The following is a 70,124-nucleotide window of genomic DNA, read 5'->3' as shown; positions in this document are numbered from 1 at the left end:
TCCGGAGCTGCTGGGAGTGGGATGTGGTTCTGGGGAGATGATGCCAGCCTCAGGCCAGGCTCGTGGCTCTGAAATTCCAACCCCCATTCCAAGTGCTTCTATCCCCAAACTCAGCCCCCTTTGCTGGGGCTGAGCAGGTGAGGGCTTCTTGGCTTGTGTATCCTGAGCATTTCATGGGCAGTCAATGAAATTTACCTTCCCATGGGAGAGACTTTTCTCTTCCTCTGCCCTCCACTGGGAAGGCTGGGGCCCTGCTGCCAGGAGAGGCTGCTGTGGCAAGGGGTAGGGGGAGAAGGCTCTGCCCTGTTGGGGCTGCATCCCCTCCTCTTTTTCTTCCACCCCCCAACCCACACACACTTCAGGAGATCAGACTGCAGAACTTGAACAATGTGGTCTGCCCCTCCTGTTTATAGCTGAGGAGGCCAAGATCCTAAAGGGGGAAAGCAACATGGCCAAGGTCCTAGAGTGAGTTGGTTCAGAGATGGGGCCAGAATTCTAGGCTGCTGCCACCAACACACTTAAATGTGCATGTGTGTACAAACACATACATCTCCAATCCAACAGCCCCCATATGCTCCTGTGGGGAGAGACGCACCCACTGCATCACAAGCTGACTCTCTGTTCCTTGTTCATGCTCACCCATAAGGCAAGAGCTTCTCCACACCCTGGAGACCCTGTTGCATACATTGTTGTCACACAGAGTCTGTTGACAGACCTGTTGCAGAGTGATAGATTCTGTCAGCACCTGCTATGTCCCCAGACAGAATCACTAAGTGCCAGACGATCTCAGGTTGTCTCCTGACCTCATTGCCACATGCTTACCCTCCTCACATAAGCCTAGGGCTGGGAAGCAATATCTCTGCTGAACATGAATGTGCACATTTATACACACACACGCACACACACACAGCACAGGCCTCAAGTACTCAAGTCCAGACTGCTCTTTTGTTGTACAGAAAGGATACAGCACTCTTTATGACTGTCCCTCAGCATCCCAAGCAGTAATTGTAGACTGCACCAAGTCTACAGTGAACTTTCTTACTCTTGTGAAAAATAGCGAAAGTGACATGCACGGTGTCAGAGGGAAGCCCTCAGCGGAAGCAGGTGCAGGATGTCCCTCTAATCCGTGGGACTCTCGAGAGGGGGCTGCTTGCTCCCTCATCCATCAGACTAGACTTTATGACATCCTGTACTTTGAGGACCTGTTTCCCTCAAAGGGATCCTATAGCAACCCAGGCTGAAACCTGGCCTCTCCCTCTTTACCCTTGGTCACCTCTGCATCCTGTAGGAAGGGGCTGAGGCCTAAGTTGATGGGGCAGAAACTCTTGTGGGGAAGGAAGCTTTTCCAATTCTCTTTCTGCGTGGACCTCGTTTCTGATTTTTGGCTCATCTCTAGTTTCATAGCCAAATTCATGCCTGTGGACAGATTTGGCTACTTTGGCTAGCCCCATGGAGCTTCTCCTGGAGCAGTTTTGTCCTTTCCCTTTGACACCTTTCAGATATTCACCTGGACAGATCCCCTGTGGGGATGGGCTGCCCAAAGCAGTGTGGGGGCCTTCAGTTCTGACTTTAGGGCTGGGTGGGCCTTGGGGGTCATGTTGCCCAACCCCCTCATGCACGGAAGAAAAGGAGAGACTTGGCTGATGCCACACAGCAGGTCCAGGGCAGACCAGACTCAGACCCAGGGCCCTAGGCACCATCAGCATCTTCTTTCTGTCACTATGCTCCACACATCATAGGGCTTTCTCTGCCATTGCCTTTGCTTTTTTGCCATTGCTTCATCTTTATCTTTCATAGGTGGATCTTGCTTTATACAATGGATAAGTTCTTTTAAAAGTTATTTGTAAAGAGAGCTTTTGTACATCAAATCATGTTGTGGTATACGTTGTCTTTTCAAGGGGAGGTTGCCTTTTATGCCCCTTGGTTTACAGAGCTGTAGTTTAAAAGGGGTCTACGTATTTGCTTTGATCCTCAAAAGAATCCTGGGAGACGGCAGTTGGGCAGCACAGGTTTCATTATTGAGATGAGGACATGGAGGCCCAGAGAGACAAAGTGCCCCCTGAGAGAGTAGAAGAGCTAAGTCTTAGCCCTGTCTACCCCACTAGATCACCGAATCCCACATGAGACTAAAAACTCAGTTTGGAATCTGGATCACCTTGGTCTAGTTCTCTGTTTTCCAAAGCATGTTCCCTAGCACTTTGGTCCTGAGAAATCCACTGTGATGAAAGGGTTCCTTGGTCACATAAGGCTGGGCTGCGCCACATGCTCTGCCTCCCTCTTGGAGATTCGCCATGCGTATTAGCACATTAAAGGCCCTGGGAAGTCTGCTATGGAAATCTGCTTACCTCTGCTTTTCCCAAACTTATTGGACCACAGAACCCTTTATTCCTGGTGACTTGTTCTGTGGAACACACAGTGGGAAATATTGATCTCAGCGGGAAACATTGATCTCAGTGGGAAACATTGATCTAGTTTGTTTTCTGTGTTAGTCTGGATTTTTGCCCTCTTATGTTGAAGTGGGGGCTACTAACACCCATCTTCCTGTCACCCCCAGGCTTCTCCCCTTCTCTCCCCTGGGCATCCACAGTTTCCCTTACACCCCAGGGCACAAGAATCTGTAGTTGTTTTCTCTGGCTCCTTAAGCAGAAGGGACAAGAGTAGGGAGGGCTCATGGTGAGGTCGGGCAGAGTGACCTGGACAAGCTTAGTAGGCTAAGCAACACAAGACCAAGCGATGCTGGAGCATGGAGGAGGAAGTGGAGCTTGTACATACATGGAGGAGAGGCCCAGGTCAAGTCAACTGGCCCTGGGTGTCTGTTTGGGGTCTCTGGTTCCACCCATGGATCCCAGCACCCCCATGGCCCCCTTGCTCCTGCACACCCTCCCAGTGTCCGCCATCATTCTCTTTGGAGCCATTATTCATGTTTCAGGGGATGTCCCCTCATACCACTGCCATTCTTCTGACTGCCTGGATTTTTGTCTTTCACTTCTATCTTGAAGGAACCTGGCTGAGGTTCTGTGAGAAGCCAGGCCTTCCCATCACCTCCTTTCCTTTCGAGTATACTGTCTGCACCCTCCACCTGGGGTGGGGCCCATCTATGTTGTTGGGTTCTTCGAGGCTCAGTTCAGGGTTGATGGCGATGGTACCTTACTCAGAATAGGGCCTTCCAGGCACCTATTGGATGAAGGGGGCAATGCTCACTTTGTGCCCTCTCACAGTGTAGCCCTCAGAAGTGCCCCCAGTACTGACAATGCCATCTGTCCTTAGAGTGGAGGACAGGATGGGTTGCCCATCTTTTTCCACGCACTCTTTATGTGCTACCTAAAGGCCAAAGAGCCCTCTGCTGTAACCCCTCATTGACCTGTCAGCCCTTAAAGTCAACCAGGGCACCGAAGGCTTCTTAAGGCAACGTCTGCCTGGGCCCTTCCCTGGTGGCCCACAGTTGGCTTTTTGAAGCCAAGGGCAGGAGTTTCCTTTCCGCTGATGACTTATGATGGTCTGTTTCCTCCCAGCCTAGTGCCTTCACAGCCCCGTAGCCTGTCTTCTAAACCCTCGGCCAGGCCATTCATTACAATGTGTAAGGGGGCAGCGAAGTGTTCTAGATGTGAGGTCAGACAGTTTGGCCTTGGGGAAGTCATGTTTTGTCTCTCTGAGCCCCAGTTTATGAATCCTCCAAATAAGGGAGACCAGTGCCTTCCTCACAGGGATCTAGTGAGGGTGAAATGCAGTCATAGATCCAAAAATACTTTATAAACTTTAATAAAATGCATGCAGCTTGTCAATTCCCCCACCTGAGAGTGGAGGAACTCACCTTCCAGGGTGTCAATGCAAATGAAATGATGGCACTTAGCCCATAATAGGTGCTTGGTAAAAGAGAACTTCTTTCCATCGTGGTTACAAAATCTTCCTCCCACTTGATGTCAGTTACTAGAAAACCTGGGTCTCAGGCACATTGGCCTCTGACCTGAGTCAACCTCAAGCTTCTGTGCATCTCTGCTTAAAAGCATAATAAGATTCCCTCCCTGTTTCTGTCCTTCCAAAGCAAGAAATGATTACATTACCTCTAGCATGGTGCCTGCCGCATAATCAGTGATTCGTATGCTTCCCTGCCCCCTTGGACAATGGCCTCCATGGAGGAGGGATTGGGACTCTTTGCTGAGTGCTTCCTGTGTGTTGAGTGAATGAGTGATCCAGCGAAAAAACCAGGGTCTGCTTTGTAAACTAAAAGTAAAATCCTGAGCTCCCCCACTGATCGAATGGACCCCTGCCTTGGCCAAGGGGGCCCCTAGAAAAACCTTACCACTTTGTTCCTCACCATGACAGGACAGGAGGTCAGATACATCTGGTTGTATCCCCCACCTTTTCAAACTTTAGACACAACAACTGACAAGCATTAATGTGAAAATAGAGATCGTAAGACTGACAGAATCATTTTGGAAATAATATACCAAATTATAAACAGGACCCCAGGCAAGGGTAAGTCACACACTATCTATACTTAAAGAATAAGCTATGTTCTAATGGCCACGAGGTTTTTTTCTCTAGCAGCTAAACAAGCACTGGCCTCAAGATAAGCAATATTACGACAATTACAGCTCATCACAGTTCACAGATGTTGACTGCCTGAGCCGCTGTTCCACCAGCCATAGCTACAGCTTTGATTGGGCAAGAGGCTGATTTTGGTAGCGTTCTCCTGATAAGTTGGCCACCGACCATGGACCGACTCTGGTCAGTTTACAGAGATTGTGCATTCATGCACCTTTGTGTCCTGAAAAGCCCCTTTGACCTATAGGGCCTAATGGGAATACACTTCCATATTAAATCTCCACCCCAATGCAAACAGAGGTCATTTGTAATATACATGTTTGTTCAATATACATGTGTCAGGGCCACCTTCATGAATACTCACAGCTCTTTCTCTTCCTGTAAACTGATGAATGTTTATGTTCAGCCAACCCTTTCAGCATAAAGCTCCTACCCCAGCCTCTCCTTCTTTGAAATACCTGTCTCTGGTCTTGGCTGGAGGCTGTGCTTCTGAGCCCGTGGGAAGGCCACCTTGCAGTTGTAATCCTTTACAAGAAATAAAGTCACCTTCTCCTTTTCCAAATTTACAGCTGTTATTATTACATATTTTTATATTATTATATATTTTTAATTAACAGTTTTCTACCTGGACACCTTCTCAATTTGTCACTCGTGGGACTCTCAGAGCCATACCTGAGGCTCTTCTCAAGGATGCAGTCTGCGGACCTGCAGGCCCAGTGGGGTTTTTCTTGAGCCTTCTTCCTGCCTCACAGCCAAGTCTCACTGTCTGGGCCCTGTCCTCCCTCCCTCCCCACCGCCTCCTGCTAGAGTCTGTTTCTGTGCAAAGGGTGTGGCTCGAGGTCAGCACAGGGCAGCCAGCCCCCTCTGCAGGCAGCCCTTGGGGGTAAGGGCGAGGCAGTAGACTCACTGTAAGTTGGGGCCTCAGTGGGTTAGGGCCACTCACGTTGGCATTTGGATCTGCACCTTTTCTCTGTCCCTGAAGAGAAGGGGCTGGCGGGCGGCATGGTGAGTAACCAGACAGGCTTTTTTGCAGCCCTGTGTACAAGGTTTTGTCCCTAGGACAGGGAGAGTCTCTCCCCATCCAAGGCTCAGGTTGAGGTCCTCTATACAAAGGACAAAGGCTGGCGTTTGCCTTCCCATCATGCATGGGAGGGTTGGTGGGATGAGGCCAGAGCTCAAGTTCCTGGTGCCCGGCTTCAGGGTCCATTGGAAGAATTCTCTTCCTGGGTCACATTGACCTTGCACTGCATGGTCACCTCTGCGATTCGCTTGGTGGCTGCTTAGTGACCACCTACTATGAGGAGTCCGGCCCTGAACTAGGCCCCGGGCTTAAGAGATGAGTGAACTAGAACTCTGATTTCAAGGAGCTCTCAGTCTAGTGGGAGAGGCAGGTGCGTAAACATATAAAGAAACAAAACGGAGGTGGGCGGGGTGTAAAAAGCGAGGGGATGGATTCCACTTTCACTGGAGGCAAAGCTGGAAAGGCATAACTGGAATGAGACGCCAAAGCTGAGTAGCTGCTCAGCGACAGAGGAGCTTGAGATGGGGAGAGCAGGCCTCAGTGGCTCCTCTAAAATGGATGGCAACAGCCCAGACTGTGGTACCTGGGGTGACATCAGGCAGGGTAGCCCAGGCCATCTTGAGAAAAGCGGTGGCCCAACAGCCCCACAGCAATGACCAAGGGGGAGTCCTGTGGTGGCGTCAGCATTAGCCTAGCAGAAGGACTGGTGCCAGGGCCACCTCTGGAAGCCACAGGCATTGAGTCAGTGTCAAAACGGCAGGTGGAGGGTGGGGCTTACAAAGGGTTTGTGCAGACTGTAGGGCTGCTTAGCATGTTAAATGGCACTTTGCCTGAGTTTGGTCTTCTGGGAAATTGTTGACCCATCAGCAGCCACTGAGGTCACTGTGCTGTCCCAGGGCGTAGGGATGGGGGCAGATCAGAAAGGAGATCACCATGCCCTGCCTCAAAGGCGTGTGCCTCGAGAGCTCCCCCTCCTCCCTGCAGGAAGGGGGCCTAGAGTGAAGGGGCCAGGGGGTTGTTGAGGGAGTGGTGAGAGCTGGCATTAGCTGAAAGGCTCTGGGAAGTTCCCTCCAGCTTGGAGCGGGTCCTGTTCTCTGGCACCATGTGGAGGTGCTGACAATTCCCTCTGCATGCCCTTAACATTTTCCCACTTGTCAGAGTTCACTTATTTTCATTTATTCCTTTTTGTAAGACACATTCGAAACAAGGGCCTGTACTTGTGGGGCTGTAGGATGCTTTTGTGTCCACCCCTGGCTTTAATGAGCCCTCTAATCTCTTTCCAGCCTGTCTGAGCACCCCCTCTGTCTGCTCACTCCTGCTGAGGCCAACCCTATCCCTCGTCTGCTGCCTGCAGCTCTCCCTGGGGGCCAAAGTCTCCCCTCTCCGCCATTGTCCTCCACTCTCCACCTCTGGCTTCAAAGGCTTTGCACATCTACAGACAAGACCTGGAGTGCCCTTGCAGGAACCCAGGATTTTTCTGGTTTTTTTTTGCAAGTTTGAGCAGAGGTATCATTGGTTGGCAGAGGGAGTCAATAATTGTGGGAACATGGGCAGGAGCTGGCAGAGGGACCCTTCACAGGTGGTCTTGAAACCATAATAATAAAATAATAGCTAGTGGCCAGTCGAGGTGGCTCACGCCTGTAATCCCAGCACTTTGGGAGGCCGAGATGGGTGGATCGTTTGAGGTCAGAAGTTCGAGACCAGCCTGGCCACATGGTGAAACCCTGTGTCTACTAAAAATACAAAAGTTAGCCGGGTGTGGTGGTGCACACCTGTAATCCCAGCTACTCAGGAGGCTGAGGAAGGAGAATCGCTTGAACCTGGGAGGCGGAGGTTGCAGTGAGCCGAGATGGTGCCATTGCACTCCAGCCTGGGCAACAGAGCAAAACTCCGTCTAAAAAAATTAAAAAATAAATAAAACATAAATAAAATAAAATAATAGCTAGTGTTTATTTAGTATCTGCCATGTGCGTGTTACTTTGTTAGAGGATTTATTTACACATTTATGTCCCTTGCTCCTGTGAAGTACGTGCTATTACCTCCCCCATACCACCTCATTTAAACCAGGCCCAGAGCGGGGGTGAGAAGAGCCAGTTGCTTCCCACTTCCTTGTTAGGGGCTCTTCTTCCCCAAGGGGAGGGACTCTAAAGGTGAGCTAGGGCGGCCCTCTGCCTCCAACCAGATTGACTTGGAAATCCATGGAGCAGGCCCAGGGGCCTTGGGTAAAAGCTGCTCCTCCTTCAGAAGGCCCTGGGTGCCTTTTTCCAGGTCACAGTCAGAAGGTTGCTCTTGTGGTCTAACTGAAACCCTTCTGTATTAGGGTTCTCTAAAGGGACAGAACTAATAGGACAGATGCAAATATCAAGAGGAGTTTATTAGGAGAGTTGACTCACACAACCACAGGGTGAAGTCCCACAATAGGCCATCTGCAAGCTGAGGAGCAAGGAAGCCAGTCCAAGTCCCAAACCCTCAAAAGTAGGGAAGCCGATGGTGCGGCCTTCAGTCTGTGGTCGAAGGCCTGAGAGGCCCTGGCAAATCACTGGTGTAAGTCCAAGAGTCCAAGAGCTGAAGAGCTTGGAGTCTAATGTTTGAGGGCAGGAAGCATTCAGCACAGGAGAAAGATGGAGGCCGGAAGACTTAGCCAGTCTAGTCTTTCCATGTTCTGTCTGCTTTTATTCTGGACTCGCTGGCAGCTGATTAGATTGTGCCCACCCAGATTGAGGGTGGGTCTGCCTCTCCCAGTGACTCAAATGTTAAAGGGTGTTTGGCAACACCCTCACAGACACACCCAGGAACAATACTTTGCATCCTTCAATCCAATCAAGTTGACACTCAATATTAACCATCACACCTTCCTACCCCCAACATATCCCTGGATTAGAGGGAATGTCAGCCATGCCTGCTCTCCTGAACTTGGGCAGTGGAGGAGGGAGGGGGTAGGGGGCAGCATTTTCTCTGTTATTGGGTCATTGACTTAGGTCCCCACCTGTTCAGTGGGTTGAAGAAGGTATCTGCAACACAAAGATCTCTCTTATTTAAATACTCTTCCTTTGGGTCTTAGGCCCCTGACATTCTCCCTCTGCCCCGGGAGCTAGACCCCAGGCCAGGGGCTCTCCATCCCTCCCTCCACCCTCACTTGCTGGCCAGCAGTCCCCGCTCTTTGACTGTCTTTACCACTATTGCCAGAGAAGTGGGGCAGGAAGCCAGTGAGGCACCCAGCCACCCTGGAATGTGCCTCTTTGCTGTTTCCACAGCCTGGCCCAGGACTCTTCAGGCTGCGGTTGGAAGGCTTTGCCCTTTAAAAAGATGTCTTTCTGTTAGAGGGTGAAAAAGAGTTTATCATTAATGTGAAGAGACCCCATAGGACAGATGTGTTCTGGGACCGCTTGGAAAATAGTTGAGTAATAATAGTTGAATGATTTTGGAGATAGGCAGAGATAACTTGCCCCCAGGGAAGACTTTTCTGGAATGCCTAGGAGATGGGCTGGTTGGTGTCCCCAACCTTCCAGAGTCCTCATTTTCTTCTCAGGCTCTGCAGGATGCTTAGGTCCAGTGAGAACCTGGCAGAGGTGGGGCACTCAGTGGTGCTTGTTGGATGGATGAGTCATTACAGGGGCCTTTTGGAGGCAGCATTTCTGGTTCAGATTTGAGTGGGGGCATGGGTAGGGGTGAGGGACAGGGCTATTTTAGGGTATGCGGAGACTCTAGTCATCCCAGAGAAGGGCCTGTTTATAGTTTGCACCTGCCATGGAAGGACCCTGGGTGGTGAAGAGTTTCTTACCTACACAAAAGGAGCTGGGCCTGGCCAGGTGCAGCCAGTGACCTGGAAAGGTGTCCTGTGGGGTGGGGACGTATTAAGTGGCCAAAGGACTGCTGAAGAGCAGCCGGTCCCAGGCATTGGGACTCTGGGCTTCCATTCTAGCTCTGAGCCAGCTGTCTTCTCTGAGCCTCGGTGTGCTCACCTGCAGAACAGAGATGTTACTGTCTATCTCACCTCCCTGCCTCCTCCCTGGCTGCCCTGTGGTTGACAGGAGCAGTTGATGTGACACTCAAAGTGGACCAGTGCCAGGGGCCTTGGGGTCTGCAGGGGATTCCCTTTATGAGTAGAACAAATCCCTTCCTCTAGGTCCCAGGGTATTTGATTCTTCCTTGGTTCTGGCATTTGTCATGTGGCCTGGTTCCTTACTTTCTGGCCTGTCTGCCCCACCCCTGCCCACCCCCACCTCACTGGCCTGGGAGCTCCTTCACCGCAGGGGCAGCTGCTTGTGTATCGTCACCTCTCCCACATCCACCATAAGACCCAGACACAGAGGTGACCCTTCATATTGGCCGAGTGGGGGCTTCAGAGGGCAATGAGACACCACCCCAGGGAGCGAGGGAGGCAGGTACTGCTGCCACCACCAGAGTCCACAGAGAGTCCACAGAGAGTGCAGGCGTGGACGTCCATGGGATCTGCACAGATACGGCTCAGAGGCTCAGTGATTTGCTCAAAGCAACTCAGTTTCACCCCAGGGAATCTGGTGTGATAAGGAAAGCCAGGTAGGTGATGGTGATATGCTGCACTGAACCCTGGCCCTCCCAAACTCCCGTTATTATTATTATTATTATTATTATTATTATTATTTTCATGGTAACTCTTGGATACCTGGAGATGGCCCCTTGGCCCCATGAGCTTTACGGCCTCTCAGCCCTAAGACCCGCAATCAAATTCCCAAATCCTTCAACATCCTGGGCCCCCCTTGGCCTGTCAACACCCTTCTTGACAACCCACAGTCAGGGAGGAGCCCAGGAGGGACCTGGGGTCCCAGCTGGGGCAGGGCCTTCCTCTCGATCACCTCCTTCTGGAAGGCTGCGCCCAAGCAGCACTTTGTAAACTGCTCTAAAGCTCTGCTTAGATCATGGTTCTCAGTGGTGGTGAGTGTTTCTCTTTCAGATTCACCTACTCTGCTACAGGCTCAGGACTTAGGGTCATCAGCATCTCATTCCCTGGCACAATAATCCCAACAGGTGGGTGTCACTGTTTTCATTTTGTAGATGAGAAAATGGAGGCACAATGAGACGAAGTTACTTGTCTGAGGTCTGGTGGCCAGGAAATGGCAGAACTGGGATTTGAACCCAGGACTGTAAACCAAGCTGGCTCTTTTTGAGAAGCCACAGGCTCAGCTGTGGTCATCTAAAGCCTTGGATTCCTCTAGTAGGCTGCCTCTCGCTGCACTCATTGCCTGACTGTTAACTTTCGGTATGCCTCTGGACCTGGGATCTTCCTCATGACCAGGCCTGGGCTGGGTTTGCCTGCTGACCCATGGAGGGAGCGTGGGAGGCAGTGACAGTAAGGTGGAGACCACTGGGCTGCATGGGGACCTGGGGAGTCACCCTGAGCTGGAAGGTCCCAGTGAGTTGTCAGCCACCCTGTGGCACTCATTGCATTCAGGAGCCAGTGGGGCACTTGGCTCTCGAGGTTAGCAGCTTCTTGAGGGCTCTAGCTCTGGCCCAGCTGCCTGGCTCTCAGACAGCAGTGGGTTCTGGAGGGTCCATTGTGGAGACCAGCCATGAACTTTCCCCAGCTGGACAGCCACAACCAGGTGCAGTTTGGTTGGGTTTGAGGAAGGGAGATGGGCTGGAAAGGAGTGGGAGGAGTGGAGAGGCCATTTGCTTTGGAATTAAGTGCATTGAAGCAATTGATATAATGGCTTTGGAATCAGCAACTCAGGCACTGTTTTATTGTTTGTTTTAATTTCACTTAATTTTTGAATAAGTAATACACTCCCATGGGTTAAGAAAAAGGGTATATCGTGGAAAGTCTTCCTCCTGCCTCTGTCTCAGCCACGTGGCTGCTCTTCCAGAGGAAGCATCGTTTCTCCGTGTCTGTCTGGAGATAATCTACATGCACAAGCAGATTTGTATAGATGGTATTTTAAAATATGCGTTTGCAGGGCTGGGCATGGTGGTTCATGCCTGTAATCACAGCATTTTGGGCAGCTGAGGTAGGAGGATTGCTTGAGCTCAAGAGTTTGAGACCAGCCTGGGCAACATGGCGAAACCACATCTCACCAAAAACAAAAAAGAAAAACAAACAAACAAAAAAGCTCAGCTATTCGGGAGGCTGAAATGGGAGGAATGGGAGGAATAACTTGAATAACTTGAGCCCGGGATGTTGAGGCTTCAGTGAGCCATGATCTCATGACTGCATTCCAGCCTGGGTGACAGAGAGAGACCCTGTCTCAAAATAAATAAATAAATAAATAAATAAATAAATAAATAAATAAATAACAAACATAAAATATGTGTTTGCATACTACCTGCAAAACAATGTTTTGCACATTGCTCTTTTTCATTAAATAGTGTATCTTGGAGATGCATATTAGCATACAAAGAGCTTCCTCATTCTTTAATCAGGGATGGGTAATATTTAATTCAATTGACGCAACATCATTTTTATTTTATTTTTTACTGAAATGCAATTTACAGACAACAAAATGGACAACTCTTCAGTGGACAGCACAATGAATGTTTGCATAAGTATGCACCCATGGGACCACCACCCAAATAAAACTAGAGGATACCACCACCAAGATGTTCCTGTTATTCTGACTTCTATGACCCTACCTCAGTTTCCTTAGCTTGAAAATGGGGCTTCTATTGGGACTGACTCACAGGGCTGTTGTGAAGATAATGCAAGTACCCAGTACAGTGCCTGGCACATAGGATAGATACCGGCATGAATATCATGAAATCCCTGGTTGCTACTCTTTCTCCTGCCTCTGTTTGGGCTCTCTAGTTACCTCCAGTTCCCCTCTGTCTCTTACACACACACACACACACACACACACACACACACTCACACTCACTCTCACTCACACACCGTCTAGCCACGGAGATAGACCAAGAGGGTCATTGTGTGAAGCCCAGGCTGAGTGAATGGCCCCATTGTTCCTGGGCTGAGTTCCCAGAGCCACTGGTGTGGCATTGACCAGGGCTGGGCTGTCTAGTGGGAGGTGCCCATGGGCTCCTGACCAAGGGCTGACCACACCTGATGGGGACACCCACTCCCCCTCCTCCCGCAGAGGGAGGAGGGAAAGAGCACCAGTCGAGGCTGGGGCTGGGCAGGGTGCCTGAGGACACCTCCCATTCTCCAAGCTGTCCACTGGCTCCTGAATGCCAGGGGCTGGGACCGCCTGCAGATGGTGCACTTGGAGCAGAGAGGCTGGGGGCAGATCAGGAATGGGGACTAGGTGAGAGAAAGGAAGTGAAATCAGATTCACTTGTCTCCCCTTCTCTCCCCTCCTGGGATGAATGAGTATGGGCAGCCTGAGGGCCCCGTGGAAGCAGCCTGCAGGGGAACCACCTGGAAGCAGGCCTCCCCTCCCAGGGAACCCAGGCTCCAGAACCACCCCCCAGGAGGCAGGACCTGTGGTGTCCTCTGCAGGCCAAACTCTCCAGATGCGGGAGTTCTGTGTACTGGTATTACACATTATCTGTCCAGCCCACTGAGCTTCTGCAGGATTCCTCAGAGGTGAGGCCTCAGGGACAGCCCTGGCGTCTCTCTCCTGACCTTACCACCTCCGATGTCTGCCTGTGGAGATGTGTACCCACTCTGGCCTGCTCATCCCCACCTGCCAGCAGGGAACACGCCAGAAGGGCCTCCAGCCTTCTTGGCAGTAGCCAGGGCTGCAGAAAGGGCTGCCTTGGGGTCCAGCAGGTGGTGAGCCCGTGTGGGCAAGAGGGAGTGAGGACTAGGGGTGACGATGTGTGAGAGGTGAGTGGGCGGGAGGCAGGATAGGGGGAGCCTTGCCTGGAGGCCAGTGGGGGTACTGAAGGACCCTGGTGATGGGAAGGGTTTATCAGACAAGGAGCACGCTTCCTGAGGGTGGAAGGTTTCTTCCTGACTTTTCCTTCCTGCTACCTGGCTGCTCGAGGGCCAGGGCCCTAGTGGCTTCATATTGTTTTAGGACATGTCACGGAGTGGCTCCCTGGGCACAGACACTGTCCCTCCTTTCCTTCCCTGCCAGTTTGGGCACCTGCCCACAGTGTTTGGGAGCAGGGGCTGTCTCCTGGGCCTCTGCCTGCACCTTGCCACATTCTGAGCTGGATCACAGATGTGGCTCGGAACTGCCCGGCCCATGGCTGAGGCTTTTGTGGGCAGGGGCAGAGGAGGGAGCTCAGCCCTGCACGGAGCCTGCCTTCCCTGGGCCAGCCTCCCTTGCCATGGAAACAGCCCCACGGAGGCCCGGGAATTACCCGGGATGGGAATTTTAATTGCAGCCCACGGTCCTGTTGTGCAGTCCGCCCCCAACTCCCATCACCTCCCCAACCCCAGGCCCTGTGAGATATTCACTGTGTCATATTTGTAGATCAGATTCAGGGTCGGGGGCCTGTCTTTGGCCTTGTTTGCTTTTGGTCAGTCTGTCTCCTCATGGCCCTGTGGCTGGGTGTCTCAGGACGTAGCCTGGTGCCAGGTGTGTTGGGGTGGGCAGTGGGAGGTGGGGACCTTCCTAAGATGAACATGGGCCTATGGCCAGCACTGCACTTCCACTGCAGGAAGGCTCTAGTGGGGAACCGGGGGAAGCACTGGGTGATGAGAGCACTCACTGTGGCTCTCGGGCCACAGGGGAGAGTATGGCAATGGCCAGCAGAGTAGGTTAAGGAAGGTCAGCATCTGTGCTGGATCCCTTCCTCAAAGGCTAGCTGGAGCAGGCTCCTTCCTCAGAAGGAAGGGACATCTGGCTTCCTCTGATCTTTTCTTCCTCCCAAGACCTTTGGTCTTGGAAGAGACTCACCTTGGCAAGCTCTGGACTGGACCCATGAGGCCAGAGGAAGGAAGACGAAACTCCCAGAGTGTGGAGCCTCCTTTGATGAGCTGAGGATCAAATCTCCCCCAGCACAGACCACTCCCTGCCTTCCCACCTACCAGTCCCAGGAGGGCCAAGAACCCTGGGGTGGCTGGGGCAGTTTGGGCAGCAGGTGTATTGTGCAGGGGACGGGGTCACAAGATAGGGGTTCAAATCCTGGCGTGGCTACTTCCAAGCCCTTAGTTTCTGTTTTCCCTCGCCAGGATTTGCTGGAATCCTCTAATTTATCTGGGGGATTTGGTCCTGTAACTGGGAAAGGAGGAGCACTTTCTGTGGCTCCAAGAATAAACAGGGAAGGGTGCCCTTCTCCCTGGCCTCTCAGCCTGGATTTGAGGCTGGGGTTAGAAGTTGCAGCCAAAGCCAGATAGGCTGTTTGCAGAGAGGCCTTGGGACACTGTGGCAATGCTTTTGGGGGCCCTGGAGCCCAAGGGCCTCTGTGTTGGGGAAGATGCCATTCTCCCTGCTTCTGGTGGCCTCAGCCTGGAGCTATGGGAGCATCAGGGCTTGTCCCTTGGCCTGAACATTAGCTCCCCAACAAGGGACATAATGAGGGAAGCCTGGTGAGGCTAGGATGAGGCACTCCTTTAAGTAGCTGCTTTGCCTCTGGCAGTTTCTTAGAGCAGGAACGGAGAACATGCTAGAGGTGAATGCAGGTGACAGGTTGGTCTGGGAGTAACTTAATGTCCCTTTGAGGGATTTACAGAAACCCTTCTAGGTGAAGTAGCTTTTCAAGGGGCTTTGGCTGGAGGACCTGGTGGGGCAGGAAAGGGGTTTCAGTGAGATGCGGTGTTCCGAATCCATGAGCTGGCAAAGCCTGGCAACCTCAGACCCATTGACCCATGGGGATGGTAAGAGGAGGAAATGGGATCATATGCACAGTGGCTGGCAGAAGTAAGGCCCCCACCTTTTTGTTTTATTTCAACAACAAAGAGGTTGATTCATCCAGAAGAGGAATTCATCCAGAACAGGGCAGAAGTGGGGGATAGGAGGCAAGTAAGAGGGCTTTTCCTGAAAAAGGAGACGCAGTTGGAGGCTCAATTCACTTCTGCATGGCCTTGGGTAAGTCACGCAACTTCTCTGGGCCTCAGTTTGCCCAGCTGTGAGATACGGGAGTTGGTTCAGCTCACCTCTGGGGCCCCTCCGGCTCTATTATGAATGGGTTTCCACATCACCTGCGGGAAAGGTCTGCTGGGCCTGTCTGTTTTTGCCCAGGTTTTTCTGGTTGGAACTTTTTCTGCAGGTGCTGTGGGCTCTTGGGCCTGGAGTCTGGGCACAGCTAAGCCGTCTTCCGTGTGCTTGCTGCCTTGTCACTGTCCCCCATGAGACATGGGAAATTGAGGATCGCCGCGGCAGATCTTAAATCAGAGCCTGGGCCATCCATCTCCCAGAACAGACTGAAATAACAAGGTGGGTGGCACAGATCGCCTCCACATGGACAGTTGAAAGATATTAAAAAGCCAGAATCTTGAGCCCCCCAGATCCCTTAACAAATTTCCAAATACCTCAGGGACCTGCATGCAGACGAGAGAAGAGGGAATATCTCATTTTAGAGTTCCCTAGGAAGGCCAGAGGGCTGCATTTCAGGAAATGCCTCTGTCTGAGGGCTTCTGAAGGCCCTGCCACCTGCCATTGGCCTCCCTAGACTGCCTGACCTCCAGCTCCTCCCTGCAGGTGCCCCCACTAGAGTCAGCCTGGCCAGAGTGGCAGAGCAGAGTGCCCAGGTATGTGGAAGCCAGACTGCTGTGGCGCGCTGTTGCTCACCAGCTCTGTAAATTTGGGAAAGTTGCTTAAACTTTTCAGCTCTCAGTTTCCTCATCTGTAAAACGGGAATGACATTGGTTACTTCAAGGGGTTATTTTGAGAGTTAAATAAAATAATTCACACAAAGCCAACAGCACAGTGCCTGGCCCATCTTGAGACCTCAAACATTAGCCACTAATATTAATCTCCCTCCTGTCCCATAAATGAGCCCACCCAGCTGCTGTTTCCTTTCACAGGCTCTCCTGCTCTTCTGCCTTTTTACATTCCAACCATCTCTTAAGCCTCAGTTCAACTCTCTCCTCCTCCAGGAAGCCCTCCCTGAATGGCCCTCCAAGGGTCCACCTCCCTCTGACTTCCAAGGCTAAATTTTTTTGTATTTGATTGTATTTGTAGTGACTTTTCTTTGCTGCTTCATTGTGTAGGATCCAAACTCCTTGAGCACAAGCCCTTTGCTTCTGTTTCCCCCTCCCCCTTTTCCCCACGGCACCTGTCACAGTGCAATCCACACCATAGGCACTCCTAAAACACCCATGTTTGTCAAGTGGGGGATTCCAGGAAATGGGAGACAGAATCCTAGTGTTTCTGAGAGCGGGTCTTTTGTCTATTTTTAGAGTTTAAATGTTCTTCAAAAATTTCCCAAATTCCACTCTGTCTTTACATTACAACCACACCAATCTTTTCATGTCAGCCAGATGTACTTTTCCCTCCTCTCTACCCGAAATACACCAGAATTTGAAAAATGAGGCGCTGGATCTGGTAGTGCAAGATAGAGAAAGCTTTCTCTAAACCCTGACTATTCTCGTCAGCCTGAAAACTTGGGGAGGGATTAACTCTGGGTGAAAAGGAAGGTTCTGATGGCTCAGCCCAAGGCTATTAGAGCTTGGTTTTTTATAGAGGGACAGTCACGATTTGGAAACATGAAGTCTTAGCTTTTGGAAGGTCAGCACCACTCTTGTTAGGCATCTCAGTACGCTGCCACTCCCTGGGTGGGGGTGGGGAGGGGGAAGGCAGGTGGAGAAACAGACTTGGTAGCCTTGGAGTCAGGACTGAGGACTGACTCTGCCATCCCAGGTGCTGTGGCTACAGGAATGCGCACTGGAAGGTGCTGTTAGCCCCTCCAGCTTGATGGGGGTGGAGATGGGGGAGAGGAGTTTATAGTTATGAGTTTGCAATTGTGACCAAGATAAATGACCATTTGGTCTAGTGGGACCCTTGGGGCAAGGGCCTTCATACCATCTGCTCTGGGTGGAGAGAGGGAGACCTTCTTGATGACCCGAGAGCCCAGTCCTCCAGGGAAGTGCAGCTGTCATGTTCTCCTCTTGGCGAGTGAGTGAATGTTTGTTCCTGGCTACCCTGAACGCAACAATGTGCAATTATTAAGTACTCACCCCCTTGCCAGACACTGCTGAATGCTCTACACACATTACCATCCAGTGTTCACAACACCCCTACAGGGTGAGGATCAGTACCTCTGTCTTCTGGATGAGGAAACTGAGCCGCAGAGAGGCTGATCACTCACACAAAGTCACCCAGCAAACACACAGCAGGTTCCTCTGACCCAGGAAACTGCTGTGCTAACCATTCTGCTGTGCTTCACTGTGTGGGATGGAGGCAGCAGCTGCTTGCCCATACATCGGGGACGAGGCTTTCCCAGAATGCCTGGAGTTTTCAAGCCATCCACTGCTCTCTGCGCCCCAGTCCAGGAGTGATGGAGAGCTATAGTCGGGAATCAGAGATTCCAGGTGGAGATGAAGGCTGACTGTTCCTCTGCTTCAGAAATAACCATTTGGTCAGAACTGAGGAGCATCAGAGGTTCAGCCAGACAAAGCACCTTCCTAGTCTCCAGATGAGGAAACAGGCCACTGGGGTGGGCAGCCTCAGTCATGTCAGATGTGGTGGCAGAGCTGGGACTCCTGGCCGTCCTCTCCAGCCCAGGGGCCACTGATCACATGATATTGCTCTGCTCATGCACCCTGCTTCTCCTCCACTCCACTCTGAGAGGTTCATCAACCAGTCCCTGGTGCCCATGAAGGCCAGGCCTGTGGAAGATGCTCAGTCAATATTTGTGCAGAGGATACAGGCCCAAGGTGCTCGGCTGGCCAGCTCTGTCCCCATCCCTCATCCATAAAAGCAGTGGTGGCTCCAGATTGCCACCTAGAAAGCCAGGGGCAGTCTGGTAGGAAGAAGGTGGGCAGTGTGGAGGAGCGGCCTAGAAGACGGTCAGCCAGCAAACCCACTCTAAGGTCCCATTAAGACACCCCCTGACCCTGCCCAAGAGGGACAACTGCAGCGGGGACAAATGATTCATCCCCACACTTGAGAAGCAGAGGGGCGGGGAAGGAGGAAAGGCTAGGGGTGTGTGTCAGGGTATTGCACACAGAGATGGTTGGCTTCAGTTCTGGGTTCTGAAGTCCCTCTGTGCCGCTGGCTGGGCAAGAGGTAAAGGACAGCTGGGCCAGGGGCCAGGCTGGGACTCCAGCAGGACTTCCGCGGCGAGGGGCGCTGGGGGGGCGAAAGGCTTTGGCGGCCCGGCCAGCAGCGCCCTCGGGGGTAAGGGGAAGGGAGGCTACGCGGAGAGGTGCCAGAGACAGCCGGTGCCCTTGCCCGCCGGCCGCCCGAAGTCCGGGTGGTGGGCGTGGCTGCCCCCGGCGGGTGGGTGGGGGCGGGCTCCGGAGCCTGGCTGCGGAGTGGGTGTCCAGGGCGCTCGCGGCTGGGGCGGCGCGGGGGGCGGGAAGGCGCGCGCCGAAGGGGTGGGGAGGAGAAGGGGCGGGCGGCTCGGGGGTGGAGCCGGGACCGCAGCGCCTGCCGCTCGCTCGGAGCTGTAGCCGCCGCTGCCGCCGCTGCTCTTGGCTCGGGGACGCGGGCGGGCGCTCCGAGAGGCTCTGGTGCCTGCGGCTGCTGCTCTCCTCCGGCGCCCGGGGCTGCGGCGCTCCGGGTCCCGGCCCCTGTCCCGGCATCTCTCGGGTCCCTGAGCCCCGGCCCCGGGTCCCGCGTCCGGCCGGAGAGAACGCACTCAGCTGCTCGAGCCGCCCCGGGCTCGCGCCCCCGGGCCATGAAGAGGGGCCCGTGAGGCGCGCGCGGAGTCGGAGGAAGAGGAGGGAGGAGGGAGGCCGAGGAGGAGGGCGCGGGAGGCGGAGGATGCCGCCGCGGCTGCTGCCGCCGCCGCCACCCGCGGGTCCCCGGCGACCCTGACTCCAGACCCGAGGATGGAGCCGGCGCTGGGCGCTGCAGCTGCTCCCGGCGCGTCCCCGACCAGGTATTGGCCGGGCCCCGCGGGCTCCGGGGCGGGCGGGAGCGGACACTCCGCCGCAGCAGCCGGGAGGGGCGCGGGCGCGGTGGGAGACGCCCCTCCGCTCGGGGACAGCAGCTACCGGCGGTGAGCGGAGGGGTGGCGGCGGCGAGGAACGGCGGCGTGTTGGGCGCAGGAAGGGGCTGCCGGGGCTGGTGGCCGGTGAGCGCCGCGATCACCTCAGCCCTCCCTGCCCCCATTCGAGGAGGGCAGCAAACTTGAGACGCGCGGTGGCCCCCGAGGCGCTTGGCTCCCCTCCGCTGCGGAGCGCACTCAGGGGCTGCTCCGGGCTCACCGTCCCACGACCCGCCTGGCTCGGGTCTGCGGAGGCGCCTTGAGACCCTGAGGTCCCCGCGCCCGCACCAACTTTCCAAACCCAGCTGCACCCGGAGGCGGGGGCGCCGCTCCCTGCTTCCTGCTCCCAGCCCTGGCCCGGCCTCCGCACCCAGACCGCTGCGATGAGCTGGGCCCCTGTGGGGCCGGAGCCGCCGGATGGTGCAGAGCCCACCACGGAAAGCCGGAACAACCCTCCCGCTCTTCTCTGGGTAGGACCCGGGGATCAGCCCCTCCCAGGCTCCAGGGACCCAGTGCTGGCTTTCGCGGTAACAGCCCAGAGTAACCCTAGCTGGGATGCTGGGCGTTAAAAGGCCAGGCTGCCTGAGGAAGGTAAGACCCGGGGGTCGTCCTGGAGTGGCACCTTGGCCTGATTTCAGGTGTGCCCCCTCCCCCACCCCGGGCCTGCCCTTTCACAGGACTGCCTTCCTCAGCTCTGGGGCCGGCTTCCTCTTGGTGGACTTAAAACTGCTCTTCGGCAGCGGACTCCCTAGGAAGGGCCACTCCTAGGGTCCAGGTGCCTGAAGACGGGCTTGGGCCGGCCATTGACAGGGAGCTGGAGGCTGGGGCAGGGGAGGTGGCTGTCCAGTCAAGGACAGAAATTCAGTCCAGCAACTTCTGGAGGGGTGGGAGGAGCTGGGGGCAGGCTTGGGCGCAGGAGTCAGGCACCCTGGCTGGGAGGAAGCTGCTTTGACCAGCACAGGGACGTCAGAGGCAAGCAGGTGGGAACGAGTGGGCCAGGTGTCTACCTCCAGAGGTTCCTCAGCCCCTTGCAGTGGGGCCTGCTGTCTCAGGCAGAGACCTTACCTGGGCAGGCAGTTCCCAGGCTCCTGTCCTCAGCAGTGGGGACACTTCCAGGCATCATGATGACCCTGTTTCTTTTTCAAAGTGCTTTCATCGTCATGACTCACACATCACATTCACCAGGGAGGTATCAGGCTTCCAACCTATTCAATTCCCCTCCCTACCGGGTCTTTAGGGAGCTGCTGGGGAAAGGAATGGGTGGATTTGCCCTTGAGCCTTGAACCCCTGCAGGAGGCCAGGAGCCTGGCATGGCACCTTTGATTTTCCTGTTGCCAGTCCCTCATCCTGGCGGTGAGCAGCCCTAGGCCAGGATGCTTCACAGTGATGGGGTGGGGAGGGGAGGGGCACCAGGGAGAGCAAGTCTCTGCTAATCATCCCCCAAACTCTGCTGGGTCTTCAAAATCATGGCCAGGTGCCACCCCCAGCCCCCTTCACTCAACACCCGGCTTCCCCATCTCAAAGCAGAAACGCATTTTCCCTAAAATCCAAATCTCCCTCTTTGCTGAGTAGTTGCAATGCTTTTGGCCAGGGGTTTCCTCCCCAACATCCAAAGTCAAGCTTCCCTCTGTCCTGGCCCCTGAGCCATCTCTGTGAGTCACAGGCCCCTGCTGGGAGAGGGATGTATCCCCCTGACCACTCTCCCCCCAACCCTTGCCGACAGGGCCCTAGCTCCTGGGCAAGGGTGGTGCTGACGACACTGATAGAGGGGTGTGTGTCAGGCCGCATCGGAGGAGGAGTACCTCTGTGTTCCACTGAGTCTGCAGGAGGGGCTCAAGTGCCAGGTCCTCCCTGGGGGCCAGGTTCATGCCCTACTAGATTCCCCTTGCCTACCCCTCTGTCTCCCTCCCTTGCCCGCTGTGGATCTCTCTTTACTTTCCCAACTCCACTCTGCATTGGTGTGGGGAGGGAGCATTTGATATTCATAATCTGGTTCAGAGAAGGTCCCGAAGCCCTGAGTCACTGTATGGTTTCCATGGAAACAGACTTGTTCAGAGGACTCGGTGTAGCGGCTGTGGTGGGGGAGAAGGGAAACATATAGTAAAACCAGGCTCCACAAGTGTGGCGGGACTTGGACCAACTCCCTTCGGTGGGGACTGTGAGGGGTGGGCAAGGCTCTGGCCTCCCTGTCAGAGGGGCTGTCTCTCCCCACCCACTGGGGTCCTGCCATTGGATGCCGCTCAGCTGCTGCTGTGACTCTTGGCAGGCTGCTGCTTCTCCCACGGACCTTCTGGCTAGGTGCCCGGGCTCATGGCTACCTCTCCCTGCCTCAGTTTTCCCCTCTGTAAATGGAGAAAATAACACCGACCTGATAGCATTGTTGTGAAGGTCAAATGCAGTAATATATGAGACACACTTAGAATGGTGCCATAGTAAGTGTTCCAAAGCATCATTCCTAGGAATTAAGTCAGGACATTGGAAGAAACTCCCCAAGCATGCTCACCTAGATCCTTACCCTAGGTCCCAGCAGGTGGTCCTGACATCTTGCTGGGCTGGCCTCCTGCTTTGAAACAGCCTCTCCCCAGCGGCCCCGGCACACCCCCCGCTGGGAAGCAGCCAGCCATTTTTTTCTACGGAGCATTTGTTTCAGGTTCCTGAGGGCCTGGCACAGTGCTAGGCAGCCCTGGGTTTTGTTCAGACCCTACCTGTCTAGGAGCCTTGTGGGAGTAAATCCAGATGGACAGGCAGCTCCCTGCCTCAGCCTTCCCGCTAAAGGCAGGGGTCAGCCCTGGAGCCCCTAGGGGTTGAGGCAGATGGAGAGGAGCAGAAGAGGTCCAGGCAGAGATGGTGGCCCTCTGTGACAGAGTAAAGGGGTTGGGGTGGGGCAGGCCACTGTCCCTGATCCTAGAGAGGCTGGTTCATCTGGCTGGAGAAGCATCTGTCTTCCTCTTGATCAGCCAGAGAGGGACAGGGAGCTCTTCAGAAAGGTAACAGATCCTGCACACTCTCCTAACCCCAAGTTAGAACCTCTAGTGCTCAATTGTTCCCAGCATGCCCTGAGAGTCTGGACAGGCTTGGGGCTCCAGCCTGAGCAGCTGCTGATCTGTTATTGTCCTGCCTGCTGGGGCAGGGTGAGGGGCTCCCCGCCCCAGTGCCTGCCTCAGCAGCATTGAGGAGTGCAGCTAGGGGAGATTCTGAGTGCCACTGATGCCTTACCCGGTCTCCCTTACCGGCCCTTCTCTCTCACTGCAGCCCTCCCCTCCATGGCCCTCAGGTTCCCTGCTCCTTGGCAGGGCTCCCTCCTCCCCTCCTGGAAGATGGGCTTCAGCTCCAGGCTCCTTAAAGACATCCCATGCCCATCACAACCAGCTGTCAGAGCTGCAAAGCCTGCTCTTTAGCTGCCGACCCTTCTCTTTCACAGATGGGAAAACAGATTTCTGGGGTTTGCTTGTATGGCCAGAGCCCAAGCTAGTTGTAGCCTCTCTCAGCTACACACCAGCCCTGGGGATGCCCTTCCCTTCTTGCTGGCTCTCCAAGCAGCCCCAGCTGCTGCCGGCACCCCCATGGACACCCCTTGCCAGCTCTCCGGTTCCTGCCAAGGTTCTACCCCCGGCAGGTCTCTCTGGACTGTTTTGCTGTCCTCATTGGTGTTCACAACACCTTCCAATTTAATATCCTCTGCAAATTTCATTAACGGACTGTTTACTCCCTCTCTCAGGATCATTAATGAAGATGTTAGATAAGATCTGACCCAATGCTGAGGCTTGGCAGCCCTGCCCCCACTCCCAGACTTGCGGCCCTCCAGCCCCTTCCTCTGGGCTTGCCTTCTCCACCCGGGGCCCTTGGGACCTGCCCCCTCCTGCTATTATGCCCCATGACAAGTGCTTAGGGCCAAGTCTGTTTGAATTAATTTTGTAAGATTACTCGAGGCGCTGTATCAAATGCTTTGCTAAAAATCAAGATATATTACCCTGCCTGCGTTTCCTTCATCTACCCGTCTTGTAATTCTATCAAGAAAGCTATCAAGTTTGTCAGGCATGATTTGTTCTTTATAAATCCCCACGGTGCCACATGGGGGCACAGGGTTCCCGCGTTTTCTAAATGTTTAGAGATTCCCTCTTTGTGTTTGCTCCTTGATTAGAGCTGGAAGGCGGTGGGCTGGGAATTGTCAGGAATGCTGTCTCCTTCTCAGGGATGGGGAAGAAGGCGTGGCTTCTTTTCTCCCAAGTTTCTGCCAGTGTCAGTGAGTTGTTTAGGACTCACTGAGTCCCTGCAGTGTGTGGGGGGCCCCAAGCTGGGCACTTGGGGAGGAGGGATAGGATAGAGCTAGGGGAGGAGATGGAGGGGGGCTGGTGCTGTCCTTCAAGGATTCTGCAGGGCAGGTGAAACAGACAGACGAGCCTGCTGCAGACATTCTGAAGGTACCACTGATTGAGAGATTACTGTGTGCCAGTCACTATGCTAACAGCTTTATATGCCAGATGCCATTTAAGCCCCTCTCCTGCCCTGGGAGAGGAGTGTGACCTCCCTTCACCTGAGTACCTGAGAATCAGAAAGTGTTAAGGCTGCCCAGGACTCAAGGTCTGGGTTTCACCCTCTGTTTATGCTGTTATGCTGCTCCTAGCCATTTAAGACACACAAAAAGGGTCAACAAAGCTGAATGGAGTAATTTGGACATTTTAGGAGGTCAGAGTGGGGATGGAAGGGAAGCCTGTAGGGAAAGCTTTGGAGAGGTGAGGACCTCACTCGCATATGAACCTCACATACAACCCCCACAGCCTGAAATCCGTTCGTTCTCTTCCTGCCACTTCTGAGTTGCATGAACAAATCTCTTAACTTCTCTGAGCCTCAGTCCCTCACCTGTGAAATTGATTCAGCTGTAGTTCTTACCCCTAGGCATGTGGAGAGGATTCAATGAGGTGAGGCGTGAAAGGGTCATACCATGGTGCTAGGCCGCCACTGTATATGAGCAGCCGCCATTGTGTTCTACAATGGAGGTCCCTGTTGATGGCAGGCAGAGACACTCATCTGGTTGGCCATATGCCCAGTGGATGGAGCTGTGGCCCCTCCTAATGCTCTTCACCCAGCAGAAGAGGGGTGACAGGGTGAGCCTCACTGGCATCCTGGCCCAGGGGCATCCTTGGGACCAGCTGTGGGCTGGTGATAAGCTTTGGGCTTAGAGCAGGGAAGCCTCAACTGGGCAGAGAGCCCAAACCCGATGCCCCATTCCAGACTGTTTCAGGCCAGATGGTAATAAAGACATTCGTTGGTGTCTTTTTGGTGGCATAGGATTTGGGCATTCCTGGGCTCCCTGGTCATAAAACCACTCAAAGTTCTCACTGCTTGGCTAGCCCAGACCCAGAGTCACTGTGTGGGGAGCACAGTGTGTTTGGACTTCTGCCCATCAGGTGCAGCAGTCCCATGTCCACACCCACTTGGGATCATTTTCATTCTTGTCGTTCAGCTGGGGAGGGAAAACCCTCTGGGAAGCGGTGAGATGGCACACACCTATTGGTATGCCAGGGGAACCAACCAGGAAGGGCAGCATTGGCAGCCCTCAAGCCCCACCAGTGGATGCCCCAGGGACCTGACCCTGGGGGATGGCCAGTAGGTATCAGATGCACCAGTATCTGGGTCGGGGGTGAATGCTGTGATCGAGATCGGCACCAATGTGTCCTGGGACCCTGGCGGCAACCTTGGCCCCGGTGCTCCCTCTCCCTCCCTCTAGCTGGGTGATGCTCTTGGGTGTGGCCTGGGGGTTTTAGCTCTGTGATTAGGGCCAGGGCTTGGGATTCTTTAGAGCCGAGTCTGAATCCTAGCGCCACCACAGACTAGCTGTGCGTGCTTGAACAAGTTCCCACACTTGCTGAGCCTCGCTGCTCCTCGTCTGTGAAAGGTGGCAGTAGCCCCTGGCCTGTGGGATGCATCCCCTGACAGAAGCCAGGTCTGTGATCATCTCTGAGTATCCACGTCGGCAGCCTCCTCCATCCCATGTGACAGTCTCAAGGCTCTGGGTCCTATTCATTCTCCACCCCCAGTCCTCGTCCCCACGGGGCCAGCCAGGCTTAATGTGCAGGTGGCCCAGGCTGGAGACTCCTGGATCCAGAGACAGGCGGGCCCCTCTCCCAGCCTGGCCGGCAGCAGCTGCCTGAGTTCCAGCTCCTGTTGATGTTTCCCATCCTTGAAGCTGGGAGGATGGGCCGGAGCCCCGGTGTCCAGGGGGTGGGGCCTCGGTACTATTCCAACTCTGGCTGTGGCTTCTCGGTGGGGCGGGGGACAGGAAACCGGGGCTTTTCCGCCCAGTGTCGGGGCTGTAGAGTCCCGCCTACCGCAAGCCAGGCTGTACCAGGACTGGCCTGAGACAGGGAACCGGGACCTTCTGACTCATCCCTCCCCCAGAGGAGCTGGGCACACTGGGGCCTTGTGTTGTGGCCAGGAGGTCAGTCACTCTCCCCACTGCTGGGGAAAACTTTCCCCTCAGGTCGGGCCTGGGACCACCCCCCTCCCACTCCCACCCTCCACGGCAGGATGTGAGGTGCCTTCCTTACCCCAGACAAGGTCTCTGCAGCCACAACAGTCAGGGTCTCCAACCACGCAGGCTGCTGGCGCTTCAGTGGAGCAGGCTACGGCATCTGTTTTAACTTTTAAAAACATTTCCAGGCCAATGGTGCCCCTCTGTGCATTTAGTAGTCCATAAAAATCATGGTCATGGCTCTTAATAAGCATTTGCTCTGTGCCTAGCACTGTGTTAAGCTGTGGGCATCCATCGGCCTTCTGTCTCACTGCCCAAATATTAGAAAGATTCTGTGATTGTTTCTCCCATTTCCTACATAAGGACAAGTGAGGCCTATAGAGGTTAAGAGCCTCACGCAAGGCCTCATAGCTATAAGGCAACAGCAGTTGGATTCAAATCCAGGCCTCTGTGGCCCCACAGCTGGGGTGCCTAACTACCCCTCCGACTGCCTCCCTGAATGCTTGTGGGTACCTTCTCCAGGAGGCTTGAGACATCCATGGGTATCATGTGGACATTGGAGTGCTCTGCCCTGGAGACACCAGAGCTCATAAGAGGCAGCTGGGCAGCCCTGCTGATGGTGAAAAATCGGTAGACCAATTGCTCTCCAGGTGCTTGTCTTGGAAACCATGACTGTGAGAGCTTGTCCCTACTGGAGGTGCTCAGAAAATGTAGTGGTTCTGCCTGTGGGGCCCAGGGATTCTAGGGATTGTTCGCAAGTACCATGTTTGTGGTGGTCCAGGTTCTGGAGAGAGGGTCCATAGACCTCACAGTGTTTCAAGTTGAGGTGGGCATGACCCCAAAGAGAAGGGGTCCCTTGGGCTGACCTAGACCACAGAGGCCGAGTCTGGACCCCAGCAGCTCACCCCTCTGGAAGGTTGCACTGGTTGGATTGTGTGTTGGCATACTGCTCACATGGAAGGATGCTCTAGGACACTGTCCCATGAAACTCGTCTTTGGATTTCTTAGGTACAAAGTCTTGAGGACGAGTTCATGGTGGCACACGCACAGAGCTCTGTAAGAGCTCCCTTGGGAGAAATCTTGCACTGGATTCAGTGTCAGGAATAGCTGGACATCTCTTGAGTGGATGCTTTAATCTTTATCTCATGGGTCCTGTGAAACAAGTAAATGAAATATTTCCCTTTTCCTATTGGCTAGCTCAGTAGCCCACACATGGTGTGACTCTTGTACACTGACTTGGCCTCTGGTTGTTTCAGACTCTTATACCCTTGTTTTCCCCTTGCCTTGCCTTCATTTTCATCACCTCATTTTCCTTAGGAAGAAAAACGCCTTGCTGTTTTATGCATTTTAGCCTTAACTAAAACATTCATGGGGGATTAGTGCTGGCTACGTCAGAGTCAGGGAGTAAGCATTTCCCCTCTGCAGTCTCCATCCTAGAGGCCTGTTCGCCAGCTCCTCCCTCCCTGTCCCATTCCCTTGTCCCTTGCTCCAGTTCTTGGGACCCCAGAGCCTTGGGACCCCATTCATCATGGCTCCTGAGTTTGTCCGGAAAGACGATGTTCAGGTTCTTGCCCTGCCCTCACTGTGCTGCTTCTTCATCCCCCAGGGCTTCACAGTAGTTTTTTAGGGAGAAATGTCTGGGAGAAGAGTCATTTCCCCATCCCAGGGCTCAGCTGCTCCCATAGCCACAGGCCCCCTCTGAAATCCAGCTTTATTTCAGCTCCGTCCCTGTATCTCAGCAGTCCCCAGCTGCCTACTGTCCTTAGTGGCCCACCTGAGCAGACAAAGCCCATTTCTGGCGGAAAAGCAGTGCCTTTGACCCTGGTGCCTTGGAAATGGGGGTGGGGAGAGCTGGCTGGCAGTGCCTGGGGGGGGAGGGTGGGAGGCACAGTGAGATGCCAGGGCTGATTTTCAGTACCGCACCCTGTCATCAATCACCCCTCTACTTCCTACATGGAGTGGCTTCACTGTGTCCCCCAAAATTAATAAACTCAAACTGAATCAAAAAGCTCAGTGTAAACGGTGTCTCCTCCCACCCTAGTCTCCTCGAGGCCCCCTCCCTCTGGGACATCTCCCGTTACTAGCTCAGAGCAAGCTCTTTCAGTGATTGTTTATGCATATATACAAATATACATGTCCACCTCCTTAAACAAATCTGAAAAGGTGGTGTACTATTACACACATGTTTTCTGGCTCTAGCTTTTGAAACTTATATATGCTGGGTGACTGTTTCTATCAGTACGTTCATGTCTGAGGAGGCTTCTCTGATATAGTCGGTTGGAAAGACAATTCCCTGGACATGTTAATAATGAAGGGGTTAAGCTTCTAGGAAAGAGTGGGGTGCCCAAGCTTGGGCTTTCAGAGGTTCGGGAAACTTCTCAATTGTGTGTGTAAAATTGTGGGCACTAATGGCATTTCTAAGGGGAGGGATTGTGGTTCGAAAGGTCTGTGGCCCAGAAAAGGTGAAACAAGGCCTCAGCCCTGGGTTTCATGGGATTTCTGTACAGCAAGAGGTGGGGGCTAACTTGGCAGAAGGCAGCACCGCTAGGTTCTAGGGCCGCCACCCCCTGGCGCTGCCACAGATCAGGCCGAGGTGGGGGACAGAAATGCCCAGCCCTAGAATCCTCCTGGAAGATGACTGGGTTTTTCCCACTCCCAATGGAGGGTCCCCCTGTCTGCTGTGTGGGTGGCCCCAACTGTCCCTGAGAATGAAGTCTGGGGCCTTCCTGGGATTATAGAGAACACCAGGGTTAGAACTGGGAGGCCCTTCAGTCATCACTGGATCTATGGTGTAACTGAGGCACAGAGAGGCCAGGGGGTGAGTCCAAGGTCACCCATCCGGAGGCCATGTGGGCCAGTCCTGCCTGTGACATTCAGGTCTGTGCTCCTTCCCTGCCAGAGCACCATGAGATGAGCGGGAGAGGCCCTGGGAGAAGGCGAGGCTGCCTGTTGCAGCTGGGCTCTCCCGGTGCGGCTAGGGTGGGGGTGCACGGAGCAGAGGCCGCAGCCCGGGTGGGCGTGCCATCCTCACACCTCACTGCATCTTGCAACATCACCTCCCGCTGGCTGCATCCTCACATCAGGTTGTAGCCAACAGCCCCAGAATTCTGAATACAGCAGCGATGACGGGACTACGAGGCTGCACCGCAGGATGTGGTCACTAGAGGGCAGCAGGAAAGCCACTGCGGTGGCTCAGCAGGAAGAAGTTCCCAGGCCGGGAGAGGAGCTGCAGGAAGAAGGGGCGGTGGGCAGAGCCAGACCCCGTGGGCTGCAGGATGATTTGTTCTAGGCCCTTTCCTGAGACAAAAAGCAAACCAGACATTTGGTGATGATGATATTAATTGACATTTAGTGAGTGCTTACGCTGCACCAGGCACTGTACTCACTAATTAGTCCTCACAACAGCCTTGTTATAATTATCCCCATTTTTGCATATGCGAACATAGAGGCCCAGAGAGGTGAAGAAAGCTAGCCAAGATCTCTCAGCCAGTAAGTGGCTGAGCTGGGATCAGCAGGGCTGGTGTCAGAGGCTGGGTTGGGTCTATATGCCTGGCATTGACTAAATGCTTTAAGACCTTCAATTCTTACCAGCACTACTGTAGCTATGACCACTTTATGGATGGGGAAACTGAGGCTCAGGGACAGCTGGTGAATCACCCACGCCCACACACCTGCTGAGTGACAGATCCAGGTAGGCATGGTTCAGGGGGTGAGCTCTGTGAATTACAGTTTTCCAATATAGAGCTGTTCACTGCTCCCAGTCTGTGCCCTCATCTCAAGTTCACTGATAATGAAATCTGAGCTTTCTCCTGGGAGTGAAAGCTCACCAACTTGCCTGCTTTCTAACAGAAATGATAGATCGTGGTCTCCTGTGTCCAAGGTTTGCTTGGATTTTTACTAAGCAGAGGTAGAGGGAGGCCAGGCCAGAGGTTGCTAGAAGCCTAGGGATGGGCTCTGGGGGCCACAGTCTGGCTTGGAGGATGAGGGCATTGAGGAGTCTTTTGTAGTGGCTAAGGCTTCCTTGGGAACAACAGGACCTGGCCCCAGGGCCTCTGGTTTCCAGGGCAGATGCCTTTAGCATACCAAGGACACTTGGCCAGCCCCAGGCCCAGCTCTGCCAGGCTGGGAGAGCGGGGACATTTCCAGGAGGGCTGGACTTCCCCCATCTTCCCGTTCCCATTCCCTGGCTTTGCCCTCCCCGGGGGTACAAGGGAATGGCCTGTGGCTGGGCCTTCAAACACATGCCCCTCCTCGGTGTCCAGGCCACACCTTGTGAGGCCGAGTCTCGCTGTCTTAGGGATTTATAACATCCAGCTGCTTCAGTGACTTCTGATTTATTAGCAAAGCAGCAGCTTCCAGTCCTGGCCTTAAGTTTCTCTGGGTGGATGAAGAGTTGGGGGAAGAAACTTAAACGGCCCCCTCCCCAGCAAGATGGCAAGATGTTTCTCTTTAAATAAAACCCTAGGGTGAGTTCTGCTTTTGGAATTGGAACCCCAGAATTAAGTGAAGACTCCTTAAGGATTCTGTTTCCTGTCTTGATGAGGACCAAGGAGGGTGTAATATGAGTGGAATTAGGGAAAAGGATTTGAACGTGGACTTCCTAGCACGTTGCCTGGGCTGGAATCCTGGCTCCTTATTATGGGTGTGAGCTTGGGGAAGTTATCTAACCTTGAAGGGCCTCAGCTTCCTTATCTGTAAAACGGGGTTGTGACAGTATCAACTTCATAGAGCTGGCATGAGGGTGCGATGAGCTGATGGCTGTGAAAGAAGCATGTGCCTGGGAGGAACATTGTGAATGCCCAGCAAGTGCTTGCCTTCCTTGGTGTTATTTGACCCATAGCATCTAGAACAGTGCCTGGCACATACAGGAGTTCTGATAGATGTCTGTGAATAAATACAAAGGAAGCGTATCCAAATGAAATGATGCTGCAGCCAAAGAACAGACTCCTAAATGACTTAAAAATATGACCTGGCACTATTATTGATGACATTCCCTGTCTGTTTCTTGAAAGCCATTCACATTCACCATGGGGCACTGGGGCAGAGCAGGCCTGCACTTGCAGGGGTCAGGTTTAAAGTAGAGGGGCCTTTCTCCCTGGATACCTGGCCCAGCCCCATGATGGAGGCCAGCATCCTCTGCCACTATGGGATGAGGTCGGGGTGGGATGCAGTGTGGTTGGGATTGTGGTTTTTCTCTGATCACGTTGAGAAGTTCCTAAGACTCTAAACTGCCCCTTTCCCTCTTGACTGCTACTTGGTGATCTGGTACTGATTCCTAAAGAAGTGAAATTTCATATTTAAAACACGACTTGATTTCTCCATCTGAACAGTGGGAGTGAGGACCCTGACCTCCGAGAGTGCTTATAGGGAATAACACAGTGCTAGAAGTTGGGTGAGCTGAGCCAGGCAGAACTGCAGGTTTGGGAAAAGAGGATCCACTCACCCGCTCCCAAAGGAGTCACGTCAAATAGTGGGGTGTGGGAAGAATCTTCACAAAGCACGTGAGTTCACCCTATCAGCTGTGAACCAACAGATCCACAGGACCAGACAGCAAAGGGGAGGAACATGCTCTAAGTCTCAGAAGCATCTGCCTGCCCAGTCCCCGTCATGCTGATTCACAAATGGGCTGGGGCCAGTAATGGCATGCATGTTTGCAGGCCAAATATGTTTAAGCTGGAGGAACAGGAAGCCAAATCTCCTTAGAGGGAAAGAGCTGGACTCTGGGGAACCTACCAGATGGGGGTTAAAGCAGGCCTGTGAGCTCAGGCCGGTTCCTCTACCTCTGTGCCTTGGCTTTCTCGCCTGTGAAGTGGGCAGATATTGGCTTCCACATCTGGTTCTTGCTAGAAGGACACGAGCTGATGCAGGGAAGGGGCTTGGCGCAAAACTGTCAACTGAGATAATGTGGCGATCTTGGTGTTTTAATTCAGACTCTATGAGGTGCATCGAGGTCAGGAATGCTCCCTGGTCCACTTTCGCTTTGAGTTTCAGGTAGCTGGTGTCACTTCGGTGTGGTTGGAAGAAGACTTTCTCCCCAGCTGCATTCCCGGAGGCGCCCTTTCGACCTGGAGGCCGGGGTAAGCCCCCCTGCCCTTGCTGACTTCTGCTAACCCACTTCCTGGGGAATCGCTGCACAAGTTGAATTTTAAAGGGTTAGGATTATTTCATGGATTTAAATTGCAGAACCCTGCCAGTCTCCCTGCCTGCTGGGTTCTGGTGTGAGCAGAGGGACTGCGGTTTATTAGAAGAATGTGGTGGGGTGGGCGAGGAAGGTGACAGGAGTGGGATACAGTCCAGGACTCAGAGGGCCACACTCAGGGGATCAGAGATGGCACTGGGTTGGTTGGGGCGCTGAGTCAGGGATGGATCTGGAGAGCAGGCAGAGCCCTTATTGCCTGGCCCTCGGGGCAGACTGTGAGGCACAGGACACAGAAGGGAAGGAGTGGGGAGGGGGCACTGAGACCCCAGCTCCACCTTCTGAGCCCTTCCCCTCCCTGTCTTTTGCAGTCTGCTGGCCACAGGGCTGCCGCACTGGCTGGGACTGCCAGCTGGGCCTGGAGACGCTGGTGGCTGTGGACTCCCCAGCTTGGAGCAGTCCCTCTTTGGTAAGTGGTTGAACCCTCCTGTGTTCTCCCCAGGAGCAGCCCCAGCCCCCACTCAGGTCTGGTAGCTGAGCCAGCCTCCAGAGAGGGTGCCTACAGGATGCTCAGGTGGGCTCCTGGCCCCGGACTCTCAGCGGCCCCATTCGCTCTTTCTGCTTCTCCATGGTCCCTCCCCAGTCCCCCTTCTGTGGGCAGAGGGGACACAGGAGGTAAGAGGGGAGGCCCCTGACTCCCTAAGATCTTCTTTGCAGGCCAGTTCACTCTGTGTCAGTGGGGATTATGTCACCTCCATGGCCTGGACCCTTGTCCCTAGAGACCAGGAACAGACCCTGGGTGCTGGGAAGGGTTGCCTCTCAGCAGACCCTGGACATCTGTCTCTGCTCCAGAGACTCTTAGAGACTCCACAAGCCCCAGAAGTCTACATCTGGAGTAAGTGGTCACCTGCATCCATGAGTTGGAAGGGGCTTGACACAGTTGTCCACCTTGCCTGGCCGTGCTGGCAGCTCACCGACCATGGTCTGCAGGGGTCCTTCATGCTCAGGGGATTGGGGTCAGATGGAGGCATCTGATAGGGACTCTTCTTTCCCCTAGGGATGGGCAGAGGACAGAGGAAAGAGGACCACCTGGAGAACTGGGCGCCAGCTCGTGGGGGTGGGAGACGCTGGCAGTGAGGAGGGGCAGTGTTTGAGGCAGGCCCTCGTCATTTCCTCAGTGTGGGAGTAGGGGGAGTCAGGCTCTTGCCCCGTGAGGCCCCTCTAAGGAACTCAGAGCTCAGGATAAGAGGCTTCCGCAGCTGTCCGCAGGTTAAATCCTGGGGTGCAAGGAATGTTTGTTCAGCTCCCCAAAGCTCCCAGGAGTCCCCCAGAGAACGGTAGTCTAGTGTAGAAGCTGCTTAGGTCTTCAGGGTGTGTGGTGAGCACTGGACAGGAGCCGGGCCTTTCCCTGGGCCCCTTGGAGACCGGCTCTTCCAAGGGACAAGCCAGTGCCCCCGCCGTGGAGGCACCTGACCGCTGGCCGCCTTTGCCCACAGACCTCACCCCTTGGAGAAGCAGCCCCATGAAGGTGCCCAGCCATGCAATGTTCCTGGAAGGCCGTCCTCCTCCTTGCCCTGGCCTCCATTGCCATCCAGTACACGGCCATCCGCACCTTCACCGCCAAGTCCTTTCACACCTGCCCCGGGCTGGCAGAGGCCGGGCTGGCCGAGCGACTGTGCGAGGAGAGCCCCACCTTCGCCTACAACCTCTCCCGCAAGACCCACATCCTCATCCTGGCCACCACGCGCAGTGGCTCCTCCTTCGTGGGCCAGCTCTTCAACCAGCACCTGGACGTCTTCTACCTGTTTGAGCCCCTCTACCACGTCCAGAACACGCTCATCCCCCGCTTCACCCAGGGCAAGAGCCCGGCCGACCGGCGGGTCATGCTAGGCGCCAGCCGCGACCTCCTGCGGAGCCTCTACGACTGCGACCTCTACTTCCTGGAGAACTACATCAAGCCGCCGCCGGTCAACCACACCACCGACAGGATCTTCCGCCGCGGGGCCAGCCGGGTCCTCTGCTCCCGGCCTGTGTGCGACCCTCCGGGGCCAGCCGACCTGGTCCTGGAGGAGGGGGACTGTGTGCGCAAGTGCGGGCTACTCAACCTGACCGTGGCGGCCGAGGCGTGCCGCGAGCGCAGCCACGTGGCCATCAAGACGGTGCGCGTGCCCGAGGTGAACGACCTGCGCGCCCTGGTGGAAGACCCGCGATTAAACCTCAAGGTCATCCAGCTGGTCCGAGACCCCCGCGGCATTCTGGCTTCGCGCAGCGAGACCTTCCGCGACACGTACCGGCTCTGGCGGCTCTGGTACGGCACCGGGAGGAAACCCTACAACCTGGACGTGACGCAGCTGACCACGGTGTGCGAGGACTTCTCCAACTCCGTGTCCACCGGCCTCATGCGGCCCCCGTGGCTCAAGGGCAAGTACATGTTGGTGCGCTACGAGGACCTGGCTCGGAACCCTATGAAGAAGACCGAGGAGATCTACGGGTTCCTGGGCATCCCGCTGGACAGCCACGTGGCCCGCTGGATCCAGAACAACACGCGGGGCGACCCCACCCTGGGCAAGCACAAATACGGCACCGTGCGAAACTCGGCGGCCACGGCCGAGAAGTGGCGCTTCCGCCTCTCCTACGACATCGTGGCCTTTGCCCAGAACGCCTGCCAGCAGGTGCTGGCCCAGCTGGGCTACAAGATCGCCGCCTCGGAGGAGGAGCTGAAGAACCCCTCGGTCAGCCTGGTGGAGGAGCGGGACTTCCGCCCCTTCTCGTGACCCGGGCGGTGCGGGTGGGGGCGGGAGGCGCAAGGTGTCGGTTTTGATAAAATGGACCGTTTTTAACTGTTGCCTTATTAACCCCTCCCTCTCCCACCTCATCTTCGTGTCCTTCCTGCCCCCAGCTCACCCCACTCCCTTCTGCCCCTTTTTTGTCTCTGAAATTTGCACTACGTCTTGGACGGGAATCACTGGGGCAGAGGGCGCCTGAAGTAGGGTCCCGCCCCCCCCCCCCCCATTCAGACACATGGATGTTGGGTCTCTGTGCGGACGGTGACAATGTTTACAAGCACCACATTTACACATCCACACACGCACACGGGCACTCGCGAGGCGACTTCTCAAGCTTTTGAATGGGTGAGTGGTCGGGTATCTAGTTTTTGCACTGTCTTACTATTCAAGGTAAGAGGATACAAACAAGAGGACCACTTGTCTCTAATTTATGAATGGTGTCCATCCTTTCCCCATCCCTGCCTCCTGCCCCTGACGCCCATTTCCCCCCTTAGAGCAGCGAAACTGCCCCCTCCTGCCCGCCCTTGCCTGTCGGTGAGGCAGGTTTTTACTGTGAGGTGAACGTGGACCTGTTTCTGTTTCCAGTCTGTGGTGATGCTGTCTGTCTGTCTGAGTCTCGTGGCCGCCCCTGGACCAGTGATGACTGATGAATCTTATGAGCTTCTGATTGATCTCGGGGTCCATCTGTGATATTTCTTTGTGCCAAAAAGAAAAAAAAAGAGTGGATCAGTTTGCTAAATGAACATTGAAATTGAAATGCTTTATCTGTGTTTTCTGTAAATAAAAGAGTGCAATAATCTCTGTGTGTGATTGCAGGACATTCTGAATGGGTACGAGAGGGCCTCAGCCGGGTCTGGGTGTTCCTAGCTTTGGGGAGGACAGCGAGAGAGAGGTGGAGGTGGGAATTAAATGACAAGTCTGCCTTTCAGAACTCTTGTCACCCTCAACACTGAGTTTAGTTTAGGTTTTTGTTTTGTTTTGTTTTGAGACAGAGTCTCGCTCTGTCACCCAGGCTGGAGTGCAATGGCGCCATCTCGGCTCACTGCAACCTCTGCCTCCCAGGTTCAAGCAGTTCTCCCGCCTCAGCCTCCCGAGTGACTGGGACTACAGGTGCACACTGCCACACCTGGCTATTTTTTTTTTTTTTTGGATTTTAGTAGAGACGGGGTTTCACCGTGTTGTCCAGGCTGGTCGCGAACTCCTGAGCTCTGGGCATTCCTCCTGCCTCAGCCTCCCAAAGTGCTGGGATTGCAGACTTGAGCCACCTCACCCAGCCGTTTTTTTTTTCCTTCAGTCAGTTGAGACCGGGTAACTTATAGCCAGGGATAATGTTCAAAGTCTTTAACAAGTGGTATGGCTTGCTGAATCAGAGTAGCTGGAGGTAAGAATGACATCCTGGAATCCCTTCTTGTGCTAAATGTTACCCATTTAGTTGGTGGGTCTGGGTCTAGGATAGCCAGGGAGGGGGAAACTTCAAGGGGTGGGGTGCCTCAGGGCAGTGGCTGCTGACCCACAGACCTGGAAGTATTTGACTATTTGAATAACTGGTACAGGTTTACTGGTGTCTACACTGGCAGAGAATCTGCTGTGCTTCCTCCCCTTCCCTTCGTGGCAATCTAGCAGGTTGCTCCAGGCAGCTTCCCCAGCTCTTATTCCAAGAAAACCTGCCCCTGGGGTGGCTGCAGGTCACAGCTTTGTTGTCCTGGGACAAAGGAGTGTCTGGTGATTAGGCAGCCCCAGGGGTCCTAGCCAACTGGAAGAAGGGCTTCCTGAGGAAACACAGTCCTGGGCTATTTTATATGTGTCAGGAGGATGTAGACAGTTCAACAGCTCTAGCAAATGCCTTAACTAATAGTGGCTTAATCAAGATAGGTGATTTTCTTTTGTAAAAAATTTTACTGGGGTAAAATAACAGAATGTAAAATTTACCATCTTAACCTTTTTAAGGTGTACCATTCATTAAATACATTCACAACGTGTGCCACCATCCAGCTCTGTAATTTTGCTCATTTTGTAAAACTGAAACTCTGTACCCATTAAACAAAAACTCCCCACCTACCCACCCACTTCCAGTGCCTGGAAACCACCATTCTGCTTTCTGTCTCTAGGAATTTGACTACTCTAGTACCTCATGTAAGTGGAACCATACAGTATTTGTCCTTTTATGACTGGCTCATCTCACTTAGCGTGATGTCCTCAAGGTTCATCCATGTTGCAGCATATGTCAAAATCTCCTTTCTTCTTAAGGCTGAGTAATATTCTACTGTATGGACATACCATATTTTGCTTATCCGTTCATCCCTAGATGAACACTTGGGTTGCTTCCATGTCTTAGCTACTGTCAGTAATGCTGCTGTGAACATGGGTGTACAACTGTCTCTTGAGACCCTTCTTTCCATTTTTGGGCATATCCCCAGAAATTGAATTGCTGGATCATGTGGCAGTTTTATTTTTAATCATTTGAGGAACTGCCATACTATTTTCCACAGTAGGTGAACCATTGTACATTCCCACCAACACGGCCCAAGGGTTTCAATTTTTCCACAACCTCACCAATTCTTGTTATTTTCTTTCTCTTTTTGAAAGTTAGCCATCCTAATGGGTGTGAGGTGGTCAGATAGTTTATTTTCCTTCACTCTCATTTAAAAGGCATAAGCTGTTCAGGTCTGGTATGGTGGCTCCCAGGTCATGTGCCCAGATTTCAGGGTCCTGCCTCTTTCTATGTTGTTGCTCCATCTTTCTAAGGTGTTCCCCATGGCTATGTGGTCCTAGATGGCTTGCTAGGCAGCAGGAAGGAGAAAAACAGGAAAGGATGCTACACCTCTGCCATGTATGAGCACAACCTTAAAATTATAGACATCACTTTCACTCATGTCTAATTGGCTACAGCCTGGCCACATGGCCATTCTTAGCTGCAATGGAGGCTGGGAAATGTAGTCTTTTATCTGGGTGGCCATAACTGTTAAGGTGGCTGATGAGTCCAAAGCTGATCTCCCTGAGATTCAGTTTCTCTTCTGCACAAGACAGGCAGGCTAATTTACACTGTCATTCTTTAAGACCAGGCAGCTGACTTGGAAAAGCCTCTGTCAGGACTGGTGGCCAGGTCCTGGGTCTCTTCTCAGCCTGTGATCCACAGGAGCTGCTTCTCCAGGGTGCGATGAGGAAGTTGACTCATCAGTTGGCTTCATGGCATCAGTGCCCAGATAGGCCTCACTCAGTGCCCCTGGCTGGCTGTTCCAATACCCAGGGAAAGCCTGCTCCAATGGCCACAGCTGGCTGACCCTTCCCCTCTTATAGTAAGTGATGCTGGGACAATTGTCTTCACCTCTGACTGCTCTGTGGTGGATTGTCCCTGAGCCAGAGACTTCTTTCCTCTGGGTAGGTGGCTTCAGGTTGGAAGTGGGAGACACTGGAGATCTTGGCCTTGCTGGAGAGAAACTCTCCCCTCAACTGCCGTAACAGAAGACTTTAATAAAGCTGGCTGGAGCTTTCAGAGGAAAGCCCTGTCTAGTGATGGATTCATTCATTCATTCATTCATTCATTCATTCATTCATTCAAGTATGTGCAGGCACTGGAATTATGGGCATTCCTTCAAGAAACACAGTCTAGTGGAAGGCAAACAGGCAAAAAGATGGGGAGAGCCTGGGTGAAGTGTTCTGCCCACGAGGGCAGGGCTGGGCCCCATACCAACTTGGTCCTGGAAAACACAAGGCCACTGTAATGAGACACATGTTGGTTTTCTAGGCCTTATGGTTCATTCTACCTGTCTTCCCGCTTAGAGAAATCAGGGAAGTCTTCCCTAAGGAGGTGGTGCCTGAATTGATTCCTGGGGATGTAGGAGCTGGCCCTGTGGAGAAGCTGAGGGAGAAGTGGTGAAAAGGCACAGAGTGGGGAAGGCCTGGGGCATTGATAGCTGCACAGGCTTCGGGCAGGGGTGTGTGGGGCCAGACCGTGTACCAGATCCCGCCCTCCGCTCCTCAGGCCTGGAAAGCTTGCCAGTTCACCAAGGGCAGTTCAGCCTTCAAGGGATTTAGTTTTTATGACCACACCCACAGGACAAATTCAGGAACCAGAGAGCTTGCCTGCTTTCAGGATAATGACCAGACTCTCCCAGCACTGTTTGAAGCCTGCACATTCTAGCCCCTGTACCACGGTTCATCCAGTACCACGGTTCATCCAGTACCACGGTTCCCTCCACTCTTCACTCTCCAGCCTTCCTGCTTTCTGGTGATTTCATGAACACACAGTGGTAGATTGTTGCAGTTACAGCCTCCAGTTTGTTCATGCCTCCCTGTCCCCTCACTGTTTAGTAGTGTCTTCCCACGTGGACTCTGGGCTCCGCCACATGCCTTGCTCTGGTCAGCGGAACAGTAGCAAGTGCAGAGATGTGAAAATACTTGAGCTTTGGAGTGTGCTATTTCTTGCTGCCTCTTGGAAGCCTTCAACTGCCATGTGCAGGAAGCCCAGGTTAGCTTGCTGAAGAAGAAAAGCCCACCAAGAGGAGCCCCAGCCATTGATCAGCCAGTTCCTCACTGACTTGGCAACTGTTGAAGATGCATGAGTGAGCCCCAGCTGAGATCAGCCACAACCTAACCCAGAGGATTGGAGCCATCTGGCTGAGCCCAGCCAAATTTCTGACCTACAACATTGCCTGGATGAGGCCAGGCATGGTGGCTTATGCCTGCAATCCCAACACTTTGGGAGGTGGAGAAGGGTGGATCACCTGAGGTCAGGAGTTTGAGACCAGCCTGACCAACATGGTGAAACCCTGTCTCTACTAAAAATATAAAAATTAGCTGGGTGTGCTGGTGCACACCTGTAATCCCAGTGGGAGGCTGATACAGGAGAATCTCTTGAACTGGGGAGGTGGAGGCTGCAGTGAGCTGAGGTTGCATCACTGCACTACAGCCTGGGCAGCAGAGTGTGACTCTGTTTCAAAAAAAATAAAATAAAATAAAATAAAAGGATGTCGTTTTAAGCCACTAAGTTTTGGAGTGACTTGGTACAGAATAAAAGCTAACTGATACACATCTTTCTCTATCCCATTGCAGGTCTTTGCATAGACTGTTCCTTATACCTGGGTTGTTCCTGGTCTCCTCTTTACCCAGTTGATATCTCCCTACTCTTTGGATTTCAGCTTCATTATCAACACTTCCTTGGTTTTACAAGACTAGTTCAATTATCCCGATGATAGGCCCTTATATAGCAGACTATATACCTTACATGTCTGGATTATAGACCCTTATGGCACCTTGTATATCTCTTTTATAGTGTTTACTACAGTTGTAATCATACTTTTTATTACAGGAACTAGCACAAAATAGGTGTCCAGTAAACAGCGATTGAATGGATAAAAGAATAAATAAAACAGGTGTTCCCCCTTTGATAAAAGAGCTGTCTTGTCCAAGGCCTTCACTTGGGAGTGGGTAACGCCTCCAAGGAATCTGAATGAGACCTGCAGCAGCACATGCCCTCACAGGCTGTTTCACACAATTTAGAGGAGGCTGAGCTCAGTTTTGTTCCAAGAGTCCACATCCTTCCCCCACAGCCAGCAACTCTAACTCTACAGACCAGCATTGGCTCTCCTGTTTCTTTGTCACGATGCCATCACCTGCCTTGCTGCTTGTTACAGTTTCCAAGGCTAACACTCTGAAGGAGAATAACAGCCAACAAACATGTGTATAGAATTTGACAGTTTACGAAGCACACTTCCCCCTCCTGTTAGTCACACCTCCACAGTGACTGTCCCTGCTGATGCCAAGGCACCTCTTTCTCGCCAGGAAATGGTGGTCAGAGCCCCATGTCGGCAGGACAGGCTTTGCCCCCACCGCCTCTGTGTTTCATGTCTTGATGACTTAGATCCTAAGGAGTAACTTCCTGCTCTTGTCTCCAGACTCAGGGCCCCTTTCACCCCATGGGTCTGGGGTTGTGTCCTGTTATTTCTTTTCATCACGGACTTCCTCTGTTTGTGTGTTCCCACCTGCTCACCCTTGTTCCTCTCCTTGCCAGCAACAAACACTGGCCTCCTAGCCACACTTCCCTGGGATTCTGGGGCACTCACTGGGCCCCACTTCCTATCATCCTAGAGGGTATTGTGCAGGAACAAACCTGCCCTTCCTGAATCATCCTGTTCCCAGGAAAAGCACTTGCTGGGTAAGGATTTCTCCCTGCGGGAATGTCTTTACTTCTGGGGAAGGAAAAGATGTTGGGGAAGCACCTTCACACACCAAAACACACGCTTCTGCCTCCTGAGCACTGGAAAGCAGGTTGGAATCAAGTCCTCATGGGCAAGTAGCCAGGGTTTGGGCTCACCAGGGAGTCGAGCTGCAGTCATCAGCAGGGTGGGCTTTGTGTCTGTGTGTGGTGCAGCCAGGAGACTAATGCCCATGTTAGAGATCTGGCTGGCCTGGGAGCCTACAGTCTTCCTGAGCAGGGGACACATGGGACAATCCCCAAGCGTCACAGAGCTTTGAAGCACTCCCTAGAAACATCTACCTACCCTGCCTGCCTGTAGTTGCGTCTTCTGCTCCTTGGAGATGCCACCTGCTGATGACTTCTGATTGAATGGGGTCTTATTCATCTTGGGAAACTCTGTGATGTAAAGCGTGATTCTGATTCCAGTTTCATCTCTGCCACTCGCTGTGTGATGTTGGGCGCAGCACTTAAGCTTTCTGAGCCTGCCTCAGAGGGCTACTATGAAGACTGAGTAAAGTAATGCATTTACATGCATAGAATGGTGCTTGGCACATAGTGAGTGCTCAATAAATGCTAGCAATCATCATCATCATTATCATCATCATTTTATCCACAGTGCCTAGCAAGATGCCAGGAATTTGATAGCAACTTAATGAATGTTTGTTGAATGAATGCATTTTTTAGTGAGCTCTCCTAATTTGAACGGCTACCAATGCCCAGAGTTACACCTGAATAAAATGCACAGCAGACAGTGTCACCTCCTTATTAGTCAAGGCCTAGAGCCAACAGCTAACTAGGGAAGAGAAGTGAGGGACAGCCAGAAATGCCCACAGAATGACCACTAAGCGTAGGGATAAGCTGGCCCACCTACAGGAAGATTCCTGCAGGTTCCAGGCACTGTTGGATCAGCAACCCTCAGGGAGAAGTTGGCTGAGTTAACTTGCCATTTTCTGACCACATTCCCAAGATCATCTAGCTTCCTGGAAAAATGGCCTCCTGGGGTAGCCCAAGCCAGCTGCCAGCTATCACCACTAAGTCGAATGAACTTGGCCTTTCTGCCTCTTTGAGGCATCTGTATTTGTGGTGCTCCTTTTCCATCCACAAAGGACTGTTTTTAGCATGGGGAATTCAGAATGTTTTCCTCCTAAGGCCCAGGGAGCCCACTGTCTAAGGTATGCAGTGATGGAGATTCTAGAGCTGTCTTAAGCTTGGATCTTCCAGCTTCCTTGACTGGGTCTGGGAACAGCCAGCCAACCACACCGAAAGTCTGTGGACATCCTCCTCGGGCAAACCCTAGCAGCTGGGCTGTGGGCAACAATGCCTTTGTCCTGCATTGCTTCCTGCCTTCTTCCTTCCTTATAACACCTCAGCCTTCAGCAATGTCATGCTGGCTTTGGGCTGGCTTTGAGATGCTGGGTGTGGCTTTGGGGACAGGAACATTTGCACTAAGGGTTGCAGGAGACATTTAGAGCTATCCAGAAAAAGTGGAAAATCAGTGATTCAGGTGAGAGGAGACTCAAATTGAGATCTTGTTTCACTGCATCTTGCTGCACCAAGCAGTAATCTTCCTAGAGCCTCAATGTCCCAGCTAAAGCTGGGGGACAATGATTGAAAAGAAAGTGTCTTCTGTAGCCATTGGATATAGAGGACTACTCATGTCCATCCAGTAAAGTTTAACAAATTGACTGAATATCTGTCTCTCCTGTCTTAAAAAATCTGTTTATTCCTTTGATTACTGAGAAAATGTGTTAAAGATTTCATACCATGACTGTGGATTTATTTATTTCTCCATGTTTCCCTGCCATGTTTTGCTGTATCATGTTGAGGCTGTAATTTTAGGTGCATGCAAATCTAAAGTTATTGTATATTTCTTGTGAACAGAACCTTTTATCATTATAAAGTGTTCCTGCTGACCATAGTATGTGTTTGCCTCAAAATCTATTTTGTCTAATGTCAGTATAGCAACACCAGCCTCCTTTGGTTTCTTATTTGTGTGGTTTCTTATTCTTTCAGTTTACACATGTCTTGCAATTACTAATGTATTTGCATTTATATCTGCCATCTCATTTTTGCGTCCTACTTTTCTCATCCATTGTATGCTTTTTCATCTCTCATTTTCATTCAGTATTTCTTATTATATTTTCTTCCCTCCACTAATTAGAATATTATATATCTGTTTCTATTCCTTTAGTAGGCAACCTTAGAAACTGCAGATTCCTTTCTCAGTTTATCCGAGTGTAAAGTTAATCAATATCTTTATCCTTTTATTGGGAAACACACTTAATACCTTAAAACACTTTAATTACATTCCCTTCTTTTTTTTTGAGATGGAGTCTCGTTCTGTTGCCCAGGCTGGAGTGCGGTGGCACGATCTTGGCTCACTGCAAACCTCCGCCTCCTGGGTTCAAGCTATTCTCCTGCCTCAGCCTCACGAGTAGCTGGGACTACAGGCACCCGCCACCACACCCGGCTAATTTTTTGCATGTTTAGTACAGACGGGGTTTCACTGTGTTAGCCAGGATGGTCTCGATCTCCTGACCTCGTGAGTGGGTCGTGAGCCACAGGCCTTGGCCTCCCAAAGTGCTGGGATTACAGGCGTGAGCCACCACACCCGGCCACTGTTCCTTCTTTTAAACTTCTATGTTGTTGTGATGCATTTTGATTTTTTAAAGAGACGAGGTCTTGCTGTATTGCCCAGGCTGATCTTGAACTCCTAGCCTCAAGCAGTCCTCCTGCCTCAGCTTCCTAAGTAGCTGGGATTATAGGCACAAGCCATTGTGACCAGCTGTGATGAATTTTTAAAACAAATGCATTATATGTGGTCTTTTATTTTATTTTTTCCAAAATAATCAATTTTGGGGGGACATCATCTGCACACAATAAAATTAATTAATTTGAAGTATACTGTTTGATGAGTTTTTCACAAATGTATAGTTATGTAATCACTGCCACACTAAAAAGATAAAATATCTGTATCAAGCCAAATAATTCCCTCGTGCCGTTTCCTTTCCCCATTCCCAGCCCTTGGCAACCATTGAACTGCTTTCTGTCACTTTAGTTTTACCTTTTCTAAAATTTTGTATAAATGCAATCATACACTATGTAGTCTTTTGTGTCTGGCTTCTTTCACTTAGGATGGCTCTTGAGATTCATGGTGTTGAATGTTTCAGTGATCTGTTTCTTTTTATTGTTGAGTGCTCTTCATTCCTTTGTGTGGATCCAAATTTCCACCTGGTATCACTTTCCTTCTGCCTGAAGAACTTTATTTAATATTTCTTGGAGTGTGGGGTGGCTGATAATAAAGTCTCCCAGGTTTTGTCTGAAAATCTTTGTATTTGCCTTCAATTTTAAGAAGATATTTTCCCTGGATTTAGAATTTCAAGTTGATAGTTTTTCTTTCAGTGCCTTAAAGATTTTTTGCTTCAGTGTCTTCTGACTTGTATTGTTTTTGATGAGGTATCTATCATAATTCTCATCTTGTTTTTTTATCTACACATTATATATGTTTTCACTGGCTGCTCCTGAGATTTTCTCTGCAGCTGGGCACAGTGGCTCACACCTGTAATCCCAGCACTTTAAGAGGCCTAGGTGGGCAGATCACCTGAGGTCGGGAGTTTGAGACCAGCCTGACCAACTCGGAAAAACCTCGTCGCTACTAAAAAATACAAAAATTAGACGGGCATGGTGGGGCATACCTGTAATCCCAGCTACTCGGGAGGCTCAGGCAGGAGAATCGTTTGAACCTGGGAGGAGGAGGTTGAGGTGAGCTGAGATCGTGCCATTGCACTCCAGCCTGGGCAACAAGAGTGAAACTGCATCTCAAAAAAAAAAAAAAAAAAAAGATATTTTCTGTATCACTAATTTTCAGCAGTTTTAATTATCATGTGCCTTGGTGTGTTTTTCCTTTATTTTTATCCTGTTTGGGGTTTGTTGAGCTTTTTGTATTTGTGAATTTATAGTTTTCTTCAACTGTAGAAAAGTTGGCTGGGCATGGTGGCTCTTGCCCGTCATCTTAGCACTTTGGGAGGCTGAGGTGGGCAGATCACTTGAGGTTAAGATTTCAAGACCAGCCTGGCCCACATGATGAAACCCCGTCTCTACTAAAAATACACACACAAAAAAAGCTGGGTATGGTGGCATGCACCTGTAGTTCCAGCTACTCATGAGATTGAGACAGGATAATCGCTTGAACCTGGGAGGTGGAGTTTGTGGTGAGCTGGGATAGGGCTACTGCACTACACAGCGAGCCTCTGTCTCAGAAAAAAAACAGCAATAAAATAAAATAAAAAATAATTTAGAAAAGTTTTAGCCATTTTTTCTTCAAATATGTTTTTCTGTCCCTACCCCCATCCCCTGGCTGAGACTCTAATTACCTATGTTAGGTACCATGACATTGTTCCACAGGAGACTGAGGCTCTGTTCATTTTTTCCATTCTTTTTCCTCTTTGTGCTAAATTTGGATAGTGTCTAATGCTTTGTTTTTAAGTTGACTGATCTTTTCTTCTGTAATGTCTAATCTGTTGTTAATCCCACTCAGTGTACTTTTCATTTTAGTTTGTATTTTTCATCTCTATATGGTCTTTGGGTCTTTTTGTGTTTTATATCTTCCATTTTATCCTCATTGTGTTCATGTTTTCCTTTACATCTTTGAGTATTTATAATGTTTTGAAGTCTTTGACGACTAATTCTATCAGCTCTGTAATTTCTGGTTTTTATTAATTAGTTTTTTTCCTGCTGGTTATGAGTCATATATAACTACTTTTTTCTCCATGCCTGGTAATTTTTGATTGGATGCTAGATGTATCAGTTAAGGGAGAGGCAAAGAAAGAAACCACATTAGTAATTTGAATAGGGACAATTTAATATAAAGAACTATTAGCTAGAAAATGTGATTAGTTACTATGAAAAAGGTAAAAGTACTCTGAGGAATATAGGAATAACAAATGTAGGAAGCCCTACTTTCTGCAAGGCTGAGGAGAGAGAATATCAAGAAGGAATTAAAAACTTGGAAGAGGCATCCCTCCTCATATCCCCTCCTTTAGGGCTTAGATTCAGACCTTGTTGGAGATGGCATGGCTGCCATGAGAACCCTCAGCCTGCCATTGGAAAAGAAACTTGCCAGAAGACATAGGCCAAAGCTTTTCATATCAGCAGTTCACTGGATGGCTGAAAAATTCATTGGAGGATGCAGGTGGGCCATAGCTGGTCTATAGAACCTGCTTGTCAAGAGGCCAATAAACTGGGGTGCCAGTGGGCCAGTGCTGGTCTTCCGAAAGTGGTTTTAAAGGGGATAAAGGGGAGGCTTTATCATCAGCTGCTCCACACTCTGGTTGGGTTTCTGGAGAACTTGTTGGAGAATGAGTGTCATTAGGTCTCCTAAACACCACTCATAGCTGTGGAGATAAAACACACCAGAATACGGGAAGAGAAGATTCTTCCTGGGCAATAGCCATGCAGCGACACCTTTCCCAACCCATGCACCCTTTGAAGATAAAATCTAACATAGTACCAAGTGGCAAAGGAGATATGTTTACAGAGTCCAGCCCCAGTATCACAAAGCTTGCATTTAGAGTTAAGAGACAATAAAGTGACATATGGATATTATGCTTCTCTGCTGTTGAATGCTGGATTTTGTTATTTTTTTTAAATAGAGTGTTAGACTTCATTCTATCACAGAGTTAAGTTATGTGGGATTCTTCAGATCCATTCAAAGACTAATCTTAAGATTTGTTGTGATGGGTCAAAAGAAGAGCTAATTTACTGCTACTACTAAATTGTGAACCTTCTAAGAACTCTATTTAATGTCCTGTGTATTATGAGGTGTTGCCATTCTGGATGGTGGGAACATAAGCTATTGCCCTTTCTCTGTGGGCTCCTGAAATTGTTTAGCCTATTGCTTTCCAGTGATTCTTTCTGACCTTGTGGAATTTTACCCCATGCATATATAGATCTATATTCATCTAAAGACTCAATGGGACCCCTCTGAAGCTCTCTGTATATCTCTCTGTACATCCCCCTCTTCTCTGATAATTTGCCTCACAAATTTTACTCATGTTGTTTTCCCTAAACTTTGATATTGTCTATTCAACTCAATGAGACCACTGGGCTCTGTTTGCATTGCCCCTCCCTGAAATGCAGTTTGAAAAGTTAGCCAGGACATTCATAAGGCTCATACCATTTGTTTCTCTTCCTTCAGAGATCACAGTCCTAGCTTTCTGTTGTCAAGTGTCTGCAAACTTTTTTTTTTTTTTTTGAGAAAGGGTCTCACTCTGTCACCCAGGCTGGAAAGCAGTGGTGTGAACATGGCTCACTGCAGCCTCAACCTCCTGGGCTCAAACAATCTTCCTACTTCAGCCCCCTGAGTAGCTGGGACTGCAGGCACCCATGCCTGGCTAATTTTTTGTAGAGATGGGATTTTGCCATGTTGTCCAGGCTGGTCTCGAGCTCCTGGGCTCAGCCAATCTGCCTGCCTTGGTATATTAGTCTGTTTTCATGCTACTATGAAGAAATATCCAAGACTGTGTAATAAAGGAAAGAGGTTCACAGTTCCACATTGCTGGGGAGGCCTCAGGAAACTTGCAATCATGGTAGAAGGCAAAGGAGAAGCAGGCACCTTCTTAACAGGGTGGAAGGATGGAGTGGGTGCAGGCAGGGGAAATGCCAGATGCTTATAAAACCATCCGATCTCATGAGACTCACTCATTATCATGAGAACAGCATGGGGGAAACCACTCTCATGATCCAATTACCTCTACATGGTCCCACCCTTGACACTTGGGTATTATGGGGATTACAATTCAAGATGAGATTTTGGGTGGGAACACAACCAAACCATATCATTCCACACTTGGCCCCTCCCAAATCTTATGTCCTCACATTTCAAAATGCAATCATGCCTTTCCAATAGTCCCCCAAAATCTTCACTAATTCCAGCGTTAGCCCAAAAGTTCAAGTCCAAAGTCTCATCTGAGACAAGGCAAGTCCCTTCCACCTATAAGCCTGTAAAATCAAAAGCAAGTTAGTTGCTTCCTAGATACAAAGGGGGTACAGGCATTGGGTAAATACATCCATTCCAAATGGGAGAAATTGGCCAAAACAAAGGGGCTACAGGTCCCATGAAAGTCTGAAATCCAGTATGGTAGTTAGTAAACCTTAAAGTTCCAAAATGACATCCTTTGACTCCATGTCTCACATCCAGGTCACACTGATGCAAAAGGTGGGCTCCCATGGCCTTGGGCAGCTCCACTCCTCTGACTTTGCAGGGTACAGCCCCCTCCTGGCTGGTTTCATGGGCTGGCATTGAGTGTAGCTTTTCCAGGTACACAGTGCAAGCTGTTGGTGGATCTACCTTTCTGGGGTCTGGAGGACAGTGGTCCACTTCTCACAGCTCCAGTAGGCAATGCCCCAGTGGAGACTCTGCGGGGGCTCCAACCCTACAATTCCCTTCCATGCTGCCCTAGCACAGGTTCTCCATGAGGTCTCTGTCCCTGCAGCAAACCTCTGCCTGGACATCCAGGAGTTTCCATACATCCTCTGACATCTAGGCAGAGGTTCCCAAACCTCAGTTCTTGACTTCTGTGCACCCACAGGCTCAACATCACTTGGAAGTCGTCAAGGCTTGGGGCTTGCATCCTCTGAAGCAATGGCCCGAGCTGTACTTTGGCTCCTTTTAGTTACAGCTAGAGCTGAAGCATCTGTGACACAGGGCACCATGTCCTGAAACTGTACAGAGAAGGGGGGCCCTTGGCCCAGACCACAAAACCATTTTCCATCCTAGGCCTCCTGGACTATGATGGGAGGGGCTGCTGCCAATGTCTCTGACATGCTCTGGGGACATTTTCCCCATTGCCTTGGTGATTAACATTCAGCTCCTCATTACTTATGCAAATTTCTGCAGTCGGCATGAATTTCCTCCCAGAAAATGTTTTTTTTCTTTTGCATAGTCAGGCTGCAAATTTTTCAAACTTTTATGCGCAGTTTCCCCTTGGACATGTCGCTGCTTAGAAATTTCTTCTGCCAGATACTCTAAATCATCTGTCTCAAGTTAAAAGTTCCACAGATCTCTAGGGTAGGGGCAAAATGCCACCAGTCTCTTTGCTAAGGCATAGCAAGAGTCACCTTTGCTCCAGTGGCAAACAAGTTCTTCATCTCCATCTGAGACCACCTCAGCTTGGACTTCATTGTGCACATCACTATCAGCTTTTCTGTTAAAACCATTCAACAAGTCTCAGGAAGTTCCAAATTTCTTCCTGTCTTCTTCTGAGTCCTCCAAACTGTTCCAACCTCTGCCTGTTGCCCAGTTCCAAAGTTGCTTCCACATTTTCAGGTATCTTTACAGCAGTGCCCCACTACTTTGGTACCAATTTATTGCATTAGTCTGTTCTCATACTGCTATGAAGAAATACCCGAGACTGGGTAATTCGTAAAGGAAAGAGGTTTAATTGACTCACAGTTCCACATTGCTGGGGAGGCCTCAGGAAACTTACAATCATGGTGGAAGGCAAAGGAGAAGAAGGCACCTTCTTCACAGGGCAGCAGGACAGAATGAGTGCAAGCAGGGGAAATGCCAGATGCTTATACAACCGTCAGATCTTGTGAGATTCACTCACTATCACAAGAACAGCATAGGGGAACCACATCCATGATCCACTTACCTCCACCTGGTCCCACTCTTGACACATGGGTATTATGGGGATTACAATTCAAAATGAAATTTTGGGTGAGGACATGGCCAAACCAAATCACTTGGCCTCCCAAAGTGCTAGGATTACAGGCATGAGCCACCACACCTAGCCAACGTTTCTTTCTTAATTTTTTGTTTTGAATTGTTTACTGTGGTAGAGCAAATCCTGTAGCAGTTTAAAGCTTTGAGAGCAAAAGTGTAAGTCCCTTTTCATGCCTTTTAATTCTATATTTAAAAAGATATTACTTTTCATATAATATATATACTTTTGATATATTGCTTTTTAAATAATTTAATGCAGTTAATGTTTGATTAGATTTACCCATATACCACTTTATTTATTCTTCCACCTCAGACTTTCTTTCTGGGATTTCTTTTTATTTTATTTATTTTTCTACCCTGGAGTATAACTTTCAGTGAGATTTCGTAGTGGTAAACTTCCAATTTTTGGATATCTGAAAATGCCTTTTTCTTACCTTTGTTCTTTCAATGTATCTTCTCTGTGTGTAGAATTTGGGGGTGATATTTATTTTTTCAGTATTTTGAAAATACCATTCTATTTTCTTCATGGTTTCCATGACTGCTGATGAGAATAAGCCATTATTCTAGTAGTTTTCCTAAAATAATATTTTCTCTTTGGTTGGTTTAAAAATCTTGTTATTGACATTGGAATTTGCAGTTTTACCATGATGGGAGTAAGTATAAATTTTTAATGTAATGTTTGTATTCACTGGCCTTTTGAATCTGTGGGTTGATGTCTTTTATTAGTTCTGAAGTTCTCAGTTATTAGTTTTTAAAGTATTGCCTCTGCTTCATTCTCTTGCACTTTTTTTCCTGGAATTCTAATTAGACATGTATTAGACTGTCATACTTTATCCTTCATTAAAAAAACTTAATTTTTCTTTTTCTTTGCCTTTTTCTGCTCAATTCTAGATAATTTCCTTGTAATTATCTTTCAGTTTACCAGTTCTCTCTTTAGCGTATCTAGTCTGTAGTTAAGTATGCCTATCCAGTATTTAATTTTAGTTATGACGTTTTTCATTCTTAGAAGTTATCTTTTTTTCTTTTTTTTATTACACTTTAAGTTCTAGGGTACATGTGCACAATGTGCAGGTTTGTTACATATGTATACATGTGCCACGTTGGTTTGCTGCACCCATTAATTCATCATTTACATTAGATATTTCTCCTAATGCTATCCCTCCCCCATCCCCCCACCCCACGACAGGCCCCAGTGTGTGATGTTCCCTGCCCTGTGTCCAAATGTTCTCATTGACCAATTCCCACCTATGAGTGAGAACATGTGGTATTTGGTTTTCTGTCCTTGTGATAGTTTGCTCAGAATGATGGTTTCCAGCTTCATCCATGCCCCTACAAATGATATGAATTCATCCTTTTTTTATGGCTGCGTAGTATTCCATGGTGTACATGTGCCACATTTTCTTAATCCAGTCTATCATTGATGGATATTTGGGTTGTTTCCAAGTCTTTGCTATTGTGAATAGTGCCATAATAAACATACATGTGCATGTGTCTTTATAACAGCATGATTTATAATCCTTTGGGTATATATCCAGTAATGGGATCGCTGGGTCAAATTGTATTCCTAGTTCTAGATCCTTGAGGAATCACCACACTGTCTTCCACAATGGTTGAACTAGTTTGCGGTCCCACCAATAGTGTAAAAGCGTTCCTGTTTCTCCACATCATCTCCAGCACCTGTTGTTTCCTGACTTTTTAATGATCACCATTCTAACTGGTGTGAGATTGTGTCTCACTGTGGTTTTGATTTGCATTTCTCTTATGATCAGTGATGATGAGCATTTTTTCATGTGTCTGTTGGTGGCAAAAATGTCTTCTTTTGAAAAGTGTCTGTTCATATCCTTTGCCCCCTTTTTGATGGGGTTGTTTGATTTTTTCTTGTAAATTTGTTTAAGTTCTTTGTAGATTCTGGATATTAGCCCTTTGTCAGATGGGTAGATTGCAGAAATTTTCTCCCATTCTGTAGGTTGCCTGTTCACTCTGATGGCAGTTTCTTTTTCCATGCAGAAGCTCTTTAGTTTAATTAGATCCCATTTGTCTATTTTGGCTTTTGTTGCCATTGCTTTTGGTGTTTTAGTCATGAAGTCCTTGCCCAAGCCTATGTCCTGAATGGTATTGCTTAGGTTTTCTTCTAGGGTTTTTATGGTTTTAGGTATAACATTTAAGTCTTTAATCCATCTTGAATTAATTTTTGTATAAGGTGTAAGGAAGGGATCCAGTTTCAGCTTTCTACATATGGCTAGCCAGTTTTCCCAACACCATTTATTATATAGGGAATCCTTTCCCCATTTCTTGTTTCTGTCAGGTTTGTCAAAGATCCAGATAGTTGTAGATGTGTGGTTTTATTTCTGAGGCCTCTGTTCTGTTCCATTGGTCTATATCTCTGTTTTGGTACTAGTACCATGCTGTTTTGGTTACTGTAGCCTTTTAGTATAGTTTGAAGTCAGGTGGTGTGATGCCTCCAGCTTTGTTCTTTTGGCTTAGGATTGTCTTGGCAATGCAGGCTCTTTTTTGGCTCCATATGAACTTTAAAGTAGTTTTTTCCAATTCTGTGAAGAAAGTCATTGGTAGCTTGATGGGGATGGCATTGAATCTATAAATTACCTTGGGCAGTATGGCCATTTTCACAATATTAATTCTTCCTATCCATGAGCATGGAATGTTCTTCCATTTGTTTGTGTCCTCTTTTATTTCATTGAGCAGTGGTTTGTAGTTCTCCTTGAAAAGGTCCTTCACATCCCTTGTAAGTTGGATTCCTAGGTATTTTACTCTGTTTGTAGCAATTGTGAATGGGAGTTCTCATGATTTGGCTCTCTGTTTGTCTGTTATTGGTGTATAGGAATGCTTGTGATTTTTGCACATTGATTTTGTATCCTGAGACTTTGCTGAAGTTGCTTATCAGCTTCAGGAGATTTTGGGCTGAGACGATGGGGCTTTCTAAATATACAGTCATGTCATCTTCAAACAGGGACAATTTGACTTCTTTTTCTAATTGAATACTCTTTATTTCTTTCTCTTGCCTGATTGCCCTGGCCAGAACTTCCAACACTATGTTTAGTAGGAGTGGTGAGAGAGGGCATCCCCATCTTGTGCCAGTTTTCAAAGGGAAAGTTTCCAGTTTTTGCCCATTCAGTATGATATTAGCTGTGGGTTTGTCATGAATAGCTCTTATTATTTTGAGATACGTCCCATCAATACCTAGTTTATTGAGAGTTTTTAGCGTGAAGGGCTGTAGAATTTTGTCAAAGGCCTTTTCTGCATCTATTGAGATAATCATGTGGTTTTTGTCTTTGGTTCTGTTTATGTGATGGATTATGTTTATTGATTTGCGTATGTTGAACTAGCCTTGGATCCCAGGGATGAAGCCAACATGACCTTGGTGGATAAGCTTTTTGATGTGCTGCTGGATTCGGTTTGCCAGTATTTTATTGAGGATTTTTGCATCAGTGTTCATCAGGGATATTGGTGTAAAATTCTCTTTTTTTGTTGTGTCTCTGCCAGTCATTGGTATCAGGATGGTGCTGGCCTCATAAAATGAGTTAGGGAGGATTCCCTCTTTTTCTATTGATGGGAATAGTTTCCGAAGGAATGGTACCAGCTCCTCTTTGAACCTCTGGTAGTATTCGGCTGTGAATCCATCTGGTCTTGGACTTTTTTTGGTTGGTAGGCTATTAATTACTGCCTGAATTTCAGAGCCTGTTATTGGTCTATTCAGGGATTCAACATCTTCCTGCTTTAGTCTTGGGAGGGTGTATGTGTCCAGGAATTTATCCATTTCTTCTAGACTTTCTAGTTTATTTGTGTAGAGGTGTTTGTAGTATTCTCTGATGGTAGTTTGTATTTCTGTGGGATCAGTGATGATAGCCCCTTTATCATTTTTTATTGCGTCTATTTGATTCTTCTCTCTTTTCTTCTTTATTAGTCTTGCTAGTGGTCTATTTTGTTGATCTTTTCAAAAAACCAGCTCCTGGATTCATTGATTTTTTGAAGACTTTTTTGTGTCTTTATCTCCTTCAGTTTTGCTCTAATCTTCATTATTTCTTGCCTTCTGCTGGCTTTTGAATTTGTTTGCTCTTGCTTCTCTAGTTCTTTTAATTGTGATGTTAGGGTGTCAATTTTAGATTTTTCCTGCTTTCTCTTGTGTGCATTTAGCATTATAAATTTCCCTCTACACACTACTTTAAATGTGTCCCAGAGATTCTGTACGTTGTGTCTTTGTTCTCATTGGTTTCAAATAACATCTTTATTTCTGCCTTAATTTCATTATGTACCCAGTAGTCATTCAGGAGCAGGTTGTTCAGTTTCCATGTAGTTGTGTGGTTTTGAGTCAGTTTCTTAATCCTGAGTTCTAATTTGATTGCACTGTGGTCTCAGAGACAGTTTGTTGTGATTTCTGTTCTTTTACATTTGCTGAGGAGTGCTTTACTTCCAACTCTGTGGTCAATTTTGGAATAAGTGCAATGTGGTGCTGAGAAGAATGTATATTCTCTTGATTTGGGGTGGAGAATTCTGTAGATGTCTATTAGGTCTGCTTGGTGCAGCGCTGAGTTCAGGTCCTGGATATCCTTGTTAACCTTCTATCTCATTGATCTGTCTAATATTGACAGTGAGGTGTTAAAGTCTCCCATTATTATTGTGTGGGAGCCTAAGTCTCTTTGTAGGTCTCTAAGGACTTGTTTTGTGAATCTGGGTGCTCCTGTATTGGGTGCATATATATTTAGGATAGTTAGCTCTTCTTGTTGAATTGTTCCCTTTACCATTACGTAATGGCCTTCTTTATTGCTTTTTATCTTTGTTGGTTTAAAAGTCTGTTTTATCAGAGACTAGGATTGCAATCCCTGCTTTTTTTTGCTTTCCATTTGCTTGGTAGATCTTCCTCCATCCCTTTATTTTGAGCCTATGTCTATCTCTGCACATGAGATGGGTCTCCTGAATACAGCACACTGATGGGTCTTGACTATCCAATTTGCCAGTCTGTGTCTTTTAATTGGGGCAGTTAGCCCAATTACATTTAGGGTTAATATTGTTATGTGTGAATTTGATCCTATCGCTATGATGTTAGCTGGTTATTTTGCCCATTACTTGATGGAGTTTCTTCCTAGCATTGATGGTCTTTACAATTTGGCATATTTTTGCAGTGGCTGGTACCAGTTGTTCCTTTCCATGTTTAGTGCTTCCTTCAGGAGCTCTTGTAAGGCAGGCCTGGTGGTGACAAAATCTCTCAGCATTTGCTTGTCTGTAAAGGATTTTATTTCTCCTTCACTTATGAAGCTTAGTTTGGCTGGATATGAAATTCTGGGTTGAAAATTATTTTCTTTAAGAATGTTGAATATTGGCCCCCACTCTCTTCTGGCTTGTAGAGTTTCTGCTGAGAGATCCACTGTTAGTCTGATGGGCTTCCCTTTGTGGGTAACCTGACCTTTCTTTCTAGCTGCCCTTAATATTTTTTCCTTCATTTCAACCTTGAGGAATCTGACAATTATGTGGCTTGGGGTTGCTCTTCTCGAGGAGTATCTTCGTGGTCTCTGTATTTCCTGAATTTGAATGTTGGCCTGCCTTGCTAGGTTGGGGAAGTTCTCCTGGGTAATATACTGAAGAGTGTTTTCCAACTTGGTTCCATTCTCCCCATCACTTTCAGGTAAACCAATCAAACGTAGACTTGTTTTTTTCACATAGTCCCATATTTCTTGGAAGCTTTGTTTGTGTCTTTTTACTCTTTTTTCTCTAAACTTCTCTTCTCACTTCATTTCATTAATTTGATCTTCAATCACGGATACCCTTTCTTCCACTTGATTGAATGGGCTACTGAAGCTTGTGCATGCATCACGTAGTTCTCATGCTATGGTTTTCAGCTCCATCAGGTCATTTAAGGTCTTCTCTACACTGATTATTCTAGTTAGTCATTCGTCTAATCTTTTTTCAAGGTTTTTGTCTTCCTTGCGATGGGTTCCATCATCCTCCTTTAGCTCGGAGAAGTTTGTTATTACCAATCTTCTGAAGCCTACTTCTGTCAACTCGTCAAAGTCATTCTCCATCCAGCTTTGTTCCATTGCTGGTGAGGAGCCGCGATTCTTTACAGGAGAAGAGGTGCTCTGGTTTTTAGAATTTTCAGCTTTTCTGCTCTGGTTTCTCCCCAACTTTGTGGTTTTATCTACCTTTGGTCTTTGATGACGGTGATCTACAGATGGGGTTTTGGTGTGGATGTCCTTTTTGTTGATGTTGATGCTATGCCTTTCTGTTTGTTAGTTTTCCTTCTAATGGTCAGGTCCCTCAGCTGCAGGTCTGTTGGAGTTTGCTGGAGGTCCACTCCAGACCCTGGTTTCCTGGGTATCACCAGCGGAGGCTGCAGAACAGCAAATATTGCAGAACAGCAAATATTGCTGCCTGATTCTTCCTCTGGAAGCTTTGTCTCAGAGGGGCACCTGGCTGTATGAGGTGTCAGTAGGCCCCTACTGGGAGATATCTCCCAGTTAGGCTACACAGGCTTCAGGGACCCACTTGAGGAGGCAGTCTGTCTGTTCTCAGAGCTCAAACACCATGCTGGGAGAACCACTCTTCTCTTCAGAGCTGTCAGACCGGAACTTTGAAGTCTGCAGAAATTTCTGCTGCCTTTTGTTGAACTATGCCCTGCCCCCAGAGATGGAGTCTACAGAGGGAGGCAGGCCTGACGTGGGCTCGACCCAGTTCAAGCTTCCCTGCCCCTTTGTTTTCCTACTCAAGCGTCAGCAATGGTGGACGCCCCTCCCCCAGCCATGCTGCTGCCTGGCAGTTCGATCTTGGACTGCTGCACTAGCAGTGAGCAAGGCTCTGTGGGCATGGGACCCGCTGAGCCAAGCGTGGGATATAATCTCCTGGTGTGCTGTTTGCTAAGACCGTTGGAAAAGTGCAGTATTAAGACAAGAGTGTCCCAATTTTCCCAGTACAGTCTGTCACAGTTTCCCTTGGCTAGGAAAGGGAAAACCCCTGACTTTTTGCACTTCCCTGGTGAGGTGATGCCCTGCTCTGCTTTGGCTCACCCTCTGTGGGCTGCACCCGCTGTCCAACAAATCCCAGTGAGATGAACCAGGTACATCAGTTGGAAATGCAGAAATCACCCATCTTCTGCGTCTATCATGCTGGGGGCTGCAGACCAGAGCTCTTCCTATTTGGCCATTGGAACAGACCAGAGAAGTTACCTTTTACTTTATCAATGTTGCTTAGTTATTCTTTACTGTTTCTTTTCTTGTTCTCTGTACAAATTTTAAAGTGTATTTTTTATTTTTTAAAAAGCAATACACATAATTCTTTTATATTTTATTCAATAAGTCTAATACCTGTGTCCTTCGCAAGTCTGTTCTATGGTCAATTGTTTCTGTTGCTTCTTTGTTATGATGCCTTGTTTCCTTGTGTGTTTTGGTTAATTTTGTACTGCAAGTAGCCCATTTTCCTTTGATTTGTGCTTATGGAAATTTGTGAGAGCTAGGATTGTAGAGGCTTCTTCCAAAGAGTATTTATTTTTTGCTCCTGTTGGGCTCCTGGGGGCACTACATGGTAGCAACCACTCCAAATTAAATTCTTGACTTGTGGGGTCTTGAACAACCCAGATAGTATGAAACTGGCTTACAAACTTGTGTAAGAAGTGGCTGATTGTTCCAGATTTTTAGTACTTTTTCCGTTTTCCACTTAGTGCTTAGTTTTAAGGCAATCCACTTTCCTTGTAGTCCTCATGAAGGAGAGTTCCTTGATATTTCTCCTTAGTCCCAAACCTGAGAGCAGCCCCTTGGAAGTCTCAGCTATTCCTTGGGAGAAACCCTTGTCAGACTTTCCAACTTGGGAAGATCCTGGGCTTTGTTAGCTCTTCTTTGATTGCTAGGATCCTGGGAATACCAAAACTCTGTTTCACAGGGTTCAGTAAACGTCCTCTGGGAAAACATCAGCTGCTTTTCTCCTGTTACCTTTCTGGTTTCTACCTTCACTGTATTTCTTGCCTTGTGCATTATTTACTTTCTTGCCAGCTTATCTTACATATAAGAAGATCTTTTATTATTTTTTCTAGACTTTTAAATCTGTTTTCAATAGCAGAGTCATTCCAGGCATCTGGCATTTAATATTACCAAAAACAGAACTACTGGGGTCATGCTTGGTGTTCTTTCCTATTACCTAGCACATAGTAGGTCCTCAGACACTATTTGGTAAGTAAATGAATGAACAAGAGGATGAATGAACATGTAGGCACGCTGCTTTGCCTGCATGAAATCTTGGAAACACCATGAGGTCAGAGACCTTGCCTGATGAGTTTATCACTGCCTGAAACTTTATGTAATGACCTATGCCAGGGTCCAGCTGATGTCAACTGATCTTGACTCAGACTGGTCTGGAGGCATAATGGGAAATTTTTTCCCATAGGCAACCCTTGCCCTATGCATAAAGCAACTCTTCTAATCTGTGGGATGTTGGAGATGGATGATTTTCAAATGATGAGGATGGGTTTCAGTGACTGTTCTCTGTTCTTTTCCTGGTTACTCTGGGGCTGTTGGCTGCAAATCTTCTCTCATGGTGATGGAGTGTTGTCCTTGGTCTCCTCGGGGCTGTGTCCAAGCCCTTGCAAGTCAAAGTGTGATCCACAGACCACATCTACATCTGCTAGGAGCTTGTTTGAAATGTGAAATCTTGGGCCCCATCCCAGACTTACTGGTTCAGAATCTTCACTTTTAACAAGGTCCCTGGGTTATTTATGTGCACATGAAAGTTTGAGAAACATTGCTCTTAGAAGTTTCCAATAGGTGTGTGCTGTGAATAGGTTACAGGTGTGCAATAAATGGGCTACAGGTGTGCACTGAGTGGGTTACAGGCGTGCGGCGAGGAACTGATTCTTAACAGCCTTCAGATGTTTGTGTAGGATGACTGATATAGTTTGTCTGTGTCCCCACCCAAATCTCATCTTGAATTGTAGCTCCCACAATTTCCACCTGTCGTGGGAGGGACCTGGTGGGAGGTAATTGAATCATGGGGGCAGGTCTTTCCTGTACTGAACTCCTGATAGTGAATAAGTCTCACGAGGTCTGATGGTTTTATAAAAGGGAGTTTCCCTGTACAAATTCTCTAATTCTCTCTTGCTGTGGCCATGTGAGAAGTGCCTTTCAGCTTCCGCCATGATTGTGAGGTGTCCCCAGCCACGTGGAACTGTGAGTTCATTAAACCTCTTTTTCTTCCCAGTTTTGGCTATGTCTTTATCAGCCCCATGAAAATGGTCTAGTACAATGGCCAACACATCTTGGTTTGCCTGGGATTTTGCCAATTTTAGCATTGAAAGAACTATATTCTTGGAAACCTATGAGATCCAGGCTAACTGGGATGATTGGTCACCTTACCAGATGAGACTGAAAGCTCAGTGTCTAGTCCAATGAAGCGGGTGACAGGGAAGCTGCATAGAGTCTCTAGCATGGAGCAGCTCTAGAAGAAGTCTCCAAATTTCTGTCTTTTTATAAATTGGCAACTTTAACCTATTTGCAGGTGATGTTCCCTTTTAGTGGCATCCTTGTTAGCTACAGCGAGAGAGCTCTAGCAATACACGCACATTCTGGAAATTAGAACTTCGTCATTATTTTTAAATACTTGATATAAAACGTTTGATTGCATTCACAATCCATTCACTTTATCATAAGAAATTTCAACATTACATTTGTCAAAGAAAGAAAAGGAAGAGCTGTTAGATTCTTTTAATAAAATTTCAAATGTTCTACATTTTTGACTGGTTATAAAATGGTCTGACATTTTTTATTATGTACTTGTGTGAACAAAAGTTTCCTGTTGATAGTGACTTTCAAGAATTTGAAGAGATCATCATTAAAAAGCCCCGGTCAAGAATTGCATATGGCCATTTCACACATGAAGCCTGACATGAAAAAAACCTGTGTTCATGGAAGAAAGCTCAACTTTCTCATTACATTTTTTGAAAAGATTTTATTGGGAAGTTTTATACATATTCAATTTTTAATATTCTTCCTATTACTTTGTACTTATTTTTCCTATCAAAATTATATACGAAAAAGTAATATAGTTTTTTTCACCCAGCTTCCTGTAGATGCTCCCAAATTACCTCCACTTTACCCCAATGTGCCATGCAAATGTTATCATGTTCTCTGTGTGCGGAGGCATAAGTGCCTTGGAAATCTTCCTCTAACCTTCCGAGCTCCCCACTTCTTTGAACTGATTGGGATCCCTCTATCCACTGGGGGAAGCAGCAAGGCAAATCGTCACACCCTCCAGGAATCTCCCCTCCCTGCCTTTCCTCTGCCCTCTGATCTCCCTCTGTCCCTGTGAGGGACCCCTTCTTTAGTGAAAGAAGCATCTCAGCTGCCTCAAATGGCTGCCATGGCAAACATAGTGCTGCGAGGAGCAGGGGTGGCCTGACTTGGGGGTGGGCTTCAATGCAGAGCTGCTCCTGCTTTCGGGGCAAAATTGTGATGGAGGGTAGATGGGGTCAGAGCACTCATGGCCTGACCTGAACTCCCTGCATGCAGGCCTGCTGAAGACACCCCCTGACATGGGGTCCCCCAGACACTTGGCTCCCACACTTCCTGGATGGCTTCAGGGTCTCCTCAAAAGATGATTCATCATAAGGCCATTCTCTGACCACAGCTGGTTTCCACTGGCCTGTTTTTCTAGGGCCCCAAGAGTATATCTTACCTCACTCCTTGCACTACTAGTAGCTTGAACTTGACTTCTGCCTCCAGAGTTTTCTAGAACAACTTGACTGGCACAGGTGATGGGGGGCTTATGCCTGGGCTTTGGAGTCAGAAAGATGTGGGTTCAAGTGTTGGTGCTGCCACTTACTAGCTCTGGGATCTAGTGCCTGGCATTAAGTGCTCAACTAATGAGGATTGCTGTTATTATAGTTGACCCTTGAATAACATGGGGTTGAACTGCGCAGGTCTACTTATACATGAATTTTCTTCTGCCTCTGTCACCCCTGAGACAGCAAGACCAGCACTCTTCTTTCTCCTCTTCTTCAGCCTACTCGACGTGAAGACAATGAAAATAAAGACCTTTATGATGATTCACTTTCACTTAATAGACAGTAAATATATTTTCTCTTCCTTTTGATTTTCCAAATGTATGATTTTCCGATTTTCTGAAAATGTTATATTTTCCTTTCTCTCACTTACTTTATTGTAAGAATACAGTATCTAATATATATATAACACACAAAATATGTGTTAATTGACTGTTTCTGTTATTGGTAAGCCCTCCAGTCAATAGTAGGCTATTAGTAGTTCAGTTTTTGGGGAGTCAAAAGTTATATGCAGATTTCCCACTGTGCAGGAGGTCTGTGTCCCCAACATCTGTGTTGTTTAAAGATCAACTGTACTATTTCCCCCTCACTTCCTTGAGTTGTTCCTTTTCTTTTCTTTTTCACAACCAAATCCTGCTTTGGATCCAGGTGGTTGTAAACCCCTTTAGTTTTTTGTGTAAACTTGACATTGTAAGGAAACAGGATTCCAATAGGATGCTGATGTGAGAAAACAAAAAAAACAAAGAAACAGGAAAAAGCCTAACTTTGCACACATAAATCAATAATTCTGGTTATGAGGATAATTACTAAATGAAATCCCTGGGAAATACCCAAGAGAGCTTATTATAGAAAATGACACTGAAACTGTTATGTAACATCCAGACCTGCATGTACTCAACTCAGCATTTTGAAGCCTCGCTCCGATGGTCAGTGGTATTTGATGAATGACTCTTTGGCTACTCTCATTGAATGTTCTGGCTGGAGGAGAATTGAGTCTGTCTGTTTTGAAGTTTGTTGGTTTTTGGCAGCAGACTAATAATAACTCTCCAATAACAAATTACATTGATATTTTGGTTTTTGCCATTTTCTAAGCAAACCTTAATATATAAAATAATGTTTTGAGTTGGGTTGTCTTGGAAGTAGGCTCTGAGACAAAGATTAGTGTGCAGGATGTCTATCAAGGAGTGTCTGTGGGACGAAGACCTGTGGAAGGGACAGGGAGGAATCAGAATTGGGCAGAGGGAGAAGTCAAGCTGGGAAGCAGGCCCAGGATCATCCCAGGCCAGCCCCAAGGGGAGCTCTGCAGCTAGCACTTGTCCATCGACACTGTCTGAATGTACCAAGATGGCCAGGCCTTTATCCTGCCCACCTCTTTGGTCTGTCACTGGATGGAGGCCACCCTGGGATGGGTGTGACTTCTGGTGGTGGCTCTCTGCAGTTGAGGTGGATACTGAAGGGGCACTCCCAGCAGTAGGAGCACCAAAGCCCTTCCCTGAAGGAGGGTCTGGGCTGCATATTTCTATGTTCATTACAAAAGGTAAATTGGGGCTGGGCTGGGGGCCTACAGCCTTGCTTGTCCACTCTGGATATTATAGTCACTCCTTAGGCATATTCATGGAACCCCTAAATTTAGCAGACCCCCCAAATAGAGCTCACTCTTCTTTCATTGATTAGTAAACCAAAGCTCGGCCCAAAGCCTGCCAGCAAGTTGTGGCAGAATCTCTCAGCCAGCCTGTTCCCTTCATGGGATCTCAACTCAGGTGTCCCTGCTCCAGCAAGCCTAGTTGACTCTGCAAGCCACTCTGGGTGTTCCTGAATGTACTCTCCATGCCCAGATTCACCCTCCATCCATTGCACCATGCTACCTCCAAGGCCTGCTCACTTTGCTGACTTCCCACTAGGCTGTGAGCTTTCTGAGGGCAGAGATCACATATTATTCTCTGTGGGGCCCCCATGTACTGGTGAGAGGGTGGGTGCTCAGTGGTGGATGTTTGCTGAACTACAGTTGAGTTTGTTTAGTGCTTATTTTGTGCCAGGGATGGTTGTAGGGGATTTACATATATTTAGTCATTAAACCCTCCCCAGAAAGCTGAGAGGTGAGTCATATATGCAGGAATGAATGAATGAAGGTGATGGCAGCAGCAGCCCACATGGAGTGGTCACTGTGAAGATGCCAGCTGCAGAAGGGGAGGTGCAGTTGGGGCTGTGTGCTCCATGGAGCTAGTAGGGGTGGGAGCAGGCAGAAGCACCACCCCCTTACAAGTTGGAGGACTGGGAGCCCCGCCCTCTGAGAGCCTCACCCTCCCAGGCATAGCTGCAGCTGTAGACCTGGGCATCCTTGCACTCTTGGGGTCCTGGAAGCTCCCATGCCCCCACAGGCTCAGAAATGCCTGCTTCTGATGCCTGCTTTGATTTCAGAGCAAAGTTGAGGCTGAGGCTGAGCCTGGGTGCTATTGCAACCTGGCTGGGTGTGCACATGTTTGGGGCAGTGCTGACATGCCAGCTCCCTACTGCCTTGGCCCCCTCTGGACTTTGGGTGCTGTTGAGCATGGGAGGGAGGCTGAGGTGGGGACTGAGGGCAGCTAGGCACAGGCCTGCAGGTGCCCCTTGGCACGAACAGCCTGGGTGCTGTGGGCACTGTGGGTGGCAGATTGATGGCAACAGGAGGCAGACAGGCTCTTGGGTGGAAAGGGGCACGTGCCTTGTGAAGCCCACCCTTCAAGTGGGGTATGGCCTGAAGCATGGATGCTGGGCTGCCAGTTCTGCTAACCAAAGTGAGAACTTATGGTGCTTTTCCAGGCCCACCCATGGCCACCCATGGACCAATAAGCACACACTTCCTCCCCTCAGAAGCCCATAAAAACCCCAGACTCAGCCAGACTCGGGCAGATAATGAGATGACCTGCCTGTGGATAGGAGATACCCATTCCAGGTCTCCTTTCTGCTGAAGGCTGCAGAGACATCAGGACAAACTGCCTGCAGATAGGAGCTACCCACTGCGGATCTCCTCTCCACTGAGGGCTGTAGAGATGTCAGGATGACCTGCCTGCAGATAGGAGTTACCCACTCTGGGTCTCCCCTCTGCTGAGGGCTTCACACTTGACAGGACAACCTGTCTGCAAATAGGAGCTACCCACTCCAGGTCTCTTCTCCACTGAGAGCTGCACTTGTTGGGATAACCTGCCTGCAGAAAGGAGCTACCCACTTTTGGTCTCCTGAGAGCTGTACTATCATTCAATAAAGCACCTCTTCACCTTGCTCACCCTCCTGTTGTCTGTGTACCTCATTCTTCCTGGATGTGGGACAAGAGCTTGGGACGTGCCAAATGGCAGGACTGAAAGAGCTGTAACACAAACAGGGCTGCAACATGTCCTCCCTGCTTGCCATGTTGCAAGTGATGAGAAGGAGAGAAGAACTGCAGCTCCCTGGGGATCCCACCTAGGAGCTCCCTGAGCCTGGGCTGTGACACCCTCTTAGGGGCTCTGTAGTTCCTGGCATCTTCAAGCTACTGGGTGCCACCACTTTCCCCGTTGCCTGCAGTGGAAGCTGCTTGATGTATGCCTGGTCCAGCCATAGCCTTGCAGGGATCCAGCATGCATGCTGGTGCCTGGAGTTGCCTGCCCCGCTGCAGCCAGCATGCCTGGCTGTGCACAGTGGCCAGACCCTGTGTTCGCTTGCTCATGCACCCCTCACCACTCTATGCCTGGCTTGCTCTTGGAAGGCATGGGATCCAGGCTGGTAGTGTGAGCTGAGTGCAGCCTGCCAGGCTGAGTGGGTGGAATGAGCCCAGTGGGCCTGAGCAAAACTTGGGCAAGGGCACCACTGGCCATAGAGGTTTCTGGCTAGTGAAGCAACACCCCAAAGATCCCTTGACAAAAGAACCTAGTCAAAGTCCTTGACAGCTTGGCCCATGGTGTCTGAAGTCCACTGTTGGCCTCACATGGAGAAAAATGTTAGGGCTTTTCTCTTTTAGTCCTTTGACTCCTCTCCCCTGATCTCTAAGTTATGGTCCTCCAGGCTTTTTTGGGTCAGTCTCAGGAAACTCAGAATTGATTTAAGCTTCTTCTCGTTTCTGACCTTCACATCAGTGGTCCGTGCAATGATATGTGGATGAATTTTTCTATGACCTCTTATCTCTCTTTGGGCTTCTTTGCCTGCATCTAATGTGCTTGATACAGTTCGCTTAATTTTTATGATTTTATGAAACTGACATAATTTTATGTACCTGTATTTTCATTTGTATTTCATTGTATACAAAAGACCTAATTCTATTTTTTTCTCTCAGCATTATGTTTGTAATGATCTATCCAGGTTGGTGTATGTGCCTCTAGACTGTTGCTCCTAATTGCTGTATCCACCACACTTATCCATCTCCTAGCAAGGGAGCCCTAGCTTGCTTCTAAATCTCTTCTTCCCCCTTTCCCCCTTCAAACAGTCCCAAAATGGAGAGCCTCACACTCTCTTTATAGATCTGCATGACAATTTCTCTAGGATCTATAACCAGGAAGGAATTTCTGAAAATGGTGTATATGTATACTTCATTTGACTAAATAGACTTACACTTTCTACTCTTAAAGGGCCTTGTACTCTTCAAGCCACATGGCTCACTACACTGTGAAGTCTCTCAATTAAGATGCTAGAAAATAATTAAACAATATAATTTTGGAAGTACTTTGCCAGCTGAAAAAACTACAGGGATTAGATTCAGCCTACTGGCCTTCACTTTACAAAGTCTGAGTTGGAGGCCCACACCCAAACAAGCCCTAACCTTGGCCTTTGCTTGCAGAAGTCATGCATTCCCAACACTTTGTGTGTCTCTAAGGCAGGGTCAGGCTTCACACTAACAGGTCTTGAGCAAAGCTTCTGCTCTTCCTCAGACAGTACCTTGTCAGAGTCCCCCACACAGGTGGTTGGCAAGTGCTGTGTGTAGTGAGGAAGAACATCAGCAGCCTACCTGAGCTTGCTTCTCCTGCCTCCTCCAGTCTTCCAGGACCATCACTCAGTTAGAGCAGATGAGATCTCCCTGACAGAATGTTCTCCCTACCTGTGTTTTCCCAGACAGCTCCAGCTTCCTGCTGGTAGCCCCTCCCCGGAAGCTGAGGAACGAGTGGGAGAAGGCCTGGTGAGGAGGACTGTCTTAGTCAATTTGGGCTGCTGTAACACAATGCTGTAAACTGGGTGGCTTAGAAACAACAGAGAATGATTCCTCACAGTTCAGAAGACTGAAAATCTGAGATCAGAGTGCCAGCATGGTCGGGGTCTGGTGAGAGCCTTTTTCCGTTTGCAGGCTGTCCTTTTCTTGTACCTTCACATGGCAGAAAGATGGCAAGAAAGCTCTTTGGGGTCTCTTTTATATGGGCACTAATCCCATTCATGAGGACTCCACCCATGACCTAAGTATCTCCAAAGGCCCCATCTTCTAGTAGCATCACACTGGGGACTAGGATTTCGACCTATGGATTTGCGGGGGATGCAGACATTCAGTCCATAACAGGGACCCTTGGTGCCTGCTCTAGCAACTCCAGCAACAAAGAAGATTGCTGTTGCTCATATCCTGGTGAGTCTGGGAAAGCCGTCTGCAGTGGAGAATGTCCAAACCATTGTGTGGCCGTAGACAATAGTCACAGGTGGCCAGAAAGTCCTCAAGACTTGTTTTTAAAACAAAAAACTGTAATAGCTTTAAGTCTTCCTGTTGTGAACCAGAGCATCGGTGGCTCCAGCCTGCCTGGGTATTAATCCCCAAATTTCCATTAGGTCTTATGGGGATTAACTGTTGTCCCCTGCTGGTGTCTGGACTTCCTACGGCCAGAAGCCCACCTCCCTTTATGCAGCAGAGGGAAGCGGTCAGGATGTTCAGGTTCTGGAGTCAAACAGTCCTCGGTTGAAACCCGACCCTGCTACTTCCTGGCTGTGAGCAGGGAAAAGCTGCTTCATGTCTCCAAACCTCAGTTCCCTCAGCTGCAAGATGCTGATGATATGAGCTTATGAGGTGCTGTAAGATGAGATGAGCTAATAGTTGTAAAGCCCTCTGGCCAGTGCCTGGGACATGATGATAATTAAATAGATGGGAATTTCAAAAAGCAGCTCAGGGCATTCAGGGGTGCAAGAGAGTTAAGAAAAATATAGCAATCAATAAATATGTGCTTGGGCCTGCCATGTGCCAGGCACAGGTTCAGTTACCACAATGCCTTGGGTTGCATTCTGCTTGCATTGATGGAGGCTGCCCGAGGGACTTGGGGTTGTAATCAGGAGGTGGAGAGAAAAGGAGGGCTTAGACATGCTGTGCACTGGGGCTCCCTCTCCAGACTCCAGGGAGAGAAGTGATTTAAAAATGTTTATTTGCCAAACATTTACTGACTTGCAAATATTGGAATCCATTTTGGCTAGTTTTAGCTGAAAAGGGATTTATTAAACTATATCAGATTGCACAGAGTCATTGGAAGGGTAGGAGAAGCAGACTTGAGGTGAGGTTTCCAGGAGGAAGTCTCAGGACCAAGCCATAGAATTGGCTTGATGGGGACATTGTTCGTGCTGCAGTAGCTGCCCTTGAGCTGGGTGCCAGGAGCTGACGTTGCTGTAACCATGGTCTCTTCTGTCATTGGAAGTTTACCTTGTAACTACAGCCACCCTGAAGGCTGGACCACAAAACAGATGTCCTGTGTCTGTTCCCTCATGAGAATCAGGGACTCTCAGGGCAGTGTCTGATTGGCAGAGCCCAGGTCACATGCCTGCATCCTAACTGCAAGGGAGCCAGAGAAGTAGGTTAAGACATACTTAGGGAGGGAGAACCCATCAAGAGGGAATGTCTCCAAATGAAAAGCCCCTTAAGGGATCATGGGCAGCCGCAAATATGGAAAATGTCCCTAGGCACCTACTCAAAGCACCATGTGGAGGATGGGGGACATATCGGGGGGTGGTGGGGTAAGACCCAGTTCTTTCAAAAGTACATATTTGGCCAGGTGCGGTGGCTCATGTATGTAATACCAGCACTTTGGGAGGCTGAGGTGGGTGGACCATTTGAGGCCAGAAGTCCGAGTCAGCCTGGACAACACGGCAACCCTGTCTCTACTAAAGATACACACACACACACAAATTAGCCATGTGTGGTGGTGGGCGCCTGTAATCCCAGGTACTTGGGAAGCTGAGGCATGAGAATCACTTGAACCTGGGAGGCAGAGATTGCAGTGAGCCAAGATTATGCCATTACACTCTAGCCTGGGTGACAGAATGAGACTGTCTCAGAAAAAAAAACAACATATATACATACATATAATATATATTTAATTTGTATAAATTTATGAGATGCAAGTACAGTTTTGATACATGGATATATTGCATAGTGGTGAAGTCTGAGCTTTTTGTGTAACCATCACCCAAATCATGTACATTGCACTCCTTAAGTAATTTCTCAGCCCTCACCCCCACATTCTCCCACCCTCCCTAGTCTCCAATGTCTATTATTCTGCACTCTTGGAATTAGAATTGGATCCGGCTCTTGGAGGTGCTCCTATCTAGTGGGGTAGACAAATATCCACATAAGACCCGTCAGGTGAGTAAATGGACTTGAAGGGGCATGGACCATCCACCATCCACTGCATGTGTATATCTAGTTCCAGTGGCCCAGCTCTAAGAGAGAGAGAGAGAGAGAGAGAGAGAGAGAGAGGTTATGGATTTCTCGACTTCTCTGAGCCTCAGTTTCTTCATACATGAAATGGAGATAGCAATACCTATTGCATAGGGGCTGATGTTCACATTAAAGATAATACATGTAAACCATCTGGTCTAATAGATGTCCAGTGGAAGGCAGTACTCTTATAGGCACTGGAGCAAGCATGATCACTTTGGGTGGGGGTTCTTTGGGTGGGGGTCTGGATGCCATGCTTTCGGGAGGTGGAGCAGGGGTTGGGATCTACCTGGGGGATTCTGGGAGAGTCACTCTTTGCTGACAATGGCATCTTTGGGACTAACAGAACAAACCCTCATGTGTCAAGCTCCAACTTCAATTGTCACTACATGAAATATCCCGAGACAGTCCGTCTCCCCACAAGGAAACGTTCCTCTCTCCAATGTGTCTCCCATTGGGTGCGTTTCCCAGAGTCCTTATTCAAACAGAGAACAGTGAAGAGCAGGGCTTTGGGTTTGGGGTCACTGGCCCGAAGGTGGGTTCTGTCCTGCGGCTGGGGATAGATATCCTGCCAAGGGCTCCAGCTCCCTGGGTGGAAGCAGGAGGCATGCGAGTGACATCCATCCAGAGTGGGCAGTTTCTTACATGGTCAGGTCCTGGGGAGGGCCTTCTGGGACATGAAGACACACAGGGGCAGAGGCTGCATGTGACACCTCCTCCCTGGTCTCCTCACTGTTCCTGTAAGGTGCCAGACAGAAGGCTTGGTGCCTTCTCAGCCTGTATGACGCTGGTGGGTGTTTGGAGGACTCCATAGGGGCAGGACAGGACAGCCTGGCCACATTCCCAGAGGCCTTTAATGGGTGCATCTGGATCCCAAACTTCTTGCTTCTTCTCTGGGGAAACTGAGTCAACCTTGTCACCCTTACCCTGAGCTTCCACTTGCCCACATGGGCTGCTTCCCAGAATTTTATCCAGAGGGCGCCCCAGGGTCTATTCCTGAAGAAACAATGGCCCAGAGTGGGCAGTTTGGTGACACAGGAAGAATGGAAAGGCTTTGAGATCAGTCAGACCTGCTTTTGACCTCTGGCTTCTTCTCCCTTTATAGTAATTTGGGGAAGTGATTTGCTGACCTCATGTCTAAGATGGGCATTTTAAAATTGATCTCACGGGGTTACCGAAGATAAAACGTGAAAAGATATATACCTGGCAGAATTTCTGCCTCAGGGTAGGCTTGACAACGATTTGTATCCTGGCCTTTCTGTTGGTGTCTGTTTATCTGTCCCTCTCTCAGAGAAACAGTAGCTGCAAAAGAATCTATTTGAGTCAATCCACAGGCAGAAAGCATTGAGTTAGAATGAGAAATATTTTAAACATTCTGAAAAATGACAGGAATGATAGATACATTTGGTGAATGATACAAATGATCCATGGCATGACACTCTAGGGGGAAAGACTGCTCAAGAAAGGGATGGAAAGTTTTAAAAAATGCAATTTGGGTCATTCAAACCCAAATAATTGAGTATGTATTAAAAAGAGAATAGCGTCTAAAGACATCAGGCTTAAAGGGACAGGCTCAAAATGGAAAGAAAAGATACCAGTGTGGCTAGGAGTTTTCCTGTTACAAGTGGCAACCCCTCGAAATCTGGATTAAACCAAAATGTAATTTATTGAAGCCTAGGGGTAGGTCTTATTTCAGGTGTGGCTTGATTTAGGAGCTCAAATGACGTCATGGGACATAGCATAGGAGCCTATGCTGGCTCCATTGTTATGAACTTGCATAGGAACTCCTTTTATGATAGCCACGTACATGGCAGCCACTATTCCAGACTTAACATGTTTCCAAGTTCAAGTCCAGTAGGAAATCGAGCCCA

At 49.5% G+C, this 70,124-nt stretch overlaps 1 protein-coding gene and 1 long non-coding RNA gene across 5 annotated transcripts, besides 2 other annotated features; one reads left to right on the top strand and one right to left on the bottom strand.

The window, feature by feature from the left end:
• On the top strand, positions 18,988 to 36,921 carry CHST1 (carbohydrate sulfotransferase 1). Of its 4 annotated transcripts, none has more exons than XM_006718356.5 (5): positions 18,988 to 19,432; positions 32,004 to 32,089; positions 32,520 to 32,617; positions 33,645 to 34,880; positions 35,520 to 35,731. In XM_006718356.5, the coding sequence occupies exons 4-5, from the start codon at positions 33,687 to 33,689 to the stop codon at positions 35,622 to 35,624; spliced, it is 1,299 nt and encodes a 432-aa protein (XP_006718419.1). In that variant the 5' UTR covers positions 18,988 to 19,432; positions 32,004 to 32,089; positions 32,520 to 32,617; positions 33,645 to 33,686; the 3' UTR covers positions 35,625 to 35,731. The 4 variants fall into 4 exon arrangements, with proteins under 4 accessions (XP_006718419.1, XP_016873948.1, NP_003645.1 ...); XM_017018459.3 differs by having other exon boundaries at positions 31,998 to 32,089; NM_003654.6 differs by having other exon boundaries at positions 33,645 to 36,921.
• Positions 21,146 to 21,799: an enhancer, noted in NCBI's record as "H3K4me1 hESC enhancer chr11:45684361-45685014 (GRCh37/hg19 assembly coordinates)". NCBI's record gives its function as "activates a minimal SCP1, AML or CMV promoter by ChIP-STARR-seq in naive H9 embryonic stem cells {active_cell/tissue: H9 hESC(naive)}" and the evidence as "EXISTENCE:reporter gene assay evidence [ECO:0000049][PMID:30033119]".
• Positions 23,180 to 23,681: an enhancer, noted in NCBI's record as "H3K4me1 hESC enhancer chr11:45682479-45682980 (GRCh37/hg19 assembly coordinates)". NCBI's record gives its function as "activates a minimal SCP1, AML or CMV promoter by ChIP-STARR-seq in naive and primed H9 embryonic stem cells {active_cell/tissue: H9 hESC(naive and primed)}" and the evidence as "EXISTENCE:reporter gene assay evidence [ECO:0000049][PMID:30033119]".
• On the bottom strand, positions 31,913 to 33,298 carry LOC124902666 (uncharacterized). Its single transcript, XR_007062662.1, has 2 exons — positions 33,056 to 33,298; positions 31,913 to 32,141 (listed from the first exon to the last, which is right to left on the bottom strand). It is a non-coding gene; the product is annotated as an uncharacterized LOC124902666 (long non-coding RNA).

The sequence above is a fragment of the Homo sapiens genome, chromosome 11 (genome assembly GCF_000001405.40).
Source record: "Homo sapiens chromosome 11, GRCh38.p14 Primary Assembly".
Classification (NCBI taxonomy): Eukaryota; Metazoa; Chordata; class Mammalia; order Primates; family Hominidae; genus Homo; species Homo sapiens.
Note: the sequence above shows the minus strand (reverse complement) of the source record. Positions and strands in the feature narration are given on the sequence as shown.

Excerpts from the sequence above, each read along its gene's own strand:
- CHST1 (XM_006718356.5), top strand. The coding sequence starts at position 33,687 with ATGCAATGTTCCTGGAAGGCCGTCCTCCTCCTTGCCCTGGCCTCCATT. Across the intron at positions 34,881-35,519 it reads AGGAGCTGAAGAACCCCTCG|TCTGTGGTGATGCTGTCTGT; the intron begins GTCAGCCTGGTG and ends TTCTGTTTCCAG.